Source organism: Oncorhynchus keta, unplaced genomic scaffold (assembly GCF_023373465.1).
Source record: "Oncorhynchus keta strain PuntledgeMale-10-30-2019 unplaced genomic scaffold, Oket_V2 Un_scaffold_20464_pilon_pilon, whole genome shotgun sequence".
In the NCBI taxonomy this organism is placed as follows: domain Eukaryota; kingdom Metazoa; phylum Chordata; class Actinopteri; order Salmoniformes; family Salmonidae; genus Oncorhynchus; species Oncorhynchus keta.
The window spans coordinates 465,693-537,781 of record NW_026290858.1 but is presented as its reverse complement, the minus strand read 5'-3'; the positions used below and the strand labels follow the sequence as shown (position 1 = coordinate 537,781).

The following is a 72,089-nucleotide window of genomic DNA, read 5'->3' as shown; positions in this document are numbered from 1 at the left end:
TCTTCCATACAGATTGTTTAGTGTGTCTTCTATCTTCTAGACTCTCTCTCAGGAAGAGGACTCTCTGTACGCCAGTAAATCCACACTGACCGGAAACCCGCGAGCCAACGGGGCCAATGGGAAAGGGACCAGAGGGGTTAATCCAGACCTCCATGGGCCCCAACCCACAGACCCTCCTGGAGGTCTACACTACAAACCCCCCACCCATAGGCCCCCCTAACTGTGATCACGTACCCTCCAGCACTCCATCCTGGACACCACCACGACCTGGATAGAGGGGTAGGGAGTGGGGGGTGACATCACAGGTGACATCACAGGTAACATCAGGGGTGACATCACAGGTGACATCAGGGATGAGAGAGGGTGACAGTTTCCTACCAGGACAACACCTGTATGTCAGTTTCCTGCCAGGAGTACACCTGTATGTCAGTTTCCAACCAGGAGAACATCTATATGTCAGTTTCCTACCAGAACACCTGTATGTCAGTTTCCTACCAGGAGAACATCTATATGTCAGTTTCCTACCAGGAGAACATCTATATGTCAGTTTCCTACCAGGAGAACATCTATATGTCAGTTTCCTACCAGGAGAACATCTATATGTCAGTTTCCAACCAGGAGAACACCTATATGTCAGTTTCCAACCAGGAGAACATCTATATGTCAGTTTCCTACCAGGAGAACATCTATATGTCAGTTTCCAACCAGAACACCTGTATGTCAGTTTCCTACCAGGAGAACATCTATATGTCAGTTTCCAACCAGGAGAACATCTATATGTCAGTTTCCAACCAGGAGAACACCTGTATGTCAGTTTCCTACCAGGAGAACATCTATATGTCAGTTTCCAACCAGAACACCTGTATGTCAGTTTCCAACCAGAACACCTGTATGTCAGTTTCCAACCAGGAGAACATCTATATGTCAGTTTCCAACCAGAACACCCGTATGTCAGTTTCCAACCAGAACATCTATATGTCAGTTTCCAACCAGGAGAACATCTATATGTCAGTTTCCAACCAGAACACCTGTATGTCAGTTTCCAACCAGAACACCTGTATGTCAGTTTCCAACCAGGAGAACATCTATATGTCAGTTTCCAACCAGAACACCCGTATGTCAGTTTCCAACCAGAACACCTGTATGTCAGTTTCCAACCAGGAGAACATCTATATGTCAGTTTCAACCAGGAGAACACCTGTATGTCAGTTTCCAACCAGGAGAACACCTGTATGTCAGTTTCCAACCAGAACACCTGTATGTCAGTTTCCAACCAGGAGAACATCTATATGTCAGTTTCCAACCAGGAGAACATCTATATGTCAGTTTCCACCCAGGAGAACATCTATATGTCAGTTTCCAACAAGGAGAACATCTATATGTCAGTTTCCAACCAGGAGAAAATCAATATGTCAGTTTCCAACCAGGAGAACATCTATATGTCAGTTTCCAACCAGGAGAACACCTGTATGTCAGTTTCCAACCAGGAGAACACCTGTATGTCAGTTTCCAACCAGGAGAACATCTATATGTCAGTTTCCAACCAGGAGAACATCTATATGTCAGTTTCCTACCAGGAGAAAATATATATGTCAGTTTCCAACCAGGAGAACACCTGTCACCTTTCCTATATTTCAACTGAACAGGACATTTGATTCAGGAAATCTTTTCAATCGCCTGATGTTGTTGTTGTTGTTGTTTGTTGTTGTTGTTGTTGTTGTTGCTCGACTGTGTTGATTTAATTGATGTTAACTCTCAGAGTGAAAAAACATGGGAGGGGCCCTCATTATTATATTTCCCAGCAGGCTTCAGGAATAGAAGTCATTGAATGCAACAACCGTGTCTCTGTCACTAACAAATACAGTAATGGACGGGCATCTCTCACATTCACTAGAAATGCATTCTGGGAAATTTGCAAATACAGCTTTGCACCCTACAGTGTCAAAACAAAACCCCCAATGCTCAGCGTTTGAAACTTAAAACCTTGTGCTGACTAAACGTGTTCACCTGTTTTAAAAAAGGGTTAAACATGTTCTGGTGTTTTACAATCTGTTGTTATGAGCTGAACCCTGTTCAAATCAAATCAGATGCTATTACATTTTTTACATTTAAGTCATTTAGCAGACGCTCTTATCCAGAGCGACTTACAAATTGGTGCATTCACCTTATGACATCCAGTGGAACAGCCACTTTACAATAGTGCATCTAAATCTTTTAAGGGGGTGAGAAGGATTACTTTATCCTATCCTAGGTATTCCTTAAAGAGGTGGGGTTTCAGGTGTCTCCGGAAGGTGGTGATTGACTCCGCTGTCCTGGCGTCGTGAGGGAGTTTGTTCCACCATTGGGGGCCAGAGCAGCGAACAGTTTTGACTGGGCTGAGCGGGAACTGTACTTCCTCAGTGGTAGGGAGGCGAGCAGGCCAGAGGTGGATGAACGCAGTGCCCTTGTTTGGGTGTAGGGCCTGATCAGAGCCTGGAGGTACTGAGGTGCCGTTCCCCTCACAGCTCCGTAGGCAAGCACCATGGTCTTGTAGCGGATGCGAGCTTCAACTGGAAGCCAGTGGAGAGAGCGGAGGAGCGGGGTGACGTGAGAGAACTTGGGAAGGTTGAACACCAGACGGGCTGCGGCGTTCTGGATGAGTTGTAGGGGTTTAATGGCACAGGCGGGGAGATCCAGTGCCTGGATTAGGACCTGCGCCGCTTCCTGTGTGAGGCAGGGTCGTACACTGCGGATGTTGTAGAGCATGAACCTACAGGAACGGGCCACCGCCTTGATGTTAGTTGAGAACGACAGGGTGTTGTCCAGGATCACGCCAAGGTTCTTAGCGCTCTGGGAGGAGGACACAATGGAGTTGTCAACCGTGATGGCGAGATCATGGAACGGGCAGTCCTTCCCGGGAGGAAGAGCAGCTCCGTCTTGCCGAGGTTCAGCTTGAGGTGGTGATCCGTCATCCACACTGATATGTCTGCCAGACATGCAGAGATGTGATTCGCCACCTGGTCATCAGAAGGGGGAAAGGAGAAGATTAATTGTGTGTCGTCTGCATAGCAATGATAGGAGAGACTATGTGAGGTTATGACAGAGCCAAGTGACTTGGTGTATAGCGAGAATAGGAGAGGGCCTAGAACAGAGCCCTGGGGGAAACCAGTGGTGAGAGCGCGTGGTGAGGAGACAGATTCTCGCCACGCCACCTGGTAGGAGCGACCTGTCAGGTAGGACGCAATCCAAGCGTGGGCCGCGCCGGAGATGCCCAACTCGGAGAGGGTGGAGAGAAGGATCTGATGGTTCACAGTATCGAAGGCATGTTGGTCACATACACATGGTTAGCAGATGTTAATGGTCGCATACACATGGTTAGCAGATGTTATTGGTCACATACACATGGTTAACAGATGTTAATGGTCACATACACATGGTTAGCAGATGTTATTGGTCACATACACATGGTTAGCAGATGTTATTGGTCACATACACATGGTTAGCAGATGTTATTGGTCACATACACATGGTTAGCAGATGTTAATGGTCACATAGACATTATTGATTTCTGTTTTTCAGTCTGATGGCCTTGAGATAGAAGCTGTTTAACAGTCTGATGGCCTTGAGATAGAAGCTGTTTAACAGTCTGATGGCCTTGAGATAGAAGCTGTTTAACAGTCTGATGGCCTTGAGATAGAAGCTGTTTAACAGTCTGATGGCCTTGAGATAGAAGCTGTTTTGTCAGTCTCTCGGTCCCAGCTTTGATGCACCTGTACTGACCTCGCCTTCTGGATGGTAGCGGGGTGAACAGGCAGTGGCTCGGGTGGTTGATGTCCTTGATTATCTTTATGGCCTTCCTGTAACATCGGGTGGTGTAGTTGTCCTGGAGGGCAGGTAGTTTGCCCCCGGTGATGCGTTGTGCAGACCTCACTACCCTCTGGAGAGCCTTACGGTTATGGGCGGAGCAGTTGCTGTACCAGGCGGTGATACAGCCCGCCAGGATGCTCTCGATTGTGCATCTATAAAAGTTTGTCAGGGTTTTGGGTGACAAGCCAAATTTCTTCAGCGTCCTGAAGTTGAAGAGGCGCTGCTGCGCCTTCTTCATCACCCTGTCTGTGTGGGTGGACCATTTCAGTTTGTCTGTAATGTGTATGCCAAGGGAACTTTCCACCTTCTCCTTCTCCACTACTGTCCCTTCGATGTGGATAGGGGGTGCACCCTCTGCTGTGTCCTGAGGTCCACGATCATCTCCTTTGTTTTGTTGATGTTGAGTGAGAGTTGTTTTCCTGACACCCCACTCTGAGGGCCCTCACCTCCTCCCTGTAGGACGTCTCGTCGTTGTTGGTAATCAAGCCCACTGCTGTTGTGTCGTCTGCAAACTTGATGATTGAGTTGGAGTCGTGCATGGCCACGCAGTCATGGGTGAACAGGGAGTACAGGCGGGGCTGAGCATGCACCCTTGTGGGGCCCCGGTGTTCAGGGTCAGTGAAAATGGAGGTGTTGTTTCCTACCTTCACCACCTGGGGGCGGCCCGTCAGGAAGTCCAGGATGGCAGGGTTGAGACCCAGGGCCTCCAGCTTGATTATGAGCTTGGAAGGTATGGTTTTGAACGCTGCGCTGTGGTCAATGAACAGCATTCTTACATAGGTATTCCTCTTGTCCAGATGGGACAGGGCAGTGTGAAGTTGGATGGTACTATGGTGTTAAATGTTGAGCTGTGGTCAATGAACAGCATTCTTACATAGATATTCCTCTTGTCCAGATGGGTCAGGGCAGTGTGCAGTTGGATGGCGATTGCATCGTCTGTTGACCTGTTGGGGCAGTAAGCAAACTGAAGTGGGTCTAGGTTGTCAGGTAAGGTGGAGGTGATATGATCCTTGACTAACCTCTCAAAGCACTTCATGATGACAGAAGTGAGTGCTACTGGGTGATAGTCATTTAGTTCAGTTACCTTTTCCTTTGGGGACTATGTGTACATTGTTGTTACGATTTAAACACTGTTGTTCTGATTTAAACACCGTTGTTATGATTTAAACACTGTTATTCTGATTTAAACACTGTTATTACGATTTAAACACTGCTGTTATGATTTAAACACTGTGACATGTTTTTGTTGAACTTCTAAATGCCTTGACGAGTTTAAAAGTGTTCCAGAAGAGTGTTTAGCTATCTGTTCGGATCATAAACACTTGGCTTTACAGTGTAGAGAGTAGGGGTATGGAGTTAGTAGGGAGGGGGACAAAGGAGGGAAGGGGAGACAAGGAGGAGGGGAGATGGGAGAGAGAAGGGGAGAGAGGCCAGCATCAAAAGACAACAGCCAGAGGAGGAAGAGGCGGATTCGAGCTTGGGAATTGTGTCTTAACGTCCTGGTAAGACAAAAGCCGGAGTGAGAATGAATGCCGTGGTTGGGTCGGGAACTGGCAGGAAGGGTGGGGTTAACGCAGGACAAGCAGGAAAGGAATGGCAACAAAAGACTCTAGAACCTGGACCAATAGAATGCTATCTGACTGGCTGATTGTCTCCAGGAGCCCAGGAGGGACACAATGGAGACTTCGTTTGTTTTGCTTTCTGTGAATGTACCGCTGTATTTATAAACTCTGTAATTATAAAAAAAAACAATGTTGAATAAAATCCAAATAAGTTTATAATAGAGAGATTGTGGCCCAGGATATGACACGGTGGGTGGAGACAGAGGAATAACGTTTATCCAATACTCAAACCTTATTTTTGCCTGGCAACCCAAACACCTTGTTCCGGCCAAAAGCTACAGAATGAGTCGGGATCTGAGTACCGAACCGATGATTTCAAGAATGTAAATGGGGTGGCAGGTACACTAGCGGTTAAGAGCATTTGACCAGTAACCAAAAGGTTGCTGGTTTGAATATCAGAGCCGACTAGGTGAACAATATTGAGCAAGGCACTTAATCCTGATTGCTAATGTAAAATAATTCAGCTTGTTTCGTCAGGTAAACCCTATCCACTGCCAAGGCAGCAGCTACTCTTCCTGGGGTTTATTATGGATCCCCATTAGTTCCTGCCAAGGCAGTAGCTACTCTTCCTGGGGTTTATTATGGATCCCCATTAGTTCCTGTCAAGGCAGCAGCTACTCTTCCTGGGGTTTATTATGGATCCCCATTAGTTCCTGCCAAGGCAGCAGCTACTCTTCTTGGGGTTTATTATGGATCCCCATTAGTTCCTGCCAAGGCAGCAGCTACTCTTCCTGGGGTTTATTATGGATCCCCATTAGTTCATGCCAAGGCAGCAGCTACTCTTCCTGGGGTTTATTATGGATCCCCATTAGTTCATGCCAAGGCAGCAGCTACTCTTCCTGGGGTTTATTATGGATCCCCATTAGTTCATGCCATGGCAGCAGCTACTCTTCCTGGGGTTTATTATGGATCCCCATTAGTTCCTGTCAAGGCAGCAGCTACTCTTCCTGGGGTTTATTATGGATCCCCATTAGTTCCTGTCAAGGCAGCAGCTACTCTTCCTGGGGTTTATTATGGATCCCCATTAGTTCCTGTCAAGGCAGCAGCTATTCTTCCTGGGGTTTATTATGGATCCCCATTAGTTCCTGCCAAGGCAGCAGCTACTCTTCCTGGGGTTTATTATGGATCCCCATTAGTTCCTGCCATGGCAGCAGCTACTCTTCCTGGGGTTTATTATGGATCTCCATTAATAATTAGTAAATTGTGTTTTAAAAAGTGCAGTGCTTGTTGAATGTCCTTTCCTATAAGCTATAGGCTGTTGTCAATTTGTTTACAGTAAAACAGCATTGTATCCGGTCAAACACAATTTCTTCCAAAGGTTTACAAAGGGTCAGCTTTTGAGCCAGTAAAGGGGGCTTTCCTATTCTTAGGTTGGGGAATGACTTTAGCTTTCCTCCAGGCCTGAGGGAACACGCTCTCTAGTAGGCTTAAATTGAAGATGTGGCGAATAGGAGTGGCCATATCGTCCCCTATTATCCTCAGTAATTTTCCACCCAGGTTGTCAGACCTCAGTGGCTTGCCATTGTTAATAGACATACTTTTTTCACCTCTTCCACACTCACTTCACAGAATTCAAAATTACAATGCTCGTATTTTATCATTTTAATCCGTTATACTTGGATGTGTAGTGTCAGCGTTTGTTGCTGGCACGTCATGCCTCAATTTGCTAATCTTGAATTTTTAAAAGTAGTTGCCAATATCAGTGGGTTTTGTGATGAATGAGCTATCTGATTCAATGAGCCATCTGATTCAAATGAGCCATCTGATTCAATGAGCCATCTGATTCAATGAGCCATCTGATTCAAATGAGCCATCTGATTCAAATGAGCCATCTGATTCAATGAGCCATCTCATTTCATTTATGGTGCTCCAAATCTTTTTTCTGTTATTTGTCATTGTTTCATAGTATCTTATTCTTTTCATTCAGTTTAGTCACATGATTTCTCTATTTGGAGCGAGACATGATGTCCCAGATGTGCTCACTGGATTCAGGTCTGGGGACCGGACAGGCCAGTCCATAGCATCAATGCCTTCCTCTTGCAGGAACTCCTGACACACTCCAGTCACATGAGGTCTAGCATTGTCTTGCATTAGGAGGAACCCAGGGCCAACCACACCAGCATATGGTCTCACAAGGGGTCTGAGGATCTCATCTCGGTACCTAATGGCAGTCAGGCTACCTCTGGCGAGCACATGGAGGGCTGTGCGGCCCCCAAAGAAATGCCGCCCCACACCATGACTGACCCACCGCCAAACCGGTCATGCTGGAGGATGTTGCAGGCAGCAGAACGTTCTCCACGGCATCTCCAGACTCTGTCACGCCTGTCACGTGCTCAGTGTGAACCTGCTTTCATCTGTGAAGAGCACAGGGCGCCAGTGGCAAATTCGCCAATCTTGGTGTTCTCTGGCAAATGCCAAACATCCTGCACGGTGTTGGGCTGTAAAGCACAACCCCCACCTGTGGACGTCGGGCCCTCATACCACCCTCATGGAGTCTGTTTCTGACCGTTTGAGCAGACACATGCACATTTGTGGCCTGCTAGAGGTCATTTTGCAGGGATCTGGCAGTGCTCCTCCTGCTCCTCCTTGCACAAAGACGGAGGTAGCGGTCCTGCTGCTGGGTTGTTGCCCTCTTATGGCCTCCTCCATGTCTCCTGATGTACTGGCCTGTCTCCTGGTAGCGGCTCCATGCTCTGGACACTACGCTGACAGACACAGCAAACCTTCTTGCCATAGCTCGCATTGATGTGCCATCCTGGATGAGCTGCACTATCTGAGCCACTTGTGTGGGTTATAGACTCTGTCTCATGCTACCACTAGAGTGAAAGCACCGCCAGCATTCAAAAGTGACCAAAACATCAGCCAGGAAGCATAGGAACTGAGAAGTGGTCTGTGGTCACCACCTGCAGAACCACTCCTTTATTGGGGGTGTCTTGCTAATTGCCTATAATTTCCACCCGTTGTCTATTCCATTTGCGCAACAGCATGTGAAATGTATTGTCAATCAGTGTTGCTTCCTAAGTGGACAGTTTGATTTCACAGAAGTGTGATTGACTTGGAGTTACATTGTGTTGTTTAAGTGTTCCCTTTATTTTTTTGAGCAGTGTATATATTTTATTGTTCAGGGAAGGGGGTGTCAAGGTGAGGAGGATTATTTAAGATACTGTTTGAAGAGGTTTCAGATGTTTTCAGAAGATGGGCAGGGACTCTACTGTCCTAGCTTCAGGTGGAAGCTGGTTCCACCATTGGGGTACCAGGTCAGAGAAGAGCTTGTACTGGGCTGAAGGGAGCTGCCCTCCTGTAGTGGTGGGAGGGCAGAGAGACCGTGTGGCAGAACAGAGTGCTCGGGTTGGGGTGTAGGGTTTGATCAGAGCCTGACGGTAGGGAGGGACAGTTCCTCTTGCTGTTCTGTAGGTAACACCATGGTCTACTAGTGGATGGGTTGGGGTGTAGGGTTGGAGCAGAGCCTGAAGGTAGGGAGGGGCAGTTTCTCTTGCCATGGACTAGTAGTGGATGGGTTGGGGTGTAGGGTTAGAACAGAGCCTGAAGGTAGGGAGGGGCAGTACCTCTTGCTGCTCCGTAGGTAAGCACCATGGTCTAGTAGTGGATGTGAGCTTCAACTGGAAGCCAGTGGAGTGTGAAGAGGAGCAGGGTGACATGGGAGGAGCAGGGAGGAGCAGGGTGACATGGGAGAACTTGGGAAGGTTGGACTGGAAGCCAGTGGAGTGTGAAGAGGAGCAGGGTGACATGGGAGAACTTGGGAAGGTTGAACTGGAAGCCAGTGGAGTGTGAAGAGGAGCAGGGTGACATGGGAGAACTTGGGAAGGTTGGACTGGAAGCCAGTGGAGTGTGAAGAGGAGCAGGGTGACATGGGAGAACTTGGGAAGGTTGGACTGGAAGCCAGTGGAGTGTGAAGAGGAGCAGGGTGACATGGGAGAACTTGGGAAGGTTGGACTGGAAGCCAGTGGAGTGTGAGAGGAGCAGGGTGACATGGGAGGAGCAGGGTGACATGGGAGGAGCAGGGTGACATGGGAGGAGCTGGGTGACATGGGAGAACTTGGGAAGGTTGAACTGGAAGCCAGTGGAGTGTGAGAGGAGCAGGGTGACATGGGAGAACTTGGGAAGGTTGAACACCAGGCGGGCAGCAGCGTTCTGGATTAGTTGCAGGGTTTGATGGCACAAGAGAGGACCCAGCCAACAGCGAGTTGCAGTAGTCCAGACGGGAGATGAAAAGTGGATTAGGACCTCCCTGTGTGAGGTAGAGTCTCTACAGATGTTGTAGAGCATGAACCTGCAGGAGCGAGTCACTGCTTTGATGTTTACAGACAACGACAGGGTGTTGTCCATGGTTACACCAAGGTTATTTGCTCTCTGGTAAGGCGACACCGTGGAGTTGTCAATCGGGATGGAGAGGTCTTGGAGCAGGCAGGCATTCCCTGGGAAGAGGAGCAGATTCGTCTTGTCCAGTTTGAGCTTGAGGTGGTGGGCCGACATCCAAGCTGAGATATCTGCCAGGCACACAGAGATGTGTGGCGCCACCTGGGTGTCAGAAGGGGGAAGGAGAAAAGTAGGGAGTGTCATCCTCATAGCTGTGATAGGAGAGACCATGTGAGGATATGACAGAGCTGAGTGACTTGGTGTAGAGAGAGAAGAGGAGAGGGCCTGGAACCGAGCCCTGGGGGGACACCAGTAGTAAAAGTACGTGGTGCAGACACAGATCCTCTCCACATCACCTGGTAGAAGCGGCCTGCCAGGTAGGATCCAAGAGAGTGCAGAGCCTGAGACGCCCAGCCCTGAGAGGGTAGAGAGGAGGATCTGATAGAGCCTGAGACTCCCAGCCCTGAGAAGGTAGAGAGGAGGATCTGACAGAGCCTGAGACTCCCAGCCCTGAGAGGGTAGAGAGGAGGATCTGATAGAGCCTGAGAGGCCCAGCCCTGAGAGGGTGGAGAGGAGGATTTGATAGAGACTGAGACACCCAGCCCTGAGAGGGTGGAGAGGAGGATCTGATAGAGACTGAGTCTCCCAGCCCTGAGAGGGTGGAGAGGAGGATCTGATAGAGCCTGAGACACCCAGCCCTGAGAGGGTGGAGAGGAGGATCTGATAGAGACTGAGACACCCAGCCCTGAGAGGGTGGAGTGGAGGATCTGATAGAGACTGAGACACCCAGCCCTGAGATGGTGGAGTGGAGGATCTGATAGAGACTGAGTCTCCCAGCCCTGAGAGGGTGGAGAGGAGGATCTGATAGAGACTGAGACACCCAGCCCTGAGAGGGTGGAGTGGAGGATCTGATAGAGACTGAGACACCCAGCCCTGAGAGGGTGGAGAGGAGGATCTGATAGAGTCGGAGTCTCCCAGCCCTGAGAGGGTGGAGGAGGATCTGATAGAGACTGAGACACCCAGCCCTGAGAGGGTGGAGAGGAGGATCTGATAGAGCCTGAGACACCCAGCCCTGAGAGGGTGGAGAGGAGGATCTGATAGAGCCTGAGACACCCAGCCCTGAGAGGGTGGAGAGGAGGATCTGATAGAGACTGAGACACCGAGCCCTGAGAGGGTGGAGAGGAGGATCTTATAGAGACTGAGACACCCAGCCCTGAGAGGGTGGAAAGGAGGATCTGATAGAGACTGAGACACCCAGCCCTGAGAGGGTGGAGAGGAGGATCTGATAGAGACTGAGTCTCCCAGCCCTGAGAGGGTGGAGAGGAGGATCTGATAGAGCCTGAGACACCCAGCCCTGAGAGGGTGGAGAGGAGGATCTGATAGAGACTGAGACACCCAGCCCTGAGAGGGTGGAGTGGAGGATCTGATAGAGACTGAGACACCCAGCCCTGAGAGGGTGGAGTGGAGGATCTGATAGAGACTGAGTCTCCCAGCCCTGAGAGGGTGGAGAGGAGGATCTGATAGAGACTGAGACACCCAGCCCTGAGAGGGTGGAGAGGAGGATCTGATAGAGCCTGAGACACGGATCTGATGGTTCACTGTGTCAAAGGCAGCAGATAGATCTAGGAGGATGAGAACAGAGGAAACAGTCAGCTTTGGCAGTGTGGAGAGCCTCTATGACACAGAGAAGAGCAGTCTCGGTTGAGTGACCAGTCTTGAAGCCTCAGTTGAGTGACCAGTCTTGAAGCCTCAGTTGAGTGACCAGTCTTCAAGCCTCAGTTGAGTGAACAGTCTTGAAGCCTCAGTTGAGTGACCAGTCTTGAAGCCTCAGTTGAGTGACCAGTCTTGAAGCCTGATTGGTTTAGGGTCAGAAGATCATTCTGACAGAGTTGAAACAGAGTTGAAACAGAGTTGAAACAGAGTTGAAACAGCAAACAGGGTTTTGGAAAGAAAAGACGTCAGATGTGTCAAGTGTTGGTTTCTTGAAGAGGGGATGAGGGAGGGATGAGGGGATGAGGGAGGGAGGAGGGGATGAGGGAAGTCAGAGGATGCAGCCAGTGGTCAGGGATGAGTTGATGAGGGAAGTGAGGAGGGGATGAGGGAGGGAGGAGGGCATGAGGGAGGGAGGAGGGGATGAGGGAATGAGGGAGGAGGGGATGGAGCCAGTGGTTAGGGATGAGTTGATGAGGGAAGTGAGGAGGGGATGAGGGAGGGAGGAGGGGATGCAGCCAGTGGTCAGGGATGAGTTGATGAGGGAAGTAAGGAGGGGATGAGGGAGGGAGGAGGGCATGAGGGAGGGAGGAGGGGATGAGGGAGGGAGGAGGGGATGGAGCCAGTGGTCAGGGATGAGTTGATGAGGGAAGTGAGGAGGGGATGAGGGAGGGAGGAGGGCATGAGGGAAGGAGGAGGGGATGAGGGAGGGAGGAGGGGATGGAGCCAGTGGTCAGGGATGAGTTGATGAGGGGAAGTGAGGAGGGGATGAGGGAGGGAGGAGGGGATGGAGCCAGTGGTCAGGGATGAGTTGATGAGGGAAGTGAGGAGGGGATGAGGGAGGGAGGATGGGATGAGGAAGGGAGGAGGGGATGAGGGAGGGAGGGGATGGAGCCAGTGGTCAGGGATGAGTTGATGAGGGAAGTGAGGAGGGGATGAGGGAGGGAGGATGGGATGAGGGAGGAGGGATGAGGGAGGGAGGAGGGGATGGAGCCAGTGGTCAGGGATGAGTTGATGAGGGAAGTGAGGAGGGGATGAGGGAGGGAGGATGGGATGAGGGAGGAGGGGATGAGGGAAGGAGAGGGAGGGGATGGAGCCAGTGGTCAGGGATGATGAGTTGATGAGGGAAGTGAGGAGGGGATGAGGGAGGGAGGGGATGGAGCCAGTGGTCAGGGATGAGTTGATGAGGGAAGTGAGGAGGGGATGAGGGAAGTGCCATCGATAAAAGACTGTGCAGCATCCTTTTAAATTATAATACGTGATCTAAAAATATTTTATTATTTTATTCCCTTGAAGTATAAATATTTTGGATTACCAATGTTACGGGCCCCACTACAACAACAAAAATACATGTCATTTGGTCCTTGAAACCTTCATTTGAAATACTGTTGAATTTAATTTATATGGAGGACTGCTCCTACAGGGGAATGCCAAAATGGCCGGTGGCTTCAAAGCCTCTCAATGGCCAAGGTATAACATTAGCTTACTAGGGGCTTTATACATCAAGTCGCTCTGGATAAGAGCGTCTGCTAAATGACTTAAATGTAAACGTAATCATTCAGTGGGCGTTACATCCTAATCCAACAGTGACACCTGGTGGCCACTGTAGGTATTACACTCAGGTTTTGCTTTTCTAGAAACCAATGACCGCAAATTATGCAATCCAGCCACTTCAATGTTTAGTTGTCAGAAAACAGATGATAAAGAGTTTCATAAATTCCGTCACACATTTTAAAAATTTTATTTTACACAATTACACAAACATTGTGGCAGTCATAAATTATTGTAAAAATAACAGCACACATCCAAATCGTTTCAAAATACAACTTAAAAAAAAAATCCCTAAAGTAGTATTTTCCAATACTGTCCTTCACATCCATTTGCCTATGCTGGTTTTTACATGATCAGTTCTGAGTTATTGATCGTTGTTGTTAATCAATCATTAAGTGGAGGTAACCTACTGTAACAGTGTAGTTGAAATATCAATCAACAAAGTTTTTATCCTGATCCTAGATCTGTTTGTAGATCTGTTTCTGACATCATGACAATGACAGCAAGAGCCCAAACTGGTCTAGGGTCAGCCCAAAGGGTCACACGGGTCGTAAAATAAAAAATAAAAAAAAAAATATGTAATTCCAACCAGTTGTCATTGAAATGACATCTTTTCAACCAGTTTTGATCACTGGGGAAACTAACAAGTTGTGACATAGTTCAGACAGAAAGTGCATTTCCTTGAGCGTCTATACAAGTCTATCATGTTGGTGTAAGGCACAGCGAAACGAGTTTGACAGTTTGGGCCTTTGGGTCATGTAACGACAACACAAACAGATCAGTAATAAAAACAGGTAAGTAGAACATGGTGTGATATACAGTCAGAACCTGTGAATTAGGTAGATTACCGCGGTCTGCTATTACGGTCGCTCTGTTTGATATCAATATTCATTTCACTTCAGAGACTTCTAGCTACTTATTAAAACATTTTGGAAAAATCAATTTGCTTATTTCCCATTTTTTTTGTTGCAACAACGTGAATAATAGAATCGTCGTCATAACAACGTGAATAATTGAATCATCGTCATAACAACGTGAATAATTGAATCATCGTCATAACAACGTGAATAATAGAATCATCGTCATAACAACGTGAATAATAGAATCATCGTAATAGAATCATAACAACGTGAATAATAGAATCATAACAGCGACTAAGTATTCCACCGTGAGAGATCAGAAGATCAGAAGAATTGTATTTAATTAAAACGCGGCCTTTACTTCACAGAGAAATTGACGCTGAGAAAAAGAGGCTACGGGAAATCAAACCAAAAGCAACACCTGTGATTCCGACGCCCAACAAACAAAAGTTCACTTTAGCGGACTCTCTTTTTCAGAGCAACCTCAAGGACACATTCGACATTCGATTTTTCCACCTTGCCGGCTCGATGATTTGAACCAAGGACCTTTTGGTTACTGGCCCAACCGCTACCTGTCACCCTGTACATAAAAAGATGCATTGGAATGACTGCATTGATCATAGACATAGGTTATTATTATGGCTGGCAGAAATATAACATGTCTATGAATAATATATATGTGACCAGATTGAAGGAGCTCTGATATTATGTTACTGAAGCCTTCTAGAAACATCCGTTCACTATTTAATTAAAATCTGACTTCATATCAGAACAATTCAAACTGAGGTAATCGATCTCCTAGAGTCCTAGACTGCTGATTGGTTTAAGAGTCCAGCTCTGTTTGTCCAACCACATGCCACCATGGGCAAATTTTCCAAAACACAGATTAAGTATAGATCTACAGTAGGTGCCAGAACAGACCCCACAGAGAGAGAGAGAGAAGAGAAGAGGAAGAGGAAGAGAACAAATCAAAGAGCACCAGGCCAAGGTTTCTAGTCTTGCCTCACCAGCCTCAGGTGAGGAGAGGGTCATCGTCTCCGGCCAGGCCTTCCTCTTCTGGGATGAGGACCTCTGCCTCCTTACTTTCATCCACCCCCAGCAGCCCCACAATCCTGTAGGTCACAGAAAGAGCAAGAGGAGCCAGAGAGAGGGAAAGAGACAGGGAGAGAGTGAGACGGTGAGATTGACAGAGAGCGAGAGGGGAGACAGGGAGATATGTGGAGAGAGACAGGGAGAGAGAGCGAGACGGAGAGATTGACAGAGATTGAGAGAGAGACAGGGAGAGAGACAGAGAGAGAGACAGAGAGAGAGAGAGGGAGAGAGAGAGAGAGAGAGAGAGAGAGAGAGACAGAGAGAGACAGGGAGAGAGAGAGAGAGACAGGGAGAGAGAGCGAGACTGAGAGATTGAGAGAGAGAGAGAGAGAGAGAGAGAGACAGAGAGAGAGAGGGAGACTGAGAGATTGAGAGAGAGAGAGAGAGAGACAGAGAGAGACAGGGGAGAGAGAGAGAGACAGGGAGAGAGACAGAGAGAGGGACAGAGAGAGACAGGGAGAGAGACAGAGAGAGACAGGGAGATAGAGAGCGAGACGGAGAGATTGACAGAGATTGAGAGAGAGAGAGAGAACCTGAGTCTCTCAGAGAGACCTGCAGGGAGACTGAGAGATTGAGAGAGAGAGAGAGAGAGAGAGATTCAGAGAGAATACAGGGAGAGACAGAGAGAGACAGGGAGAGAGACAGAGAGGAGACAGAGGAGACAGGGAGAGAGACAGAGAGGAGACAGGGAGATAGACAGCGAGACGGAGAGATTGACAGAGATTGAGAGAGAGAGCAGGGAGAGAGAGAGAGAGAGAGAGCCAGAGAGAGGGGAGAGAGAGGAGGAGAGCCAGAGAGAGAGAGAGGATGGGAGAGAGCAGAGAGACAGAGGGAGAGCCAGCAGGAGGAGAGAGAGAGGACAGGAGAGAGAGCGAGACTGGAGATGAGAGCCAGAGATGAGAGAGAGAGAGACAGAGTGGCAGGAGGGAGACTGAGAGATGGAGAGAGAGAGAGAGGGAGAGCAGAGGAGGGACAGGGAGGAGAGAGAGCCAGCAGGATGGGAGAGCCAGAGCGAGACTGAGAGATGGAGAGAGAGAGAGAGAGAGAGAGCAGGAGAGAGAGAGGATGGAGAGACTGAGGATGGGAGAGAGAGGAGGGAGAGACAGAGAGAGACAGGAGAGAGAGAGAGAGACAGGGAGAGAGACAGAGAGAGAGAGAGAGAGAGACAGGGAGAGAGAGGAGAGACAGGGAGAGGAGAGCCAGAGACTGAGAGAGGATGGGAGAGAGCAGGATGGGAGAGAGAGAGAGGATGGGAGAGTCCAGCAGAACCTGCCTCAGTCTCTCACTACATCCTTGACCTGCACAGAGTCTGGCATTATAGAAGAGGACAGGTGAACGGCAGATTCCTGTGGAATACAGTTTGTCGTTTTCACCTTTCCGGGGCTTTTAATTCAGTGCAGATGAAAGAAAGGAGACAAGGAGGGAAGTTAGAGATGCACACAAGGGGAGTCAGGAGCGGTTCCAGACAGCCAGAGAGCCTGTTGGTTTGTTTACGCGGCAGGATGGGAGAGCCAGCAGGATGGGAGAGCCAGCAGGATGGGAGAGCCAGCAGGATGGGAGAGCCAGAGTGGCAGGATAGGAGAGCCAGCAGGATGGGAGAGCCAGCAGGATGGGAGAGCCAGCAGGATGGGAGAGCCAGAGTGGCAGGATAGGAGAGCCAGCAGGATGGGAGAGCCAGCAGGATGGGAGAGCCAGAGTGGCAGGATAGGAGAGCCAGCAGGATGGGAGAGCCAGAGTGGCAGGATAGGGAGAGCCAGCAGGATGGGAGAGCCAGCAGGATGGGAGAGCCAGCGTGGCAGGATGGGAGAGCCAGCAGGATGGGAGAGCCAGCAGGATGGGAGAGCCAGCAAGGCAGGACGGGAGAGCCAGCAGGATGGGAGAACCAGCGTGGCAGGATGGGAGAGCCAGCAGGATGGGAGAGCCAGCAGGATGGGAGAGCCAGCGTGGCAGGATGGGAGAGCCAGCAGGATGGGAGAGCCAGCAGGATGGGAGAGCCAGCAGGATGGCAGGATGGGAGAGCCAGCAGGATGGGAGAGCCAGCAGGATGGGAGAGCCAGCAAGGCAGGACGGGGAGAGCCAGCAGGATGGGAGAACCAGCGTGGCAGGATGGGAGAGCCAGCAGGATGGGAGAGCCAGCAGGATGGGAGAGCCAGCGTGGCAGGATGGGAGAGCCAGCAGGATGGGAGAGCCAGCAGGATGGGAGAGCCAGCGTGGCAGGATGGGAGAGCCAGCAGGATGGGAGAGCCAGCAGGATGGGAGAGCCAGAGTGGCAGGATAGGAGAGCCAGCAGGATGGGAGAGCCAGCAGGATGGGAGAGCCAGCAGGATGGCAGGATGGGAGAGCCAGCAGGATGGGAGAGCCAGCAGGATGGGAGAGCCAGCAAGGCAGGACGGGAGAGCCAGCAGGATGGGAGAACCAGCGTGGCAGGATGGGAGAGCCAGCAGGATGGGAGAGCCAGCAGGATGGGAGAGCCAGCGTGGCAGGATGGGAGAGCCAGCAGGATGGGAGAGCCAGCGTGGCAGGATGGGAGAGCCAGCAGGATGGGAGAGCCAGCAGGATGGGAGAGCCAGCTTGGCAGGATGGGAGAGCCAGCAGGATGGGAGAGCCAGCAGGATGGGAGAGCCAGCGTGGCAGGGATGGGAGAGCCAGCGAGGCAGGACGGGAGAGCCAGCAGGATGGGAGAACCAGCGTGGCAGGATGGGAGAGCCAGCAGAATGGGAGAGCCAGCAGGATGGGAGAGCCAGCATGGCAGGATGGGAGAGCCAGCAGGATGGGAGAGCCAGCGTGGCAGGACGGGAGAGCCAGCAGGATGGGAGAGCCAGCGTGGCAGGATGGGAGAGCCAGAGTGGCAGGATGGGAGAGCCGGCAGGATGGGAGAGCCAGCAGGATGGGAGAGCCAGCGCGGCAGGATGGGAGCGCCAGCAGGATGGGAGCGCCAGCAGGATGGGAGAGCCAGCAGGATGGGAGAGCCAGCAGGATGGGAGAGCCAGCGTGGCAGCTCATGAGAGCGAGGTTAAGGTTATGAAAAGGGTTCGGCTTAGCTATAATGCTACAGTTGTCAACTGTTGTCCCCGACTCGACCACTAGATGGCGCTGTAGGCCTACTCCATCTCGCCACAACCGTAACCAGACCAACAGCATCATAACACTGATCCAATGAAACGCCTACGAAGAACTACCTTTGCAACCAGATTCACAACAACAGCCAGCCCTTGATAAGGAAAGGAAAGCTGACAGGAGTCACTGAGTGTGTATTCATGTGGTTGGCTGAGTAACATCATGGGGCAGAAGGAAGCCTAGTTGTTAGAGATGTGAGCCAGCAAATGCTGGGATGCCACTTTAAAATATTGGGTCTGATGAGGAGAAATCTGTCGGGAAGTGAACTGGCAACAGTAGGGTTCAAAATCCTAGAGGATGTTGCCACCGTTGCGCCCTTGAGCAAAGCACTTAAACACCCCCCCCGGGTCACTGCTCCACAGGCCCCCATTGTGGCAGTAGTAGTGGTAGTATATTAGTAGTAGTATATTAGTAGTAGTAGTAGTATATTATTATTAGTAGTATATTATTATTATTAGTAGTAGTATATTAGTAGTAGTAGTATAGTATTTGTATTATTATTAGTAGTATATTAGTAGTAGTAGTAGTCGTATATTAGTAATAGTATATTATTATTAGTAGTAGTAGTATATGAGTAGTTATATTAGTAGTAGTATTAGAATATTAGTAGTAGTAGTAGTATATTAGTAGTAGTATTATTATATTAGTAGTAGTAGTATTATATCAGTAGTATATTATTATTATTATTAGTAGTATATTAGTAGTAGTAGTAGTATTATATAGTATTATTATATATTAGTAGTAGTAGTAGTATATTAGTAGTAGTAGTAGTCGTCGTATATTAGTAGTAATAGTAGTATATTAGTAGTAGTAGTAGTAGATTTGTCGTAGTAGGAAGTATATTAGTAGATGTATATTATTAGTAGCATGTAATACTCACACTAGCAGGACCAAGGGGATGACACAGAGTCCAGCAGACAACAGGAAGCAGAATCCAGGGTACCAGGTTACCGTGGCAGCGTAGAGACTACTGAACACAGCTATCGCCACACTGTTGTTCACACTGTCCAGGCACGCCAAGCACGCAAACAACGCTCCTACACACACACACACACACACACACACACACACACACACACACACACACACACACACACACACACACACACACACACACACACACACACACACACACACACACACACACACACACACACACACACACACACACACACACGAGAGAGAATACACTGTCAGGTAAATTGGTTCAAAGTCAAAGTTAAAGTTAAGCATCACTGCCCCCGCGGAAGTGCTGAAAAAGTACGTTCCTACATGTCGACACTTCAGCCTAAGGTTGAGACAGAAAGAGTCTCCATGACAACACTTCAACCTAAGGTTAAGACAGAAAGAGTCTCCATGACAACACTTCAGCCTAAGGTTGAGACAGTCTCAATGACAACACTTCAACCTAACGTTGAGACAGTCTCCATGACAACACTTCAACCTAACGTTGAGACAGTCTCCATGACAACACTTCACCCTAACATTGAGACAGTCTCCATGACAACACTTCAACCTAACGTTGAGACAGTCTCCATGACAACACTTCAACCTAACGTTGAGACAGAAAGGGTCTCCATGACAACACTTCAACCTAACGTTGAGACAGAAAGAGTCTCCATGACAACACTTCAGCCTAAGGTTGAGACAGAAAGAGTCTCCATGACAACACTTCAGCCTAAGGTTGAGACAGAAAGAGTCTCCATGACAACACTTCAACCTAACGTTGAGACAGAAAGAGTCTCCATGACAACACTTCAGCCTAAGGTTGAGACAGAAAGAGTCTCCATGACAACACTTCAACCTAACGTTGAGACAGAAAGAGTCTCCATGACAACACTTCAGCCTAAGGTTGAGACAGAAAGAGTCTCCATGACAACACTTCAGCCTAAGGTTGAGACAGAAAGAGTCTCCATGACAACACTTCAACCTAACGTTGAGACAGAAAGAGTCTCCATGACAACACTTCAGCCTAAGGTTGAGACAGAAAGAGTCTCCATGACAACACTTCAGCCTAAGGTTGAGACAGAAAGAGTCTCCATGACAACACTTCAGCCTAAGGTTGAGACAGAAAGAGTCTCCATGACAACACTTCAGCCTAAGGTTGAGACAGAAAGAGTCTCCATGACAACACTTCAGCCTAAGGTTGAGACAGAAAGAGTCTCCATGACAACACTTCAGCCTAAGGTTGAGACAGAAAGAGTCTCCATGACAACACTTCAGCCTAAGGTTGAGACAGAAAGAGTCTCCATGACAACACTTCAGCCTAAGGTTGAGACTGAAAGAGTCTCCATGACAACACTTCAGCCTAACGTTGAGACAGAAAGAGTCTCCATGACAACACTTCAACCTAACGTTGAGACAGAAAGAGTCTCCATGACAACACTTCAGCCTAAGGTTGAGACAGAAAGAGTCTCCATGACAACACTTCAACCTAACGTTGAGACAGAAAGAGTCTCCATGACAACACTTCAGCCTAAGGTTGAGACAGAAAGAGTCTCCATGACAACACTTCAGCCTAAGGTTGAGACAGAAAGAGTCTCCATGACAACACTTCAACCTAACGTTGAGACAGAAAGAGTCTCCATGACAACACTTCAGCCTAAGGTTGAGACAGAAAGAGTCTCCATGACAACACTTCAGCCTAAGGTTGAGACAGAAAGAGTCTCCATGACAACACTTCAGCCTAAGGTTGAGACAGAAAGAGTCTCCATGACAACACTTCAGCCTAAGGTTGAGACAGAAAGAGTCTCCATGACAACACTTCAGCCTAAGGTTGAGACAGAAAGAGTCTCTGACAACACTTCAGCCTAACGTTGAGACAGAAAGAGTCTCCATGACAACACAGCCTAAGGTGAGACAGAAAGAGTCTCCATGACAACACTTCAGCCTAACGTTGAGACAGGAGTTCCAGACAACACTTCAGATATGGTTGAGACAGAAAGAGTCTCCATGACAACACTTCAGCCTAACGTTGAGACAGTCTCCATGACAACACTTCAATGCCTAACGTTGAGACAGTTATATGACAACACTGAGCCTAAGGTTGAGACAGAAAGAGCAGGGCACAACTCCTGTTATCTAGGTCCGGGACAGAAGAGTTGCTTTCCATTCCACATCGTTTCCTCAGTGTCCGTGTAGCTGCTGACCTTGGCAGAGCACTTCAGACATGGCTCTCTGGTCAGAAACCCCTCTGTGAAGAACGTTCTCTGTTTAAACTAACCACGGCTCAGGAATGCACAAACACAGGTGCAGACACATGACAACATAACATATAAACGTGGATTTAGTACTGTAGATATGTGGTAGTGGTGGAGGGGATCCATAATAAACCCAGTGTGTTGTGAAATCTGTAATGCCTTTTTGAAAGGATATAACTGATCTTAATTTTGCCCCCCAGTAAGAGTAGCTGCTGCCTTGGCAGGAACTAATGGGGATCCATAATAAACCCCAGTGAGAGTAGCTGCTGCCTTGGCAGGAACTAATGGGGATCCATAATAAACCCCAGGAAGAGTAGCTGCTGCCTTGACAGGAACTAATGGGGATCCATAATAAACCCCAGGAAGAGTAGCTGCTGCCTTGACAGGAACTAATGGGGATCCATAATAAACCCCAGGAAGAGTAGCTGCTGCCTTGACAGGAACTAATGGGGATCCATAATAAACCCCAGGAAGAGTAGCTGCTGCCTTGACAGGAACTAATGGGGATCCATAATAAACCCCAGGAAGAGTAGCTGCTGCCTTGACAGGAACTAATGGGGATCCATAATAAACCCCAGGAAGAGTAGCTGCTGCCTTGACAGGAACTAATGGGGATCCATAATAAACCCCAGGAAGAGTAGCTGCTGCCTTGACAGGAACTAATGGGGATCCATAATAAACCCCAGGAAGAGTAGCTGCTGTCTTGACAGGAACTAATGGGGATCCATAATAAACCCCAGGAAGAGTAGCTGCTGCCTTGGCAGGAACTAATGGGGATCCATAATAAACCCCAGGAAGAGTAGCTGCTGCCTTGACAGGAACTAATGGGGATCCATAATAAACACAAAGCCATGGAAATAAGTCTAAATAAATCTGTGTGTTTAATTCTCAATGATTTTATTAACGGATTGCGGTCGTGTTTTAAAGCATTAGTTTAGTCAAAGAAAGTGAACTAAAACTCACCCTGCTCGGTCTTTGACACGATCTTCGACATCATGGATCTCAGCACGGGGAATGGCATGATGGCCAGAAGCATTGGAAGCCTGACTGAGGAGAACAAACATGACAGATTGTCATTCTGGAATCGTTGCTTGTTAGTTTTTGACTTTTCATATCCCATGTATGATTGTTTTGTTGTTGCTCAAACATATTGTTCATTTTTGTAATATTTCCTATACATTTCTTTGGCAACAGTGTTGTCCCTTTTTGGAAAGGAGCTTAGATAGAGACCTGATTGTCTGAAATGTTGGCTAAACCTTTGTGGTAATCCATGTATTACAAAGATAATTGAAATCTAGTGGCTCGTTGTATTATGATGTAATGTACATCTGAATGTGTCTTCTTAACGTTTTCATTGTACCAGATTTCATAGTCAAATAAAACCTCCTCGGAACGTTGCCAAGTAAATCGTCCAATCAAATTCAGGCTGCACTTCATTCAGTTCAGTGTGTCAAATCGGAGGGCCTGTTGTCCGGACCTCTGGCAGTCTCTATGGGGGTACCACAGGGTTCAATTCTCGGGCCGACACTTTTCTCTGTATACATCAACGATGTTGTTCTCGCTGCGGGTGATTCCTTGATCCACCTCTATGCAGACGACACCATTCTGTATACATCTGGCCCCTTCTTTGGACACTGTGCTAATAAACCTCCAGATGAGCTTCAATGCCATACAACTCTCCTTCCGTGGCCTCCAACTGCTCTGAAACGCTAGTAAAACTAAATGCATGCTCTTTAACCGATCGCTGCCCACACCTGCCCATCATTCCAGCATCAACACTCTGGACGGTTCTGACTTAGAATATGTGGACAACTACAAATACCTAGGTGTCTGGTTAGACTGTAAACTTTCCTTCCAGACTCACATTAAACATCGCCAATCAAAAATTAAATCTAGAATCGACTTCCTATTTCGCAACAAAGCCTCTTTCACTCACACCGCCAAACATACCCTCGTAAAACTGACTATCCTAACAATTCTTGACTTCGGCGATGTCATTTACAAAATAGGCCCCAATACTCTACTCAGCAAATTGGATGCAGTCACAGTGCCATCCGTTTTGTCACCAAAGCCCATATTCTACCCACCACTGCGACCTGTAAACTCTCGTTGGCTGGCCCTCGCTACATACTCGTTGCCAAACCCACTGGCTCCAGGTCATCTATAAGTCTTTGCTAGGTAAAGCCCCGCCTTATCTCAGCTCACTCGTCACCATAGCAGCACCCACCCGTAGCACGCGCTCCAGCAGGTATATCTCACTGGTCATCCCCAAAGCCAATTCCTACTTTGGCCACCTGTCGTTCCAGTACTCTGCTGCCTGTGACTGGAACGAATTTCAAAAATCGCTGAAGCTGGAGACTTTTATATCCCTCACCAACTTTAAACATCAGCTATCTGAGCAGCAAACCGATCGCTGCAGCTGAACATAGTCCATCTGTATGTAAATAGCCCACCCAATCTACCTACCTCATCCCCATATTGTTTTTATTTACTCTGCTACTCTTTTTGCACACCATCATCTGCTCATCATCATCTGCTCATCTATCACTCCAGTGTTAATCTGCTAAATTGTAATTACTTCTCTACTATGGCCTATTTATTGCCTGACCTCCTCACGCCATTTGCACACATTGTTTATAGACTTTATTTTACTGTATGGTTGTTTATTCCATGTGTAACTCTGTGTTGTTGTTGGTGTCTCACTGCTTTGTTTTATCTTGGCCAGGCCGCAGTTGTAAATGAGAACTTGTTCTCAACTAGCCTTCCTGGTTGCCCCATCATCACCCTGTAGACTATACTGGGAGCCCTCCCCTGTCTCATCACCCTGTAGACTATACTGGGAGCCCCTACCCCGTCTCATCATCACCCTGTAGACTATACTGGGAGCCCTCCCCCCTGTCTCATCACCCTGTAGACTATACTGGGAGCCCTCCCCTGTCTCATCACCTTGTAGACTATACTGGGAGCCCTCCCCTGCCTCATCACCCTGTAGACTATACTGGGAGCCCTCCGTTGTCTCATCACCCTGTAGACTATACTGGGAGACCTCCCCTGTCTCATCACCCTGTAGACTATACTGGGAGCCCTCCCCTGTCTCATCACCCTGTAGACTATACTGGGAGCCCCTCCCCTGTCTCATCATCACCCTGTAGACTATACTGGGAGCCCCTCCCCTGTCTCATCATCACCCTGTAGACTATACTGGGAGCCCTCCCCTGTCTCATCACCCTGTAGACTATACTGGGAGACCTCCCCTGTAGACTATACTGGGAGCCCTCCCCTGTCTCATCACCCTGTAGACTATACTGGGAGCCTCCCTGTCTCATCATCACCCTGTAGACTATACTGGGAGCCCCTCCCCTGTCTCATCACCCTGTAGACTATACTGGGAGCCCTCCCCTGTCTCATCATCACCCTGTAGACTATACTGGGAGCCCTCCCCTGTCTCATCACCCTGTAGACTATACTGGGAGCCCTCCCCTGTCTCATCACCCTGTAGACTATACTGGTAGACCCTCCCCTGTCTCATCACCCTGTAGACTATACTGGGAGCCCCTCCCTTGTCTCATCACCCTGTAGACTATACTGGGAGCCCTTCCCCTGTCTCATCATCACCCTGTAGACTATACTGGGAGACCTCCCCTGTCTCATCACCCTGTAGACTATACTGGGAGACCTCCCCTGTAGACTATACTGGGAGCCCTCCCCTGTCTCATCACCCTGTAGACTATACTGGGAGACCTCCCCTGTAGACTATACTGGGAGCCCTCCCCCGTCTCATCATCACCCTGTAGACTATACTGGGAGCCCTCCCCCCTGTCTCATCACCTTGTAGACTATACTGTGAGCCCCTCCCCTGTATCATCACCCTGTGTGTTATACCAGCAGCTGTACCATCCAACCAATAAAACCTCACACCAGTGTGTGGTGATGTCCAACTCTCCACAGCAAAAATATCTCCCATAGTCAACCCATTAAACAACGCCCAAGACACTGTCAGACCCCTGGCTGGTTCACCGCTATGTAACCCCCAACGCCGCGCTGCGATGTGGCAGGGAGATGGCCTCCACAATCCAATGGGAGAGACACTGCTTAGCCATGGCTTACAAGAAGGGTGTCCAGGCAACGTGTTGAGGTCTCCAACGGGTTTAGCCGAGCCCAAAGCCATGAGCAGGGAGGTTCTGTAGGAGGAGGATCTTCAGATCCACTGACTCCAGAGGCTCAAAAGGTGGCTGCACACAGTGCCTCCAAAACCAGCACCAAGACCCACGTGGGCGCAATAGGTTCTAGAAACCGGCCTGAGAAGAGGTACACCTTTCAGGAACCCCCCCCCCCCGCGCGTCAATTCTACCATAACATGCTGAGATCGCAGCCAGGTACCCTTTTAACGTGGTGAATGTGCGTCCCTGCTTGATAAACTCCAGTAAAAACAAAATGGAGTCCTTTATCTTGGCACCTATATGGCCACCTCAGGGTGGGATTGAGGGAGCCCTGCAGACTGGAGGGATTGAGGGAGCCCTGTAGACTGGTGGGATTGAGGGAGCCCTGTAGACTGGAGGGATTGAGGGAGCCCTGCAGACTGGAGGGATTGAGGGAGCCCTGCAGACTGGAGGGATTGAGGGAGCCCTGCAGACTGGTGGGATTGAGGGAGCCCTGTAGACTGAGGGATTTAGGGAGCCCTGCAGACTGGAGGGATTGAGGGAGCCCTGTAGACTGGAGGGATTGAGGGAGCCCTGTAGACTGGAGGGATTGAGGGAGCCCTGCAGACTGGAGGGATTGAGGGAGCCCTGTAGACTGGAGGGATTGAGGGAGCCCTGCAGACTGGTGGGAATGAGGGAGCCCTGTAGACTGGAGGGATTGAGGGAGCCCTGTAGACTGGAGGGATTGAGGGAGCCCTGTAGACTGGAGGGATTGAGGGAGCCCTGCAGACTGGTGGGATTGGGGGAGCCCTGCAAACTGGAGGGATTGAGGGAGCCATGTAAACTGGTGGGATTGAGGGAGCCCTGTAGACTGGAGGGATTGAGGGTGCCCTGTAGACTGGAGGGATTGAGGGAGCCCTGTAGACTGGTGGGATTGAGGGAGCCCTGTAGACTGGAGGGATTGAGGGAGCCCTGCAGACTGGAGGGATTGAGGGAGCCCTGTAGACTGGAGGGATTGAGGGAGCCCTGCAGACTGGAGGGATTGAGGGAGCCCTGTAGACTGGAGGGATTGAGGGAGCCCTGCAGACTGGAGGGATTGAGGGAGCCCTGTAGACTGGAGGGATTGAGGGAGCCCTGCAGACTGGTGGGAATGAGGGAGCCCTGTAGACTGGAGGGATTGAGGGAGCCCTGTAGACTGGAGGGATTGAGGGAGCCCTGTAGACTGGAGGGATTGAGGGAGCCCTGCAGACTGGTGGGATTGGGGAGCCCTGCAAACTGGAGGGATTGAGGGAGACCTGTAAACTGGTGGGATTGAGGGAGCCCTGTAGACTGGAGGGATTGAGGGAGCCCTGTAGACTGGAGGGATTGAGGGAGCCCTGTAGACTGGTGGGATTGAGGGAGCCCTGCAGACTGGTGGGAATGGGGGAGCCCTGTAGACTGGAGGGATTGAGGGAGCCCTGTAGACTGGAGGGATTGAGGGAGCCCTGTAGACTGGAGGGATTGAGGGAGCCCTGTAGACTGGAGGGATTGAGGGAGCCCTGCAGACTGGTGGGATTGGGGGAGCCCTGCAAACTGGAGGGATTGAGGGAGCCCTGTAAACTGGTGGGATTGAGGGAGCCCTGTAGACTGGAGGGATTGAGGGAGCCCTGTAGACTGGAGGGATTGAGGGAGCCCTGTAGACTGGAGGGATTGAGGGAGCCCTGCAGACTGGTGGGATTGGGGGAGCCCTGCAAACTGGAGGGATTGAGGGAGCCCTGTAAACTGGTGGGATTGAGGGAGCCCTGTAAACTGGAGGGATGGAGGGAGCCCTGCAAACTGGAGGGATTGAGGGAGCCCTGCAGACTGGAGGGATTGAGGGAGCCCTGCAAACTGGAGGGATTGAGGGAGCCCTGCAGACTGGTGGGATTGGGCGAGCCCTGCAAACTGGAGGGATTGAGGGAGCCCTGCAAACTGGAGGGATTGAGGGAGCCCTGCAGACTGGAGGGATTGAGGCAGCCCTGTAGACTGGAGGGATTGAGGGAGCCCTGCAGACTGGTGGGATTGGGGGAGCCCTGCAAACTGGAGGGATTGAGGGAGCCCTGCAGACTGGAGGGATTGAGGGAGCCCTGTAGACTGGAGGGATTGAGGGAGCCCTGTAGACTGGAGGGATTGAGGGAGCCCTGTAGACTGGAGGGATTGAGGGAGCCCTGTAGACTGGAGGGATTGAGGGAGCCCTGCAGACTGGTGGTATTGGGGGAGCCCTGCAAACTGGAGGGATTGAGGGAGCCCTGTAAACTGGTGGGATTGAGGGAGCCCTGTAAACTGGAGGGATGGAGGGAGCCCTGCAAACTGGAGGGATTGAGGGAGCCCTGCAGACTGGAGGGATTGAGGGAGCCCTGCAAACTGGAGGGATTGAGGGAGCCCTGCAGATAGAATGGTAGCAATAACATTCAGAGGTAAACCTCCAGCCATTAGATTGTCCCTGTCAGTGGCCAAGCGGATAGGAACCAAATATCTGGCCTCGTGTGCCAAACCTGCCCGTGCGCCTGGGACAACGGGTCCCTGCAAAGTGGGTCAACGGGTCCCTGCCAATGGGAGAAGCCACGCGTCACTGCCTAAAAGGCAAAAGATCCCCACGAATCAACGCTGCTGTGTCACTGGGGAGCCACAAGAGTCAACGGTAATCCCTCCCGGCAATCCTTCCAACGTGGGCTGAACCAGAACTACTGTCCGGAAACATGTATAGGAGGGTCCGAGGCCACTGGCCGGCCAGAGGGTCTGTTCCCATCCAAGCGCATTGCGAGCAGCCAGCGCTGGAACAGCCACATCAATTATAGTCCCAGGGGAACGAACCCTACCATAGAAGACCTCATCCCCAGTAGGTCACATCAATTATAATCCCAGGGGAACGAACCCTACCATAGAAGACCTCATCCCCAGTAGGTCACATCAATTATAGTCCCAGGAGAACAAACCCTACCATAGAAGACCTCATCCCCAGTAGGTCACATCAATTATAGTCCCAGGGGAACGACCCCTACCATAGAAGACATCCCCAGTAGACCCATGAACTGTCAAAAAACATAATGAGTGCACCAACCAGAATTGGGTCAAGCAGAGCTGGAACCCAGACACCTCTCAGAGGATAGAATGTTACCATGTGAATATCCTCCTTATTCCTGACCATGTTACCATGTGAATATCCTCCTTATTCCTGACCATGTTACCATGTGAATACCCTCCTTATTCCTGACCATGTTACCATGTGAATACCCTCCTTATTCCTGACCATGTTACCATGTGAATACCCTCCTTATTCCTGACCATGTTACCATGTGAATACCTTCCTTATTCCTGACCATGTTACCATGTGAATACCCTCCTTATTCCTGACCATGTTACCATGTGAATACCCTCCTTATTCCTGACCATGTTACCATGTGAATACCTCCTTATTCCTGACCATGTTACCATGTGAATACCCTCCTTATTCCTGACCATGTTACCATGTGAATACCCTCCTTATTCCTGACCATGTTACCATGTGAATACCCTCCTTATTCCTGACCATGTTACCATGTGAATACCCTCCTTATTCCTGACCATGTTACCATGTGAATACCCTCCTTATTCCTGACCATGTTACCATGTGAATACCCTCCTTATTCCTGACCATGTTACCATGTGAATACCCTCCTTATTCCTGACCATGTTACCATGTGAATACCCTCCTTATTCCTGGCCATGTGAATACCCTCCTTATTCCTGACCATGTGAATACCCTCCTTATTCCTGGCCATGTGAATACCCTCCTTATTCCTGACCATGTTACCATGTGAATACCCTCCTTATTCCTGACCATGTGAATACCCTCCTTATTCCTGACCATGTTACCATGTGAATACCCTCCTTATTCCTGACCATGTTACCATGTGAATACCCTCCTTATTCCTGACCATGTTAATACCCTCCTTATTCCTGACCATGTTAATACCCTCCTTATTCCTGACCATGTGAATACCCTCCTTATTCCTGACCATGTTAATACCCTCCTTATTCCTGACCATGTTAATACCCTCCTTATTCCTGACCATGTGAATACCCTCCTTATTCCTGACCATGTTAATACCCTCCTTATTCCTGACCATGTTAATACCCTCCTTATTCCTGACCATGTGAATACCCTCCTTATTCCTGACCATGTTAATACCCTCCTTATTCCTGACCATGTTAATACCCTCCTTATTCCTGACTATGTGAATACCCTCCTTCTCCCTGACCATGTGAATACCCTCCTTATTCCTGACCATGTTAATACCCTCCTTATTCCTGACCATGTTCATACCCTCCTTATTCCTGACCATGTGAATACCCTCCTTATTCCTGACCATGTTAATACCCTCCTTATTCCTGACCATGTTAATACCCTCCTTATTCCTGACCATGTGAATACCCTCCTTATTCCTGACCATGTTAATACCCTCCTTATTCCTGACCATGTTAATACCCTCCTTATTCCTGACCATGTGAATACCCTCCTTATTCCTGACCATGTTAATACCCTCCTTATTCCTGACCATGTTAATACCCTCCTTATTCCTGACCATGTGAATACCCTCCTTATTCCTGACCATGTTAATACCCTCCTTATTCCTGACCATGTTAATACCCTCCTTATTCCTGACTATGTGAATACCCTCCTTCTCCCTGACCATGTGAATACCCTCCTTATTCCTGACCATGTGAATACCCTCCTTATTCCTGACCATGTTAATATCCTCCTTATTCCTGACCATGTTCATACCCTCCTTATTCCTGACCATGTGAATACCCTCCTTATTCCTGACCATGTTACCATGTGAATACCCTCCTTCTCCCTGACCATGTGAATACCCTCCTTATTCCTGACCATGTGAATACCCTCCTTATTCCTGACCATGTTACCATGTGAATACCCTCCTTATTCCTTACCCAGGAACATCATGAGCGTGGTCTTGGCGAAGGCCACCAGGGTCATACCCGCCATGACACTCAGTATCCCTATGAGAATGATGACGATGTTGGGCATGCCGCAGCGAGAGAACACCGTCACACCCACGAAGCTGGTTAGGAACATCGTCATGGACAGCGCAGAGCCGTAGCCAATTAGGATCTCGCTCCAGCACAGCGGCTGGTTGAGCTCGTACAGTGTGATCATGGAGTGCCCGCCCATGTTGGCGAAGGAGAAGGAGCCGAAGAGGAGCAGGAGAAGCATCAGAAGGACGTTACGCCTCCTGCTGGCCCCTGCAAACAGTTGGTAGGCCCCGTAGGCCAGCTGATGCATGGCGGTGCGACGCAGGGAGCCGTCCAGGGGGGCGTCCAGGGGTCGTTGGAGCGTCTCCTCCAGGATGAAGACAGCATAGAGCAGGTTGAAACACAGGAACAGAGCAGAGGTGAAGAAGGGCCAGTTGAAGCCTGCTGCTCGGAGGAAGTATCCCGTAGAGAGAGAGGCCACTCCAGACAGCAGGCCGATCACCATGTCTATCCCGGCCATACGCAGGGTCTTCTGCTGTCCGTCCTCACACAGGTCAGTGATGTAGGAGAAACAGCCACCCAGGAACGTCCCCGAGCCCCCGAACAGGGCGCTGACGAACGACGAGACGATGAGGAGGTAGAGGTTAAGCTCGAAGAAGGAGACTGCCAGGAAGGACAGCACGTAGAACAGAGAACCAATCAGAGGCAGGATGATGGTGATCTTGCGTCCGCCCTGATCGCTGTAGGCAACGAGGATGAAGGTGACGGCCAGAGAGGGGATAATGGAGATGAGCTCGGTGTAGAGGGAGAAGAGAGACGCCGCCTTCTGCACCTCCTGGTGTAAACAGAAAACAACAAGGTAAACAAACACGTAACCAACAACGACAAGGGAGGTGTCACGGAGAAGAGGGTGGAGTTATTAACGTTACCGCTGCTGAAAACACAATCAATTAAACACGAGGTGTAATGACAATGTCACTGATGGATGGGGGAAAACACAATCAGTTAAACACAGAAGGAACTGTAACATATTAAAGGCAGACAGTTCACAGAACACTCTCTTCACAGGCAGACAGGTCCACACAGAACACTCTCTTCACAGGCAGACAGTTCCACACAGAACACTCTCTTCACAGGCAGACAGGTCCACACAGAACACTCTCTTCACAGGCAGACAGTTCCACACAGAACACTCTCTTCACAGGCAGACAGTTCCACACAGAACACTCTCTTCACAGGCAGACAGTTCCACACAGAACACTCTCTTCACAGGCAGACAGCTCCACACTCTCTTCACAGGCAGACAGGTCCACACAGAACACTCTCTTCACAGGCAGACAGTTCCACACAGAACACTCTCTTCACAGGCAGACAGCTCCACACACTCTTCACAGGCAGACAGTTCCACACAGAACACTCTCTTCACAGGCAGACAGTTCCACACAGAACACTCTCTTCACAGGCAGACAGTTCGACACAGAACACTCTCTTCACAGGCAGACAGTTCCACACAGAACACTCTCTTCACAGGCAGACAGTTCGACACAGAACACTCTCTTCACAGGCAGACAGTTCCACACAGAACACTCTCTTCACAGGCAGACAGCTCCACATACTCTTCACAGGCAGACAGTTCCACACAGAACACTCTCTTCACAGGCAGACAGTTCCACACAGAACACTCTCTTCACAGGCAGACAGTTCCACACACAACACTCTCTTCACAGGCAGACAGTTCCACACAGAACACTCTCTTCACAGGCAGACAGTTCCACACAGAACACTCTCTTCACAGGCAGACAGTTCCACACTCTCTTCACAGGCAGACAGCTCCACACAGAACACTCTCTTCACAGGCAGACAGCTCCACACAGAAGACACTCTTCACAGGCAGACAGCTCCACACAGAAGACACTCTTCACAGGCAGACAGCTCCACACAGAACACACTCTTCACAGGCAGGCAGCTCCACACTCTCTTCACAGGCAGACAGCTCCACACAGAACACTCTCTTCACAGGCAGACAGTTCCACACAGAACACTCTCTTCACAGGCAGACAGTTCCACACACAACACTCTCTTCACAGGCAGACAGTTCCACACAGAACACTCTCTTCACAGGCAGACAGTTCCACACAGAACACTCTCTTCACAGGCAGACAGTTCCACACTCTCTTCACAGGCAGACAGCTCCACACAGAACACTCTCTTCACAGGCAGACAGCTCCACACAGAAGACACTCTTCACAGGCAGACAGCTCCACACAGAAGACACTCTTCACAGGCAGACAGCTCCACACAGAACACACTCTTCACAGGCAGGCAGCTCCACACTCTCTTCACAGGCAGACAGCTCCACACAGAACACTCTCTTCACAGGCAGACAGCTCCACACAGAACACTCTCTTCACAGGCAGACAGCTCCACACAGAACACTCTCTTCACAGGCAGGCAGCTCCACACTCTCTTCACAGGCAGACAGCTCCACACTCTCTTCACAGGCAGACAGCTCCACACAGAACACTCTCTTCACAGGCAGACAGCTCCACACAGAACACTCTCTTCACAGGCAGACAGCTCCACACTCTCTTCACAGGCAGATAGCTCCACACTCTCTTCACAGGCAGACAGCTCCACACTCTCTTCACAGGCAGACAGCTCCACACTCTCTTCACAGGCAGATAGCTCCACACTCTCTTCACAGGCAGATAGCTCCACACTCTCTTCACAGGCAGATAGCTCCACACTCTCTTCACAGGCAGACAGCTCCACACTCTCTTCACAGGCAGACAGCTCCACACTCTCTTCACAGGCAGACAGCTCCACACACTCTTCATCCACAGATATTGACTGCAGCCTGTTATATGGCCATGATGAAAAAGAGGAAGTACACAAAGTGAAAAGGAGAAATGTGTCTCTGCTCTGCTCTGTTCAAGGCCAGTATGACAGCTCTACATGGAAATATAATGTTATTTACGTCAATTTAGGTTTCAAGCCGGAGGAAGTTAACCCTTGTCTAAACCCACAACAGGCTACATACAGGTGGTTCTTGCCTTTCAAAAATCGAGAACAAGCAGACATCTCCTGAACAAGTAATTAATCAGTCTCCTGTCAACCAGCTACTGTAACTGGTGAGACGTGACCTCCTAGTTGGTTACAAAATAAAAATTTAAATTTCATCAGCCGTTGATTGTCACGCAAATAACCGTCGGTCTCGCGGTAACTGACCGTTAATTAACACACGTATCATCTCCTGGCTTCCACACAGCCCACAGGCCCCTGATGCAGTCCTTTGGGACATCCTGGCTTCCACACAGCCCACAGGCCCCTGATGCAGTCCTTTAGAACATCCTGGCTTCCACACAGCCCACAGGCCCCTGATGCAGTCCTTTGGGACATCCTGGCTTCCACACAGCCCACAGGCCCCTGATGCAGTCCTTTAGAACATCCTGGCTTCCACACAGCCCACAGGCCCCTGATGCAGTCCTTTAGAACATCCTGGCTTCCACACAGCCCACGGGCCCCTGATGCAGTCCTTTGGGACATCCTGGCTTCCACACAGCCCACAGGCCACTGATGCAGTCCTTTAGAACATCCTGGCTTCCACACAGCCCACAGGCCCCTGATGCAGTCCTTTAGAACATCCTGGCTTCCACACAGCCCACAGGCCCCTGATGCAGTCCTTTAGAACATCTACATTTTAAAAAGTCTAATAAATCCATGTAATATAGTCTACACCTTCACAATAAATCCATGTAATATAGTCTACACCATCACAATAAATCCATGTAATATAGTCTACACCTTCACAATAAATCCATGTAATATAGTCTACACCATCACAATAAATCCATGTAATATAGTCTACACCATCACAATAAATCCATGTAATATAGTCTACACCATCACAATAAATCCATGTAATATAGTCTACACCATCACAATAAATCCATGTAATATAGTCTACCTACACCATCACAATAAATCCATGTAATATAGTCTACCTACACCATCACAATAAATCCATGTAATATAGTCTACACCATCACAATAAATCCATGTAATATAGCCTACCTACACCTTCACAATAAATCCATGTAATATAGTCTACACCATCACAATAAATCCATGTAATATAGTCTACCTACACCATCACAATAAATCCATGTAATATAGTCTACACCATCACAATAAATCCATGTAATATAGTCTACCTACACCATCACAATAAATCCATGTAATATAGTCTACCTACACCATCACAATAAATCCATGTAATATAGTCTACACCATCACAATAAATCCATGTAATATAGTCTACCTACACCATCACAATAAATCCATTGTTTATTTTAGTCTGAAGAAAATGTGTATTATTCAATGGTCTATTTCAGAAAAACAGAATAACTCTTGAGTTGTCCTCATGTTAGGTCCTGTCCTCATGTTAGGTCCTGTCCTCATGTTAGGTCCTGTCCTCATGTTAGGTCCTGTCCTCATGTTAGGTCCTGTCCTCATGTTAGGTCCTGTCCTCATGTTAGGTCCTGTCCTCATGTTAGGTCCTGTCCTTATGTTAGGTCCTGTCCTCATGTTAGGTCCTGTCCTCATGTTAGGTCCTGTCCTCATGTTAGGTCCTGTCCTCATGTTAGGTCCTGTCCTCATGTTAGGTCCTGTCCTCATGTTAGGTCCTGTCCTCATGTTAGGTCCTGTTAGGTCCTGTCCTTATGTTAGGTCCTGCCCTCATGTTAGGTCCTGTCCTCATGTTAGGTCCTGTCCTCATGTTAGGTCCTGTTAGGTCCTGTCCTTATGTTAGGTCCTGTCCTCATGTTAGGTCCTGTCCTCATGTTAGGTCCTGTCCTCATGTTGGGTCCTGTCCTCATGTTAGGTCCTGTCCTTATGTTAGGTCCTGTTAGGTCCTGTCCTTATGTTAGGTCCTGTCCTCATGTTAGGTCCTGTCCTCATGTTAGGTCCTGTTAGGTCCTGTCCTTATGTTAGGTCCTGTCCTCATGTTAGGTCCTGTCCTCATGTTACGTCCTGTCCTCATGTTAGGTCATGCCCTCATGTTAGGTCCTGTCCTCATGTTAGGTCCTGTCCTCATGTTAGGTCCTGCCCTCATGTTAGGTCCTGTCCTCATGTTAGGTCCTGTCCTCATGTTAGGTCCTGTCCTCATGTTAGGTCCTGTGCTCATGTTAGGTCCTGTTAGGTCCTGTCCTTATGTTAGGTCCTGTCCTCATGTTAGGTCCTGTTAGGTCCTGTCCTCATGTTAGGTCCTGTTAGGTCCTGTCCTTATGTTAGGTCCTGTCCTCATGTTAGGTCCTGTCCTCATGTTAGGTCCTGTTAGGTCCTGTCCTTATGTTAGGTCCTGTCCTCATGTTAGGTCCTGTCCTCATGTTAGGTCCTGTCCTCATGTTAGGTCCTGTCCTCATGTTAGGTCCTGTCCTCATGTTAGGTCCTGTCCTTATGTTAGGTCCTGTCCTCATGTTAGGTCCTGTCCTCATGTTAGGTCCTGTCCTCATGTTAGGTCCTGTCCTTATGTTAGGTCCTGTCCTTATGTTAGGTCCTGTCCTTATGTTAGGTCCTGTCCTTATGTTAGGTCCTGTCCTCATGTTAGGTCCTGTCCTTATGTTAGGTCCTGTTAGGTCCTGTCCTCAAGTTGTGTTGGTTAGGTCTATAACCCCTATATGTAGTTGTGTTGGTTAGGTCTATAACCCCTATATGTTGGTTAGGTCTATAACCCCTATATGTTGGTTAGGTCTATAACCCCTATATGTTGGTTAGGTCTATAACCCCTATATGTTGGTTAGGTCTATAACCCCTATATGTAGTTGTGTTGGTTAGGTCTATAACCCCTATATGTTGGTTAGGTCTATATCCCCTATATGTAGTTGTGTTGGTTAGGTCTATATCCCCTATATGTAGTTGTATTGGTTAGGTCTATAACCCCTATATGTTGGTTAGGTCTATAACCCCTATATGTTGGTTAGGTCTATAACCCCTATATGTTGGTTAGGTCTATAACCCCTATATGTTGGTTAGGTCTATATCCCCTATATGTAGTTGTGTTGGTTAGGTCTATAACCCCTATATGTAGTTGTATTGGTTAGGTCTATAACCCCTATATGTAGTTGTGTTGGTTAGGTCTATAACCCCTATATGTAGTTGTGTTGGTTAGGTCTATAACCCCTATATGTAGTTGTATTGGTTAGGTCTATAACCCCTATATGTAGTTGTATTGGTTAGGTCTATATCCCTATATGTAGTTGTGTTGGTTAGGTCTATAACCCCTATATGTAGTTGTATTGGTTAGGTCTATAACCCCTATATGTAGTTGTATTGGTTAGGTCTATAACCCCTATATGTAGTTGTATTGGTTAGGTCTATAACCCCTATATGTTGGTTAGGTCTATAACCCCTATATGTAGTTGTATTGGTTAGGTCTATAACCCTATATGTAGTTGTATTGGTTAGGTCTATAACCCCTATATGTTGGTTAGGTCTATAACCCCTATATGTAGTTGTGTTGGTTAGGTCTATAACCCCTATATGTAGTTGTGTTGGTTAGGTCTATAACCCCTATATGTAGTTGTATTGGTTAGGTCTATAACCCCTATATGTTGGTTAGGTCTATAACCCCTATATGTAGTTGTGTTGGTTAGGTCTATAACCCCTATATGTAGTTGTGTTGGTTAGGTCTATAACCCCTATATGTAGTTGTGTTGGTTAGGTCTATAACCCTATATGTAGTTGTGTTGGTTAGGTCTATAACCCCTATATGTAGTTGTATTGGTTAGGTCTATAACCCCTATATGTAGTTGTATTGGTTAGGTCTATATCCCCTATATGTAGTTGTATTGGTTAGGTCTATAACCCCTATATGTAGTTGTGTTGGTTAGGTCTATAACCCCTATATGTAGTTGTGTTGGTTAGGTCTATAACCCCTATATGTAGTTGTATTGGTTAGGTCTATAACCCCTATATGTAGTTGTATTGGTTAGGTCTATAACCCCTATATGTTGGTTAGGTCTATAACCCCTATATGTAGTTGTATTGGTTAGGTCTATAACCCCTATATGTTGGTTAGGTCTATAACCCCTATATGTAGTTGTATTGGTTAGGTCTATATCCCCTATATGTAGTTGTGTTGGTTAGGTCTATAACCCCTATATGTTGGTTAGGTCTATATCCCCTATATGTAGTTGTGTTGGTTAGGTCTATAACCCCTATATGTAGTTGTATTGGTAAGGTCTATAACCCCTATATGTAGTTGTATTGGTTAGGTCTATAACCCCTATATGTAGTTGTGTTGGTTAGGTCTATAACCCCTATATGTAGTTGTATTGGTTAGGTCTATAACCCCTATATGTTGGTTAGGTCTATAACCCCTATATGTAGTTGTGTTGGTTAGGTCTATAACCCCTATATGTAGTTGTATTGGTTAGGTCTATAACCCCTATATGTTGGTTAGGTCTATAACCCCTATATGTTGGTTAGGTCTATAACCCCTATATGTAGTTGTGTTGGTTAGGTCTATAACCCCTATATGTAGTTGTGTTGGTTAGGTCTATAACCCCTATATGTTGGTTAGGTCTATAACCCCTATATGTAGTTGTATTGGTTAGGTCTATAACCCCTATATGTAGTTGTGTTGGTTAGGTCTATAACCCCTATATGTAGTTGTATTGGTTAGGTCTATAACCCCTATATGTAGTTGTGTTGGTTAGGTCTATATCCCCTATATGTAGTTGTGTTGGTTAGGTCTATAACCCCTATATGTTGGTTAGGTCTATAACCCCTATATGTTGGTTAGGTCTATAACCCCTATATGTTGGTTAGGTCTATAACCCCTATATGTAGTTGTGTTGGTTAGGTCTATAACCCCTATATGTAGTTGTGTTGGTTAGGTCTATAACCCCTATATGTAGTTGTATTGGTTAGGTCTATAACCCCTATATGTAGTTGTATTGGTTAGGTCTATAACCCCTATATGTAGTTGTGTTGGTTAGGTCTATAACCCCTATATGTAGTTGTGTTGGTTAGGTCTATAACCCCTATATGTAGTTGTATTGGTTAGGTCTATAACCCCTATATGTTGGTTAGGTCTATATCCCCTATATGTTGGTTAGGTCTATAACCCCTATATGTAGTTGTATTGGTTAGGTCTATAACCCCTATATGTAGTTGTGTTGGTTAGGTCTATAACCCCTATATGTAGTTGTATTGGTTAGGTCTATAACCCCTATATGTAGTTGTATTGGTTAGGTCTATAACCCCTATATGTAGTTGTATTGGTTAGGTCTATAACCCCTATATGTAGTTGTATTGGTTAGGTCTATAACCCCTATATGTAGTTGTATTGGTTAGGTCTATAACCCTATATGTAGTTGTGTTGGTTAGGTCTATAACCCCTATATGTAGTTGTATTGGTTAGGTCTATAACCCCTATATGTAGTTATGTTGGTTAGGTCTATAACCCCTATATGTAGTTGTGTTGGTTAGGTCTATAACCCCTATATGTAGTTGTATTGGTTAGGTCTATAACCCCTATATGTAGTTGTATTGGTTAGGTCTATAACCCCTATATGTTGGTTAGGTCTATAACCCCTATATGTTGGTTAGGTCTATAACCCCTATATGTAGTTGTATTGGTTAGGTCTATATCCCCTATATGTAGTTGTATTGGTTAGGTCTATAACCCCTATATGTAGTTGTGTTGGTTAGGTCTATAACCCCTATTTGTTGGTTAGGTCTATAACCCCTATATGTAGTTGTATTGGTTAGGTCTATAACCCCTATATGTTGGTTAGGTCTATAACCCCTATATGTTGGTTAGGTCTATAACCCCTATATGTAGTTGTATTGGTTAGGTCTATAACCCCTATATGTTGGTTAGGTCTATAACCCCTATATGTAGTTGTGTTGGTTAGGTCTATAACCCCTATATGTTGGTTAGGTCTATAACCCCTATATGTAGTTGTGTTGGTTAGGTCTATAACCCTATATGTAGTTGTATTGGTTAGGTCTATAACCCCTATATGTTGGTTAGGTCTATAACCCCTATATGTTGGTTAGGTCTATAACCCCTATATGTTGGTTGGTCTATAACCCCTATATGTTGGTTAGGTCTATAACCCCTATATGTAGTAGTGTTGGTTAGGTCTATAACCCCTATATGTAGTTGTGTTGGTTAGGTCTATAACCCCTATATGTTGGTTAGGTCTATAACCCCTATATGTAGTTGTATTGGTTAGGTCTATAACCCCTATATGTAGTTGTATTGGTTAGGTCTATAACCACTATATGTAGTTGTGTTGGTTAGGTCTATAACCCCTATATGTAGTTGTGTTGGTTAGGTCTATAACCCCTATATGTAGTTGTATTGGTTAGGTCTATAACCCCTATATGTAGTTGTATTGGTTAGGTCTATAACCCCTATATGTAGTTGTATTGGTTAGGTCTATAACCCCTATATGTTGGTTAGGTCTATAACCCCTATATGTTGGTTAGGTCTATAACCCCTATATGTTGGTTAGGTCTATATCCCCTATATGTAGTTGTATTGGTTAGGTCTATAACCCCTATATGTAGTTGTATTGGTTAGGTCTATAACCCCTATATGTTGGTTAGGTCTATAACCCCTATATGTAGTTGTGTTGGTTAGGTCTATATCCCCTATATGTAGTTGTGTTGGTTAGGTCTATAACCCCTATATGTTGGTTAGGTCTATATCCCCTATATGTAGTTGTGTTGGTTAGGTCTATAACCCCTATATGTAGTTGTGTTGGTAAGGTCTATAACCCCTATATGTAGTTGTATTGGTTAGGTCTATAACCCCTATATGTAGTTGTGTTGGTTAGGTCTATAACCCCTATATGTAGTTGTATTGGTTAGGTCTATAACCCCTATATGTAGTTGTATTGGTTAGGTCTATAACCCCTATATGTAGTTGTGTTGGTTAGGTCTATAACCCCTATATGTTGTTGTGTTGGTTAGGTCTATATCCCCTATATGTAGTTGTGTTGGTTAGGTCTATAACCCCTATATGTTGGTTAGGTCTATAACCCCTATATGTTGGTTAGGTCTATAACCCCTATATGTAGTTGTATTGGTTAGGTCTATAACCCCTATATGTAGTTGTGTTGGTTAGGTCTATAACCCCTATATGTTGGTTAGGTCTATAACCCCTATATGTAGTTGTGTTGGTTAGGTCTATAACCCCTATATGTTGGTTAGGTCTATAACCCCTATATGTAGTTGTATTGGTTAGGTCTATAACCCCTATATGTAGTTGTGTTGGTTAGGTCTATAACCCCTATATGTAGTTGTATTGGTTAGGTCTATAACCCCTATATGTAGTTGTATTGGTTAGGTCTATAACCCCTATATGTAGTTGTGTTGGTTAGGTCTATAACCCCTATATGTAGTTGTATTGGTTAGGTCTATAACCCCTATATGTTGGTTAGGTCTATATCCCTATATGTTGGTTAGGTCTATAACCCCTATATGTTGGTTAGGTCTATAACCCCTATATGTAGTTGTATTGGTTAGGTCTATAACCCCTATATGTAGTTGTATTGGTTAGGTCTATAACCCCTATATGTAGTTGTATTGGTTAGGTCTATAACCCCTATATGTAGTTGTATTGGTTAGGTCTATAACCCCTATATGTAGTTGTGTTGGTTAGGTCTATAACCCCTATATGTAGTTGTATTGGTTAGGTCTATAACCCCTATATGTAGTTGTATTGGTTAGGTCTATAACCCCTATATGTTGGTTAGGTCTATAACCCCTATATGTAGTTGTATTGGTTAGGTCTATATCCCCTATATGTAGTTGTATTGGTTAGGTCTATAACCCCTATATGTAGTTGTGTTGGTTAGGTCTATAACCCCTATATGTAGTTGTGTTGGTTAGGTCTATAACCCCTATTTGTTGGTTAGGTCTATAACCCCTATATGTAGTCGTGTTGGTTAGGTCTATAACCCCTATATGTAGTTGTGTTGGTTAGGTCTATAACCCCTATTTGTTGGTTAGGTCTATAACCCCTATATGTAGTTGTATTGGTTAGGTCTATAACCCCTATATGTAGTTGTATTGGTTAGGTCTATAACCCCTATATGTAGTTGTGTTGGTTAGGTCTATATCCCCTATATGTAGTTGTATTGGTTAGGTCTATAACCCCTATATGTTGGTTAGGTCTATAACCCCTATATGTAGTTGTGTTGGTTAGGTCTATAACCCCTATATGTTGGTTAGGTCTATAACCCCTATATGTAGTTGTGTTGGTTAGGTCTATAACCCCTATATGTAGTTGTATTGGTTAGGTCTATAACCCCTATATGTTGGTTAGGTCTATAACCCCTATATGTTGGTTAGGTCTATAACCCCTATATGTTGGTTAGGTCTATAACCCCTATATGTTGGTTAGGTCTATAACCCCTATATGTTGGTTAGGTCTATAACCCCTATATGTAGTAGTGTTGGTTAGGTCTATAACCCCTATATGTAGTTGTGTTGGTTAGGTCTATAACCCCTATATGTTGGTTAGGTCTATAACCCCTATATGTAGTTGTATTGGTTAGGTCTATAACCCCTATATGTAGTTGTATTGGTTAGGTCTATAACCACTATATGTAGTTGTGTTGGTTAGGTCTATAACCCCTATATGTAGTTGTGTTGGTTAGGTCTATAACCCCTATATGTAGTTGTATTGGTTAGGTCTATAACCCCTATATGTAGTTGTATTGGTTAGGTCTATAACCCCTATATGTAGTTGTATTGGTTAGGTCTATAACCCCTATATGTAGTTGTATTGGTTAGGTCTATAACCCCTATATGTTGGTTAGGTCTATAACCCCTATATGTTGGTTAGGTCTATAACCCCTATATGTTGGTTAGGTCTATATCCCCTATATGTAGTTGTATTGGTTAGGTCTATAACCCCTATATGTAGTTGTATTGGTTAGGTCTATAACCCCTATATGTTGGTTAGGTCTATAACCCCTATATGTAGTTGTGTTGGTTAGGTCTATAACCCCTATATGTAGTTGTGTTGGTTAGGTCTATATCCCCTATATGTAGTTGTATTGGTTAGGTCTATAACCCCTATATGTAGTTGTGTTGGTTAGGTCTATAACCCCTATATGTAGTTGTATTGGTTAGGTCTATAACCCCCTATATGTAGTTGTATTGGTTAGGTCTATAACCCCTATATGTAGTTGTATTGGTTAGGTCTATAACCCCTATATGTAGTTGTATTGGTTAGGTCTATAACCCCTATATGTAGTTGTATTGGTTAGGTCTATAACCCCTATATGTAGTTGTGTTGGTTAGGTCTATAACCCCTATATGTAGTTGTGTTGGTTAGGTCTATAACCCCTATATGTAGTTGTATTGGTTAGGTCTATAACCCCTATATGTAGTTGTATTGGTTAGGTCTATAACCCCTATATGTTGGTTAGGTCTATAACCCCTATATGTTGGTTAGGTCTATAACCCCTATATGTAGTTGTGTTGGTTAGGTCTATAACCCCTATATGTTGGTTAGGTCTATAACCCCTATATGTTGGTTAGGTCTATAACCCCTATATGTAGTTGTGTTGGTTAGGTCTATAACCCCTATATGTAGTTTTATTGGTTAGGTCTATAACCCCTATATGTTGGTTAGGTCTATAACCCCTATATGTTGGTTAGGTCTATAACCCCTATATGTAGTTGTGTTGGTTAGGTCTATAACCCCTATATGTAGTTGTGTTGGTTAGGTCTATAACCCCTATATGTAGTTGTGTTGGTTAGGTCTATAACCCCTATATGTAGTTGTGTTGGTTAGGTCTATAACCCCTATATGTTGGTTAGGTCTATAACCCCTATATGTTGGTTAGGTCTATAACCCCTATATGTAGTTGTGTTGGTTAGGTCTATAACCCCTATATGTAGTTGTATTGGTTAGGTCTATAACCCCTATATGTTGGTTAGGTCTATAACCCCTATATGTAGTTGTGTTGGTTAGGTCTATAACCCCTATATGTAGTTGTGTTGGTTAGGTCTATAACCCCTATATGTAGTTGTGTTGGTTAGGTCTATAACCCCTATATGTTGGTTAGGTCTATAACCCCTATATGTTGGTTAGGTCTATAACCCCTATATGTTGGTTAGGTCTATAACCCCTATATGTTGGTTAGGTCTATAACCCCTATATGTAGTTGTGTTGGTTAGGTCTATAACCCCTATATGTAGTAATAATAGTTGTGTTGGTTAGGTCTATAACCCCTATATGTAGTTGTGTTGGTTAGGTCTATAACCCCTATATGTAGTTGTGTTGGTTAGGTCTATAACCCCTATATGTTGGTTAGGTCTATAACCCCTATATGTTGGTTAGGTCTATAACCACTATATGTTGGTTAGGTCTATAACCCCTATATGTTGGTTAGGTCTATAACCCCTATATTTTTTTATTTTTATTTCACCTTTATTTAACCAGGTAGGCTAGTTGAGAACAAGTTCTCATTTGCAACTGCGACCTGGCCAAGATAAAGCATAGCAGTGTGAACAGACAACACAGAGTTACACATGGAGTAAACAATTTAGCAAGTCAATAACACAGTAGAAAAAAATGGGCAGTCTATATACAATGTGTGCAAAAGGCATGAGGAGGTAGGCGAATAATACAATTTTGCAGATTAACACTGGTGATAAATGATCAGATGGGCATGTACAGGTAGAGATATTGGTGTGCAAAAGAGCAGAAAAGTAAATAAATAAAAACAGTATAAAAACAGTATGGGAATGAGGTAGGTGAAAAAGGGTGAGCTATTTACCAATAGACTATGTACAGCTGCAGCGATCGGTTAGCTGCTCGGATAGCTGATGTTTGAAGTTGGTGAGGGAGATAAAAGTCTCCAACTTCAGCGATTTTTGCAATTCGTTCCAGTCACAGGCAGCAGAGTACTGGAACGAAAGGCGGCCAAATGAGGTGTTGGCTTTAGGGATGATCAGTGAGATACACCTGCTGGAGCGCGTGCTACGGATGGGTGTTGCCATCGTGACCAGTGAACTGAGATAAGGCGGAGCTTTACCTAGCATGGACTTGTAGATGACCTGGAGCCAGTGGGTCTGGCGACGAATATGTAGTGAGGGCCAGCCGACTAGAGCATACAAGTCGCAGTGGTGGGTGGTATAAGGTGCTTTAGTGACAAAACGGATGGCACTGTGATAGACTGCATCCAGTTTGCTGAGTAGAGTGTTGGAAGCCATTTTGTAGATGACATCGCCGAAGTCGAGGATCGGTAGGATAGTCAGTTTTACTAGGGTAAGCTTGGCAGCGTGAGTGAAGGAGGCTTTGTTGCGGAATAGAAAGCCGACTCTGGATTTGATTTTTGATTGGAGATGTTTGATGTGAGTCTGGAAGGAGAGTTTGCAGTCTAGCCAGACACCTAGGTACTTATAGATGTCCACATATTCAAGGTTGGAACCATCCAGGGTGGTGATGCTAGTCGGGCATGCGGGTGCAGGCAGCGATCGGTTGAAAAGCATGCATTTGGTTTTACTCGCGTTTAGGAGCAGTTGGAGGCCACGGAAGGAGTGCTGTATGGCATTGAAGCTCGTTTGGAGGTTGGATAGCACAGTGTCCAATGACGGGCCGAAAGTATATAGAATGGTGTCGTCTGCGTAGAGGTGGATCAGGGAATCGCCCGCAGCAAGAGCAACATCATTGATATATACAGAGAAAAGAGTCGGCCCGAGAATTGAACCCTGTGGCACCCCCATAGAGACTGCCAGAGGACCGGACAGCATGCCCTCCGATTTGACACACTGAACTCTGTCTGCAAAGTAATTGGTGAACCAGGCAAGGCAGTCATCCGAAAAACCGAGGCTGTTGAGTCTGCCGATAAGAATTTGGTGATTGACAGAGTCGAAAGCCTTGGCGAGGTCGATGAAGACGGCTGCACAGTACTGTCTTTTATCGATGGCGGTTATGATATCATTTAGTACCTTGAGTGTGGCTGAGGTGCACCCGTGACCGGCTCGGAAACCAGATTGCACAGCGGAGAAGGTACGGTGGGATTCGAGATGGTCAGTGACCTGTTTGTTGACTTGGCTTTCAAAGACCTTAGATAGGCAGGGCAGGATGGATATAGGTCTATAGCAGTTTGGGTCCAGGGTGTCTCCCCCTTTGAAGAGGGGGATGACTGCGGCAGCTTTCCAATCCTTGGGGATCTCAGACGATATGAAAGAGAGGTTGAACAGGCTGGTAATAGGGGTTGCGACAATGGCGGCAGATAGTTTCAGAAATAGCGGGTCCAGATTATCAAGCCCAGCTGATTTGTACGGGTCCAGGTTTTGCAGCTCTTTCAGAACATCTGCTATCTGGATTTGGGTAAAGGAGAACCTGGAGAGGCTTGGGTGAGGAACTACGGGGGGGGGCGGAGCTGTTGGCCGAGGTTGGAGTAGCCAGGCGGAAGGCATGGCCAGCCGTTGAGAAGTGCTTATTGAAGTTTTCGATAATCATGGATTTATCGGTGGAGACCGTGTTTCCTAGCCTCAGTGCAGTGGGCAGCTGGGAGGAGGTGCTCTTGTTCTCCATGGACTTCACAGTGTCCCAGAACTTTTTGGAGTTGGAGTTACAGGATGCAAACTTCTGCCTGAAGAAGCTGGCCTTAGCTTTCCTGACTGACTGCGTGTATTGGTTCCTGACTTCCCTGAACAGTTGCATATCACGGGGCTATTCGATGCTATTGCAGTCCGCCACAGGATGTTTTTGTGCTGGTCGAGGGCAGTCAGGTCTGGAGTGAACCAAGGGCTGTATCTGTTCTTGGTTCTGCATTTTTTGAACGGAGCATGCTTATCTAAAATGGTGAGGAAGTTACTTTTAAAGAATGACCAGGCATCCTCAACTGACGGGATGAGGTCAATGTCCTTCCAGGATACACGGGCCAGGTCGATTAGAAAGGCCTGCTCACAGAAGTGTTTTAGGGAGCGTTTGACAGTGATGAGGGGTGGTCGTTTGACTGCGGCTCCGTGGCGGATACAGGCGATGAGGCAGTGATCGCTGAGATCCTGGTTGAAGACAGCGGAGGTATATTTGGAGGGCCAGTTGGTCAGGATGACGTCTATGAGGGTGCCCTTGTTTACAGAGTTAGGGTTGTACCTGGTGGGTTCCTTGATGATTTGAGTGAGATTGAGGGCATCTAGCTTAGATTGTAGGACTGCCGGGGTGTTAAGCATATCCCAGTTTAGGTCACCTAACAGAACAAACTCTGAAGCTAGATGAGGGGCGATCAATTCACAAATGGTGTCCAGGGCGCAGCTGGGAGCTGACGGGGGTCGGTAGCAGGCGGCAACAGTGATAGACTTGTTTCTGGAGAGAGTAATTTTCAAAATTAGTAGTTCAAACTGTTTGGGTATGGACCTGGAAAGTATGACATTACTTTGCAGGCTATCTCTGCAGTAGACTGCGACTCCGCCCCCTTTGGCAGTTCTATCTTGACGGAAGATGTTATAGTTGGGTATGGAAATCTCTGAATTTTTGGTGGCCTTCCTGAGCCAGGATTCAGACACGGCAAGGACATCAGGGTTAGCAGAGTGTGCTAAAGCAGTGAGTAAAACAAACTTAGGGAGGAGGCTTCTGATGTTGACATGCATAAAACCAAGACTTTTTCGATCACAGAAGTCAACAAATGAGGGTACCTGGGGGCATGCAGGGCCTGGGTTTACCTCCACATCACCCGCGGAACAGAGAAGGAGTAGTATGAGGGTGCGGCTAAAGGCTATCAAAACTGGTCGCCTAGAGCGTTGGGGGCAGAGGATAAGAGGAGCAGGTTTCTGGGCATGGTAGAATATATTCAGGGCATAATGCGCAGACAGGGGTATGGTGGGGTGCGGGTACAGCGGAGGTAAGCCCAGGCACTGGGTGATGATGAGAGAGGTTGTATCTCTGGACATGCTGGTTGTAATGGGTGAGGTCACCGCATGTGTGGGGGGTGGGACAAAGGAGGTAACAGGGGTATGCAGAGTGGATCTAGGGGCTCCATTGTGAACTAAAACAATGATAACTAACCTGAACAACAGTATACAAGGCATATTGACATTTGGGAGAGACATACAGCGAGGCATACAGTAATCACAGGTGTTGAATTGGGAAAGCTAGCTAAAAACAGTAGGCGAGGCTAATCAGCTAGCACAACAAACAGCAGGTAAAATGGCGTTGACTAGGCAACTGGGCCGACAGATAAACAAACAAGCAGAATGGGGTACCGTGATTAATGGACAGTCCAGCGTGCGTCAGCTATGTAGCCAAGAAATCAGTGTCCAGGGGGCAGCGGTGGATGGGCAGGGAAGCTGGGCTGGCGAGTGTTATCCAGGTTTTTTTTTATTTTTATTTTTTATTTTTTTATTTTTTTAAACTAACAATGACTAAATAGCTTGTAGCTAGTTAGCTGGTTAGCGTCTGGAGGTTCTTGAGTGTGTCATAAAAATAAATCAAAATTAAAAGTGATAGCGAATCCGTATCACAGTGGGTGAGGCAGGTTTCCGGAAGGTATAAACAAATAAAAATCAAAGAGAGAGAAAGTAAATGGGTTCAGAAGTGTTTGGGATGAGGTGAGTCAGATGGTTAGCAGGCCTGTGCTAACAAGCTAACAGTTCGTAGGCCCGGGCTAGACAAGCTAGCCGTTAGCAGGCCGAATAGCAAGTAGGGAGATAGCGAGGGCTAGAGAGCTAACCTTTGGGGGACGTCGCGATGGGGTGAGTCTGTTTATTCCTCTTCTTGCGGTGGCATTGACAGACCGGTCGTGGGCCCGGGTAATTGTAGCCCAGGATTATGCTACAGGAGCTCTGGTGAGCTGGAGACACAGCGTTTCAGAAAGCTCGCGGGCCTTGGCCAGCAGATGGGTCTTTGGCGATGTCGCAACGAAAAAGCCTGTTGAAACCACCTCGGACGATTATGTCGGCGGACCAGTCGTGATGGATCGGCGGCGCTCCGTGTCGGCAGTAAAGGGTCCAGGCCAATTGGCAAAAGAGGTATCGTTGGGCCTCTTCGGCTAGTCGGGAGATGGGCTTAGCTCAAGGCTAACTGTAGCTTGTTTTGGGCCAGAGACGTTGGCCAGAAGTAGCCACTCGGAATTGCAGCTAGCTAGTTGCGATGATCCGGTGTAAAGGTTCAGAGCTTGCGGTAGGAATCCGGAGATGTGGTAGAGAAAGAGCAGTCTGATATGCTCTGGGTTGATGTCGCTGGTGTTCTAGTTAGCTTAGAAGACCGCTAGCAATGGCTAACTGAGTACGAGCTAGTAGCTAGTTGCTGGCTAGCTTCTGATGGTGGCTCCGGATCTAATGTAAAGTATAGAAAAGGCGGATCCGTACCACATTGGGTGATGCGGGTTGCAGGAGAGTATATTCAGCTCTAGTTTGAGAGTGAGATTAAAATATGTACGAAATATATACAGAAAAATAAACGAAGAAAACTATATTTACACTAGACAGGACGGGACAAGACAAAACATACGTACGACTGCTACGCCATCTTGGGCCATCTCATATGTTGGTTAGGTCTATAACCCCTATATGTTGGTTAGGTCTATAACCCCTATATGTAGTTGTGTTGGTTAGGTCTATAAACCCCTATATGTAGTTGTATTGGTTAGGTCTATAACCCCTATATGTAGTTGTGTTGGTTAGGTCTATAACCCCTATATGTAGTTGTATTGGTTAGGTCTATAACCCCTACATGTTGGTTAGGTCTATAACCCCTATATGTTGGTTAGGTCTATAACCCCTATATGTAGTTGTGTTGGTTAGGTCTATAACCCCTATATGTAGTTATGTTGGTTAGGTCTATAACCCCTATATGTAGTTGTGTTGGTTAGGTCTATAACCCCTATATGTAGTTGTATTGGTCTATAACCCCTATATCTATAACCCCTATATGTTGGTTAGGTCTATAACCCCTATATGTTGGTTAGGTCTATAACCCCTATATGTAGTTGTATTGGTTAGGTCTATAACCCCTATATGTTGGTTAGGTCTATAACACCTATATGTAGTTGTGTTGGTTAGGTCTATAACCCCTATATGTTGGTTAGGTCTATAACCCCTATATGTTGGTTAGGTCTATAACCCCTATATGTTGGTTAGGTCTATAACCCCTATATGTTGGTTAGGTCTATAACCCCTATATGTAGTTGTGTTGGTTAGGTCTATAACCCCTATATGTTGGTTAGGTCTATAACCCCTATATGTTGGTTAGGTCTATAACCCCTATATGTAGTTGTGTTGGTTAGGTCTATAACCCCTATATGTAGTTGTATAACCCCTGTTGTATTGTTAGGTCTATAACCCCTATATGTTGGTTAGGTCTATAACCCCTATATGTTGGTTAGGTCTATAACCCCTATATGTAGTTGTGTTGGTTAGGTCTATAACCCCTATATGTAGTTGTGTTGGTTAGGTCTATAACCCCTATATGTAGTTGTGTTGGTTAGGTCTATAACCCCTATATGTTGGTTAGGTCTATAACCCCTATATGTAGTTGTGTTGGTTAGGTCTATAACCCCTATATGTTGTTGTTTGGTTAGGTCTATAACCCCTATATGTAGTTGTGTTGGTTAGGTCTATAACCCCTATATGTAGTTGTGTTGGTTAGGTCTATAACCCCTATATGTTGTGTTGGTTAGGTCTATAACCCCTATATGTAGTTGTGTTGGTTAGGTCTATAACCCCTATATGTAGTTGTGTTGGTTAGGTCTATAACCCCTATATGTAGTTATGTTGGTTAGGTCTATAACCCCTATATGTAGTTGTATTGGTTAGGTCTATAACCCCTATATGTAGTTGTGTTGGTTAGGTCTATAACCCCTATATGTAGTTGTATTGGTTAGGTCTATATCCCCTATATGGTTGTATTGTCTATAACCCCTATATGTAGTTGTGTTGGTTAGGTCTATAACCCCTATATGTAGTTATGTTGGTTAGGTCTATAACCCCTATATGTAGTTGTATTGGTTAGGTCTATAACCCCTATATGTAGTTGTGTTGGTTAGGTCTATAACCCCTATATGTAGTTGTGTTGGTTAGGTCTATAACCCCTATATGTTTGGTTAGGTCTATAACCCCTATATGTTGGTTGGTTAGTCTATAACCCCTATATGTAGTTGTGTTGGTTAGGTCTATAACCCCTATATGTAGTTGTGTTGGTTAGGTCTATAACCCCTATAACCCCTATATGTAGTGGTTAGGTCTATAACCCCTATATGTAGTTGTGTTGGTTAGGTCTATAACCCCTATATGTTGGTTAGGTCTATAACCCCTATATGTTGGTTAGGTCTATAACCCCTATATGTAGTTGTGTTGGTTAGGTCTATAACCCCTATATGTAGTTGTGTTGGTTAGGTCTATAACCCCTATATGTTGGTTAGGTCTATAACCCCTATATGTAGTTGTGTTGGTTAGGTCTATAACCCCTATATGTAGTTGTGTTGGTTAGGTCTATAACCCCTATATGTTGGTTGGTCTATAACCCCTATATGTAGTTGTATTGGTTAGGTCTATAACCCCTATAACCCCTATATGTAGTTGTGTTGGTTAGGTCTATAACCCCTATATGTTTGTGTTGTTAGGTCTATAACCCCTATATGTAGTTGTATTGGTTAGGTCTATAACCCCTATATGTAGTTGTGTTGGTTAGGTCTATAACCCCTATATGTTGGTTAGGTCTATAACCCCTATATGTAGTTGTGTTGGTTAGGTCTATAACCCCTATATGTAGTTGTGTTGGTTAGGTCTATAACCCCTATAACCCCTGTATGTAGTTGTATTGGTTAGGTCTATAACCCCTATATGTTGGTTAGTCTATAACCCCTATATGTTGGTTAGGTCTATAACCCCTATATGTTGGTTGGTTAGTCTATAACCCCTATATGTAGTTGTTTGGTTAGGTCTATAACCCCTATATGTAGTTGTATTGGTTAGGTCTATAACCCCTATATGTTGGTTGGTTAGTCTATAACCCCTATATGTTTGGTTGGTCTATAACCCCTATATGTTGGTTAGGTCTATAACCCCTATATGTAGTTGTGTTGGTTAGGTCTATAACCCCTATATGTAGTTGTGTTGGTTAGGTCTATAACCCCTATATGTTGGTTAGGTCTATAACCCCTATATGTTGGTTAGGTCTATAACCCCTATATGTAGTTGTGTTGGTTAGGTCTATAACCCCTATATGTAGTTGTATTGGTTAGGTCTATAACCCCTATATGTTGGTTAGGTCTATAACCCCTATATGTTGTATTAGGTCTATAACCCCTATATGTAGTTGTGTTGGTTAGGTCTATAACCCCTATATGTAGTTGTGTTGGTTAGGTCTATAACCCCTATATGTAGTTGTGTTGGTTAGGTCTATAACCCCTATATGTTGGTTAGGTCTATAACCCCTATATGTAGTTGTGTTGGTTAGGTCTATAACCCCTATATGTAGTTGGATTGGTTAGGTCTATAACTCCTATATGTAGTTGTGTTGGTTAGGTCTATAACCCCTATATGTAGTTGTGTTGGTTAGGTCTATAACCCCTATATGTTGGTTAGGTCTATAACCCCTATATGTAGTTGTGTTGGTTAGGTCTATAACCCCTATATGTAGTTGTGTTGGTTAGGTCTATAACCCCTATATGTAGTTGTGTTGGTTAGGTCTATAACCCCTATATGTAGTTGTATTGGTTAGGTCTATAACCCCTATATGTAGTTGTGTTGGTTAGGTCTATAACCCCTATATGTAGTTGTATTGGTTAGGTCTATAACCCCTATATGTAGTTGTATTGGTTAGGTCTATATCCCCTATATGTAGTTGTGTTGGTTAGGTCTATAACCCCTATATGTAGTTATGTTGGTTAGGTCTATAACCCCTATATGTAGTTGTATTGGTTAGGTCTATAACCCCTATATGTAGTTGTGTTGGTTAGGTCTATAACCCCTATATGTAGTTGTGTTGGTTAGGTCTATAACCCCTATGTTTGGTTAGGTCTATAACCCCTATATGTTGGTTAGGTCTATAACCCCTATATGTAGTTGTGTTGGTTAGGTCTATAACCCCTATATGTAGTTGTGTTGGTTAGGTCTATAACCCCTATTGTGTTGGTTAGGTCTATAACCCCTATATGTAGTTGTGTTGGTTAGGTCTATAACCCCTATATGTAGTTGTATTGGTTAGGTCTATAACCCCTATATGTAGTTGTGTTGGTTAGGTCTATAACCCCTATATGTTGGTTAGGTCTATATCCCCTATATGTAGTTGTGTTGGTTAGGTCTATATCCCCTATATGTAGTTGTATTGGTTAGGTCTATAACCCCTATATGTTGGTTAGGTCTATAACCCCTATATGTAGTTGTATTGGTTAGGTCTATAACCCCTATATGTTGGTTAGGTCTATAACCCCTATATGTAGTTGTATTGGTTAGGTCTATAACCCCTATATGTAGTTGTGTTGGTTAGGTCTATAACCCCTATATGTAGTTGTGTTGGTTAGGTCTATAACCCCTATATGTAGTTGTGTTGGTTAGGTCTATAACCCCTATGTAGTTGTGTTGGTTAGGTCTATAACCCCTATATGTAGTTGTGTTGGTTAGGTCTATAACCCCTATATGTAGTTGTATTGGTTAGGTCTATAACCCCTATATGTAGTTGTGTTGGTTAGGTCTATAACCCCTATATGTAGTTGTATTGGTTAGGTCTATAACCCCTATAACCCCTGTAGTTGTATTGGTTAGGTCTATAACCCCTATATGTTGGTTAGGTCTATAACCCCTATATGTAGTTGTGTTGGTTAGGTCTATAACCCCTATATGTAGTTGTGTTGGTTAGGTCTATAACCCCTATATGTAGTTGTGTTGGTTAGGTCTATAACCCCTATATGTAGTTGTGTTGGTTAGGTCTATAACCCCTATATGTAGTTGTGTTGGTTAGGTCTATAACCCCTATATGTAGTTGTGTTGGTTAGGTCTATAACCCCTATATGTTGGTTAGGTCTATAACCCCTATATGTAGTTGTGTTGGTTAGGTCTATAACCCCTATATGTAGTTGTGTTGGTTAGGTCTATAACCCCTATATGTAGTTGTGTTGGTTAGGTCTATAACCCCTATATGTAGTTGTATTGGTTAGGTCTATAACCCCTATATGTAGTTGTATTGGTTAGGTCTATAACCCCTATATGTAGTGTGTTGGTTAGGTCTATAACCCCTATATGTAGTTGTATTGGTTAGGTCTATAACCCCTATATGTAGGTCTATAACCCCTATATGTAGTTGTGTTAGTTAGTCTATAACCCCTATATGTAGTTGTGTTGGTTAGGTCTATAACCCCTATATGTTGGTTAGGTCTATAACCCCTATATGTAGTTGTATTGGTTAGGTCTATAACCCCTATATGTAGTTGTATTGGTTAGGTCTATAACCCCTATATGTAGTTGTGTTGGTTATCTATAACCCCTATATGTAGTTGTGTTGGTTAGGTCTATAACCCCTATATGTAGTTGTGTTGGTTAGGTCTATAACCCCTATATGTAGTTGGTTAGGTCTATAACCCCTATATGTTGGTTAGGTCTATAACCCCTATATGTAGTTGTATTGGTTAGGTCTATAACCCCTATATGTAGTTGTATTGGTTAGGTCTATAACCCCTATATGTAGTTGTGTTGGTTAGGTCTATAACCCCTATATGTAGTTGTGTTGGTTAGGTCTATAACCCCTATATGTAGTTGTGTTGGTTAGGTCTATAACCCCTATATGTTGGTTAGGTCTATAACCCCTATATGTAGTTGGTCTATAACCCCTATATGTTGGTTTGGTCTATAACCCCTATATGTAGTTGTGTTGGTTAGGTCTATAACCCCTATATGTTGGTTAGGTCTATAACCCCTATATGTAGTTGTGTTAGGTCTATAACCCCTATATGTAGTCTATAAACCCCTATATGTTGGTTAGGTCTATAACCCCTATATGTAGTTGTATTGGTTAGGTCTATAACCCCTATATGTAGTTGTGTTGGTTAGGTCTATAACCCCTATATGTAGTTGTATTGGTTAGGTCTATAACCCCTATATGTAGTTGTGTTGGTTAGGTCTATAACCCCTATATGTAGTTGTGTTGGTTAGGTCTATAACCCCTATATGTAGTTGTGTTGGTTAGGTCTATAACCCCTATATGTAGTTGTGTTGGTTAGGTCTATAACCCCTATATGTTGGTTAGGTCTATAACCCCTATATGTAGTTGTGTTGGTTAGGTCTATAACCCCTATATGTAGTTGTATTGGTTAGGTCTATAACCCCTATATGTAGTTGTATTGGTTAGGTCTATAACCCCTATATGTAGTTGTGTTGGTTAGGTCTATAACCCCTATATGTTGGTTAGGTCTATAACCCCTATATGTAGTTGTGTTGGTTAGGTCTATAACCCCTATATGTAGTTGTGTTGGTTAGGTCTATAACCCCTATATGTAGTTGTGTTGGTTAGGTCTATAACCCCTATATGTTGGTTAGGTCTATAACCCCTATATGTAGTTGTATTGGTTAGGTCTATAACCCCTATATGTTGGTTAGGTCTATAACCCCTATATGTAGTTGTGTTGGTTAGGTCTATAACCCCTATATGTAGTTGTGTTGGTTAGGTCTATAACCCCTATATGTTGTTGTGTTGGTTAGGTCTATAACCCCTATATGTTGGTAGTTGTATTGGTTAGGTCTATAACCCCTATATGTAGTTGTGTTGGTTAGGTCTATAACCCCTATATGTTGGTTAGGTCTATAACCCCTATATGTAGTTGTGTTGGTTAGGTCTATAACCCCTATATGTAGTTGTGGTCTATAACCCCTATATGTAGTTGTATTGGTTAGGTCTATAACCCCTATATGTAGTTGTATTGGTTAGGTCTATAACCCCTATATGTAGTTGTATTGGTTAGGTCTATAACCCCTATATGTAGTTGTGTTGGTTAGGTCTATAACCCCTATATGTAGTTGTGTTGGTTAGGTCTATAACCCCTATATGTAGTTGTGTTGGTTAGGTCTATAACCCCTATATGTAGTTGTATTGGTTAGGTCTATAACCCCTATATGTAGTTGTGTTGGTTAGGTCTATAACCCCTATATGTAGTTGTGTTGGTTAGGTCTATAACCCCTATATGTAGTTGTGTTGGTTAGGTCTATAACCCCTATATGTAGTTGTGTTGGTTAGGTCTATAACCCCTATATGTAGTTGTGTTGGTTAGGTCTATAACCCCTATATGTAGTTGTGTTGGTTAGGTCTATATCCCCTATATGTAGTTGTATTGGTTAGGTCTATAACCCCTATATGTAGTTATGTTGGTTAGGTCTATAACCCCTATATGTAGTTGTATTGGTTAGGTCTATAACCCCTATATGTTGGTTAGGTCTATAACCCCTATATGTTGGTTAGGTCTATAACCCCTATATGTTGGTTAGGTCTATAACCCCTATATGTAGTTGTATTGGTTAGGTCTATAACCCCTATATGTAGTTGTGTTGGTTAGGTCTATAACCCCTATATGTTGGTTGGTTAGGTCTATAACCCCTATATGTTGGTTAGGTCTATAACCCCTATATGTAGTTGTATTGGTTAGGTCTATAACCCCTATATGTAGTTGTGTTGGTTAGGTCTATAACCCCTATATGTAGTTGTGTTGGTTAGGTCTATAACCCCTATATGTAGTTGTGTTGGTTAGGTCTATAACCCCTATATGTAGTTGTGTTGGTTAGGTCTATAACCCCTATATGTAGTTGTGTTGGTTAGGTCTATAACCCCTATATGTAGTTGTATTGGTTAGGTCTATAACCCCTATATGTAGTTGTATTGGTTAGGTCTATAACCCCTATATGTAGTTGTGTTGGTTAGGTCTATAACCCCTATATGTAGTTGTATTGGTTAGGTCTATAACCCCTATATGTAGTTGTATTGGTTAGGTCTATAACCCCTATATGTAGTTGTGTTGGTTAGGTCTATAACCCCTATATGTAGTTGTGTTGGTTAGGTCTATAACCCCTATATGTAGTTGTATTGGTTAGGTCTATAACCCCTATATGTAGTTGTGTTGGTTAGGTCTATAACCCCTATATGTAGTTGTGTTGGTTAGGTCTATAACCCCTATATGTAGTTGTGTTGGTTAGGTCTATAACCCCTCCCCCTATATGTAGTTGTATAACCCCTATATGTAGTGGTTAGGTCTATAACCCCCCTATATGTAGTTGTGTTGGTTAGGTCTATAACCCCTATATGTAGTTGTGTTGGTTAGGTCTATAACCCCTATATGTAGTTGTGTTGGTTAGGTCTATAACCCCTATATGTTGGTTAGGTCTATAACCCCTATATGTAGTTGTGTTGGTGAGGGTTTATACAGTAACTGACCTTATGGTGGAGACAGGGTAGGCTGTGTTGTCAGAGACAGGGTAGGTGGTGTTGTCAGAGACAGGGTAGGTTGTGTTGTCAGAGACAGGGTAGGATGGGTTGTCAGAGACAGGGTAGGTTGTGTTGTCCGAGACAGGGTAGGATGGGTTGTCAGAGACAGGGTAGGTGGTGTTGTCAGAGACAGGGTAGGATGTGTTGTCAGAGACAGGGTAGGTTGTGTTGTCAGAGACAGGGTAGGCTGTGTTGTCGGAGACAGGGTAGGTTGTGTTGTCGGAGACAGGGTAGGTTGTGTTGTCGGAGACAGGGTAGGTGGTGTTGTCAGAGACAGGGTAGGTGGTGTTGTCAGAGACAGGGTAGGTGGTGTTGTCAGAGACAGGGTAGGTGGTGTTGTCAGAGACAGGGTAGGATGTGTTGTCGGAGACAGGGTAGGCTGTGTTGTCGGAGACAGGGTAGGTTGTGTTGTCAGAGACAGGGTAGGCTGTGTTGTCAGAGACAGGGTAGGTGGTGTTGTCAGAGACAGGGTAGGTGGTGTTGTCAGAGACAGGGTAGGATGTGTTGTCAGAGACAGGGTAGGCTGTGTTGTCGGAGACAGGGTAGGTTGTGTTGTCAGAGACAGGGTAGGTGGTGTTGTCAGAGACAGGGTAAGTTGTGTTGTCAGAGACAGGGTAGGTTGTGTTGTCAGAGACAGGGTAGGTGGTGTTGTCAGAGACAGGGTAGGATGGGTTGTCAGAGACAGGGTAGGTTGTGTTGTCAGAGACAGGGTAGGTGGTGTTGTCAGAGACAGGGTAGGTAGTGTTGTCAGAGACAGGGTAGGATGTGTTGTCAGAGACAGGGTAGGTTTCTACAGTAACTAACTTCATTGTGGCTGCTGGTGTTGGAGGGATCGCAGCGTGATGTGTTGTCAGAGACAGGGTAGGTTGTGTTGTCAGAGACAGGGTAGGCTGTGTTGTCGGAGACAGGTTAGGTTGTGTTGTCGGAGACAGGGTAGGTTGTGTTGTCGGAGACAGGGTAGGTTGTGTTGTCGGAGACAGGGTAGGTGGTGTTGTCAGAGACAGGGTAGGTGGTGTTGTCAGAGACAGGGTAGGTGGTGTTGTCAGAGACAGGGTAGGTTGTGTTGTCAGAGACAGGGTAGGATGGGTTGTCAGAGACAGGGTAGGTTGTGTTGTCAGAGACAGGGTAGGTTGTGTTGTCAGAGACAGGGTAGGTGGTGTTGTCAGAGACAGGGTAGGATGGGTTGTCAGAGACAGGGTAGGATGGGTTGTCAGAGACAGGGTAGGATGGGTTGTCAGAGACAGGGTAGGATGGGTTGTCAGAGACAGGGTAGGCTGTGTTGTCAGAGACAGGGTAGGATGGGTTGTCGGAGACAGGGTAGGCTGTGTTGTCGGAGACAGGGTAGGTGGTGTTGTCAGAGACAGGGTAGGTGGTGTTGTCAGAGACAGGGTAGGATGTGTTGTCGGAGACAGGGTAGGCTGTGTTGTCGGAGACAGGGTAGGTTGTGTTGTCAGAGACAGGGTAGGTGGTGTTGTCAGAGACAGGGTAGGCTGTGTTGTCAGAGACAGGGTAGGTTGTGTTGTCAGAGACAGGGTAGGTGGTGTTGTCAGAGACAGGGTAGGATGGGTTGTCAGAGACAGGGTAGGTTGTGTTGTCAGAGACAGGGTAGGTGGTGTTGTCAGAGACAGGGTAGGTAGTGTTGTCAGAGACAGGGTAGGATGTGTTGTCAGAGACAGGGTAGGTTTCTACAGTAACTAACCTCATTGTGGCTGCTGGTGTTGGAGGGATCGCAGCGTGATGTGTTGTCAGAAACAGGGTAGGTGGTGTTGGTTATATCCTGCCATAGCCTCCTGTAGACATACTGCGGTACCAGAGGATAGACCAGGAAACTGGCGAAAGCATAGAAGGCTACCAGTGGCTCTATCAGCAATAACCCCTTCATTCTTACCAGGGGAGATTGGACACAAAGACAGATCCCTGTAAGACAAGGTAGAAGAGTTCAGTGGACATACAGATCCTCGAGACGGGAGAGGACCAACAGACAGATTCCTGGAAGACAAGGTAGAAGAGTTCAGTGGACATACAGATCCTTGAGCGTGGAGAAGACCAACAGACAGATTCCTGTAAGACAAGGTAGAAGAGTTCAGTGGACATACAGATCCTCGAGACGGGAGAGGACCAACAGACAGATTCCTGGAAGACAAGTTAGGAGAGTTCAGTGGACATACAGATCCTCGAGACGGGAGAGGACCAACAGACAGATCCCTCAATGATCTGATCTGTCTAGCTATCCACTGAACTCTCCAACCTTGTCTTCCAGGGGAGTGGACAGAGATCCCTGGGAGGGGAGTGGACAGAGATCCCTGGGAGGGGAGTGGACAGAGATCCCTGGGAGGGGAGGGGACAGAGATCCCTGGGAGGGAGGGGAGTGGACAGAGATCCCTGGGAGGGGAGTGGACAGAGATCCCTGGGAGGGGAGTGGACAGAGATCACTGGGAGGGGAGTGGACAGAGATCCCTGGGAGGGGAGTGGACAGAGATCCCTGGGAGGGGAGTGGACAGAGATCCCTGGGAGGGGAGTGGACAGAGATCACTGGGAGGGGAGTGGACAGAGATCACTGGGAGGGGAGTGGACAGAGATCACTGGGAGGGGAGTGGACAGAGATCCCTGGGAGGGGAGTGGACAGAGATCCCTGGGAGGGGGGTGGATTAGAGGTTGACCGATTAGTCGGCATGGCTGATTAATTAGGGCCGATTTCAAGTTTTCATAACAATCGGTAATCAGCATTTTTGGACGGTGATTATGGACAATTACATTGCACTCCACGAGGAGACTGGGTGGCAGGCTGACCATCTGTTACGCAAGTGCAGTAAGGAGCCTAGGTAAGTTGCTAGCTAGCATTAAACGTATCTTAACATAATCACTATGGATCCCCCCCTGACAAGGCAGCAGCTACTCTTCCTGGGGTTTATTATGGATCCCCATTAGTTCCTGCCAAGGCAGCAGCTACTCTTCCTGGGGTTTATTATGGATCCCCATTAGTTTAGCTTTTTCCATCTACATAACATTGGGGCGGCAGGGTAGCCTAGTGGTTAGAGCGTTGGACTAGTAACCGCAAGGTTGTGAGTTCAAACCCCAGAGCTGACAAGGTACTTTCTGTCCAAAAATGATGCAGAAAAATTAATCCATGCTTTTGTCACTTCCAGGTTAGACTACTGCAATGCTCTACTTTCCGGCTACCCGGATAAAGCACTAAATAAACTTCAGTTGGTGCTAAATACGGCTGCTAGAATCCTGACTAGAACCAAAAAATTTGATCATATTACTCCAGTGCTAGCCTCTCTACACTGGCTTCCTGTCAAAGCGAGGGCTGATTTCAAGGTTTTACTGCTAACCAACAAAGCATTACATGGGCTTGCTCCTACCCATCTCTCGAATTTGGTCCTGCTGTACATACCTACACGTACGCTACGGTCACAAGACACAGGCCTCCTAATTGTCCCTAGAATTTCTAAGCAAACAGCTGGAGGCAGGGCTTTCTCCTATAGAGCTCCATTTTTATGGAACGGTCTGCCTACTCATGTGAGAGACTCAAACTCGGTCTCAACCTTTAAGTCTTTATTGAAGACTCATCTCTTCAGTGGGTCATATGATTGAGTGTAGTCTGGCCCAGGAGTGGGAAGGTGAATGGAAAGGCTCTGGAGCAACGAACCGCCCTTGTTGTCTCTGCCTGGCCGGTTCCCCTCTTTCCACTGGGATTCTCTGCCTCTAACCCTATTACAGGGGCTGAGTCACTGGCTTACTGGGGCTCTCTCATGCCGTCCCTGGAAGGGGTGCGTCACCTGAGTGGGTTGATTCACTGATGTGGTCATCCTGTCTGGGTTGGCGCACCCCCTTGGGTTGTGCCATGGCGGCGATCTTTGTGGGCTATACTCAGCCTTCTATACCTGCATTGCTTGCTGTTTGGGGTTTTAGGCTGGGTTTCTGTACAGCACTTTGAGATATCAGCTGATGTACGACAGGCTATATAAATACATTTGATTTGATTTGAAATTTGATTAGTTCCTGTCAAGGCAGCAGCTACTCTTCCTGGGGTTTATTATGGATCCCCATTAGTTCCGGTCAAGGCAGCAGCTACTCTTCCTGGGGTTTATTATGGATTCCCATTAGTTCCTGTCAAGGCAGCAGCTACTCTTCCTGGGGTTTATTATGGATCCCCATTAGTTCAGGTCAAGGCAGCAGCTACTCTTCCTGGGGTTTATTATGGATCCCCATTAGTTCCTGTCAAGACAGCAGCTAGTCATCCTGGGGTTTATTATGGATCCCCATTAGTTCCTGTCAAGGCAGCAGCTACTCTTCCTGGGGTTTATTATGGATCCCCATTAGTTCCTGCCATGGCAGCATCTACTCTTCCTGGGGTTTATTATGGATCCCCATTAGTTCCTGCCATGGCAGCATCTACTCTTTCTGGGGTTTATTATGGATCCCCATTAGTTCCTGCCAAGGCAGCAACTACTCTTCCTGGGGTTTATTATGGATCCCCATTAGTTCCTGCCATGGCAGCAGCTACTCTTCCTGGGGTTTATTATGGATTCCCATTAGTTCCTGTCAAGGCAGCAGCTACTCTTCCTGGGGTTTATTATAGATCCCCATTAGTTCCTGTCAAGGCAGCAGCTACTCTTCCTGGGGTTTATTATGGATCCCCATTAGTTCCTGCCAAGGCAGCAGCTACTCTTCCTGGGGTTTATTATGGATCCCCATTAGTTCCTGCCATGGCAGCAGCTACTCTTCCTGGGGTTTATTAAGGATCCCCATTAGTTCCTAACATGGCAGCAGCTACTCTTCCTGGGGTTTATTACGGATCCCCATTAGTTCCTGCCAAGGCAGCATCTACTCTTCCTGGGGTTTATTATGGATCCCCATTAGTTCCGGTCAAGGCAGCAGCTACTCTTCCTGGGGTTTATTATGGATCCCCATTAGTTCCTGTCAAGACAGCAGCTAGTCATCCTGGGGTTTATTATGGATCCCCATTAGTTCCTGTCAAGGCAGCAGCTACTCTTCCTGGGGTTTATTATAGATCCCCATTAGTTCCTGTCAAGGCAGCAGCTACTCTTCCTGGGGTTTATTATAGATCCCCATTAGTTCCTGTCAAGGCAGCAGCTACTCTTCCTGGGGTTTATTATGGATCCCCATTAGTTCTGCCAAGGCAGCAGCTACTCTTCCTGGGGTTTATTATGGATCCCCATTAGTTCCTGCCATGGCAGCAGCTGACTTTCCTGGGGTTTATTATGGATCCCCATTAGTTCCGGTCAAGGCAGCAGCTACTCTTCCTGGGGTTTATTATGGATTCCCATTAGTTCCTGTCAAGGCAGCAGCTACTCTTCCTGGGGTTTATTATGGATCCCCATTAGTTCCGGTCAAGGCAGCAGCTACTCTTCCTGGGGTTTATTATGGATCCCCATTAGTGCCTGCCAAGGCAGCAGCTAGTCATCCTGGGGTTTATTATGGATCCCCATTAGTTCCTGCCATGGCAGCATCTACTCTTCCTGGGGTTTATTATGGATCCCCATTAGTTCCTGCCATGGCAGCATCTACTCTTTCTGGGGTTTATTATGGATCCCCATTAGTTCCTGCCAAGGCAGCAGCTACTCATCCTGGGGTTTATTATGGATCCCCATTAGTTCCTGCCATGGCAGCATCTACTCTTCCTGGGGTTTATTATGGATCCCCATTAGTTCCTGCCATGGCAGCATCTACTCTTTCTGGGGTTTATTATGGATCCCCATTAGTTCCTGCCAAGGCAGCAGCTACTCTTCCTGGGGTTTATTATGGATCCCCATTAGTTCCTGCCAAGGCAGCAGCTACTCTTCCTGGGGTTTATTATGGATCCCCATTAGTTCCTGCCAAGGCAGCAGCTACTCTTCCTGGGGTTTATTATGGATCCCCATTAGTTCCTGCCAAGGCAGCAGCTACTCTTCCTGGGGTTTATTATGGATCCCCATTAGTTCCTGCCATGGCAGCAGCTACCCTTCCTGGGGTTTATTATGGATCCCCATTAGTTCCTGCCATGGCAGCAGCTACTCTTCCTGGGGTTTATTATGGATTCCCATTAGTTCCTGTCAAGGCAGCAGCTACTCTTCCTGGGGTTTATTATAGATCCCCATTAGTTCCTGTCAAGGCAGCAGCTACTCTTCCTGGGGTTTATTATGGATCCCCATTAGTTCCTGCCATGGCAGCAGCTACTCTTCCTGGGGTTTATTATGGATCCCCATTAGTTCCTGCCATGGCAGCAGCTACTCTTCCTGGAGTTTATTAAGGATCCCCATTAGTTCCTGCCATGGCAGCAGCTACTCTTCCTGGGGTTTATTACGGATCCCCATTAGTTCCTGCCAAGGCAGCATCTACTATTCCTGGGGTTTATTATGGATCCCCATTAGTTCCTGCCAAGGCAGCAGCTACTCTTCCTGGGGTTTATTATGGATCCCCATTAGTTCCTGCCAAGGCAGCATCTACTCTTCCTGGGGTTTATTATGGATCCCCATTAGTTCCTGCCAAGGCAGCAGCTACTCTTCCTGGGGTTTATTATGGATCCCCATTAGTTCCTGCCAAGGCAGCAGCTACTCTTCCTGGGGTTTATTATGGATCCCCATTAGTTCCTGCCAAGGCAGCAGCTACTCTTCCTGGGGTTTATTATGGATCCCCATTAGTTCCTGCCATGGCAGCAGCTACTCTTCCTGGGGTTTATTATGGATCCCCATTAGTTCCTGCCATGGCAGCAGCTACTCTTCCTGGGGTTTATTACGGATCCCCATTAGTTCCTGCCAAGGCAGCAGCTACTCTTCCTGGGGTTTATTATGGATCCCCATTAGTTCCTGCCATGGCAGCAGCTACTCTTCCTGGGGTTTATTATGGATCCCCATTAGTTCCTGCCATGGCAGCAGCTACTCTTCCTGGGTTCCAACCACATTAAGGTACTTCACAAAACAAACACTAACTCAGTACATCATTACGGCACTACATATCTGCAACACAAAATGTGTAGTCCCTATACAGCAATATGAACATTTACACGTGTGTAGAGTACGTGTGCGAGTGTCTGTCTCTAAACAGTCTGCGTTGTTCCATAAAGTGTAGTTTTATCCCTCCCCCCATCTGTAAAGAGATCTCTGGAGGCATGTCTGAGCTGTTTGCTAGTCGTCGGTGCATTCAGCATGTCAATACCGCTAGTTCAGTTATGATGTGTCAAGATTAGCTGACACTGATGAGACTGCTACTAAAAAAAAAGGTGAGCAAAGTGTAACCATGCCAACACTTTGCTTACTGACTGACCAGGTTCATAGGACAGAGAACATGCAAAAAAAAAAAAAAAAGTAAATTTCTCACCTTTTTAGTTTGTCATTTGGTTCAGAGTAAGTATCATGAAACGCCCTTCCCACTCGTCCTGGATGTTCAGACCATTTCCGCGGACATCTGTTGAGAGTCTCATGTACTTTACCGCAGGTCCATCACTTATGAAAGGTTTAATTTCCTGTGTTCAGCCCCTTCTGCCCTGTGATTGGATAACACTCAGCGGGGCGTCCTGTCAGTTATAAGAAGGCACAGTGAGTGTAGTTTTCCACACAGCAGAACATTTAGAGACAGGCAGACTTTTCCCTTTTTCTGGTTTCCTGCGCATAGGTTACCTCAGACATCTCATTTTATTTTTGTATTATTTTAACCAAAATATGACGTTCAAAGGGAACTAATTTACCTGTATGGAATCTCGTATTGAATTTGTTTATCTTAGTGTTGCTGTATTCACTTTTTCTCCGTCAGTTAACTCACTTTTCCTTTATTCTAATGATCCATAACTTTATGTAAATGTAATTTTAAGGTTAACGTAAGAGAAGGTGTGTCGTCACGTCACGCGAGCGGTGGCAGGAGACGTCGTTATTATTATTGAGGACCGAGACGAAAAACCCGGCAGCAAATGTCATTTGTCTACGGTGTACCATTTAAAACGATGGATAAATACGGGGAAATAGCTCCGGTTTGATTTCCCACCGCGCCAGGTTAGTTAGTCGGGGCGGCAGGTAGTGGTTAGAGAGATGGGTCAGGACCCGAACTCTGTCCTGTTCCCAGGTAGGCAGTCACTGGAAATCATCATTTTGTTCTTCACTGACTTGTCTCGTTAAATACATCACATGTTGCTCCTGCCATCCTGTACCATCCAAGCCGTTACGTTTTCCTGACGAGCTGTTATTCAACATACCGTTACTGTGTTTTCGAAATAATTGGTAAGATGTTGTCACTGGTGGAAAATGTACTCGATTTTAATACTTGAGTAAAAGTAAAGATGCCTTAATAGAAAAATGACTCAAGTAAAAGTGAAAGTCAGTAAAATTATACAAGTATTAAAAAAAATATATATATATATATATATATATATATATATAAACTTTAAGTATCAAAAGTAAATGTAATGGATAAAATATACTTAAGTATCAAAAGTATACATATTTCAAATTCCTTACATTAAGCAAATCAGATGGCACCTTTTAAATAATATATAAATAATACTAATTTGGGTAACCAGGGAAACACAACGCTCAAACATAATTTACAAACTAAGCATTTGTGTTTAGTGAGTCCTCCAGGTCAGAGGTCCAATTCAAAGGGGCTTTATTGGCATGTGAAACATATACTGTGTTTATTTTTGTATTTGGCAATCAGAAATGGAACAGTAAACACCACACACAAAGTTTCAAAAGTGACTCTCTGTGTCCTCTGACATTCTGTAAGTAAACCGACCTAAAGAGTCCCCTCTGATTCTACCATGAAGCATGTACAGGCCTAAGGCTCGACAGAGATGCACTAACTCCTTCCCATGCTTATTCAGTATTTGGTCAGGACTGTTTCTATGATTTATAATAGGGCTACTGTACAAGGAGGGGTGTTCAAATACGTGGTGGTTACCTCCCTCGTCAGTGTAGTCAGGCTCAAAACCTGTTCTTGCATTGAAATCTCCACAAAGAAGCACTTGACCCTCTGCCTGAAATTGTAGGATTTCTGTCTGGAGAAAAAAAAAAACCTGCTCATCATAATATGCTGAATCTGAAGGAGGAGCACAAGCTGCACATCATTGTCACAATAGATTGTACCTTTTTCATCCAGTCCTGCTTTATGCTAATTGATTCCACTTAACATGTTTTATGTTTGATTGATGGTAGTAAACTTTCTCTATAGCCTGAGGGACACTGAGTATCTATGTCTCCACGACACCATGTTTCCAGTAGGGTTATGGTGTCCTGTCCCTTGATGTTTTTAATCCATTCTGGATTTGTTGTTTTATAACCAAAATGTGAAAAGTTTAGGCCCTGGATATTCCAAGAGCTGATAGTTAATGATCCAATTTTTAATATATATATACTTTTTAAGAACAAGAAATACAAAAATATGTACATAAAATAAAAAACATATATGATATTATTATAATACCAGTGGCAATAAAATAAAGAATAGTTGTAAACAAACAACAATTCCTATTAAGATTAAACTTAAATTAATTACAGTGGAATCTGCAACCCCCTTGTAGGAGAAGTATGCATGTTTTTATTTTGTAAGTTTGTGTGTGATTTAAAGGGTCTGTCTAGCCCAGTATAGTCTGCATATTAGATGCAGTAGTTGGTGCACCTGTCCAATCACTGATAGTTCTAGGGGTCCTTTTGCCAGAGGTTACCTCAGCATATATAGGCTGATGCTCTGAATGATACATGGTGTGGACTGCATCATGTGCTGCACTTCTCAGAAGGACAGTGTTCTGAGTAGTGGTCAATGCTGTGTTGTGATGGGCCGGGTCCATTGGGGCTGTGTTGTGATGGGGTCTAGTAGAGCTGTGTTGTGATGGGCTGGGTCTAGTAGAGCTGTCTTGTGATGGGCTGAACTAGTAGAGCTGTGTTGTGATGGGCTGGGTCTAGTAGAGCTGTGTTGTGATGGGCTGGGTCTAGTAGAGCTGTGTTGTGATGGGCTGGGTCTAGTAGAGCTGTGTTGTGATGGGCTGGGTCTAGTAGAGCTGTGTTGTGATGGGCTGGGTCTAGTAGAGCTGTGTTGTGATGGGCTGGGTCTAGTAGAGCTGTGATGGGCTGGGTCTAGTAGAGCTGTGTTGTGATGGGCCGAGTCCATTAGGGCTGTGTTGTGATGGGCTGGGTCTAGTAGAGCTGTGATGGGCTGGGTCTAGTAGAGCTGTGTTGTGATGGGCCGAGTCCATTAGGGCTGTGTTGTGATGGGGTCTAGTAGAGCTGTGTTGTGATGGGCCGGGTCTGGTCATGCTGTCCTGAGGCGGGTCTGGTCTGTGCTGTGTTGGGCCTGGTCTAGTAGAGCTGTGTTGTGATGGGCCAGGTCTAGTAGAGCTGTGATGGGCTGGGTCTAGTAGAGCTGTGATGGGCTGGGTCTAGTAGAGCTGTGTTGTGATGGGCCGAGTCCATTAGGGCTGTGTTGTGATGGGCTGGGTCTAGTAGAGCTGTGTTGTGAAGGGCTGGGTCCATTAGGGCTGTGTTGTGATGGGGTCTAGTAGAGCTGTGTTGTGATGGGCCGGGTCTGGTCGTGCTGTCCTGAGGCGGGTCTGGTCTGGTAAATCTGTGCTGTGTTGGGCCTGGTCTAGTAGAGCTGTGTTGTGATGGGCTGGGTCCATTAGGGCTGTGTTGTGATGGGGTCTAGTAGAGCTGTGTTGTGATGGGCTGGGTCTAGTAGAGCTGTGTTGTGATGGGACGGGTCTGGTCGTGCTGTCCTGAGGCGGGTCTGGTCTGGTAAATATGTACTGTGTTGGGCCTGGTCTAGTAGAGCTGTGTTGTGATGGGACGGGTCTAGTAGAGCTGTGTTGTGATGAGCCGGGTCTAGTAGAGCTGTGTTGTGATGGGCCGGGTCTAGTAGAGCTGTGCTGTAATAAGCCATGTCTGGCTCTCCTCTCCTGAGGATGGTGGAGGTACTGTTGTTTCAGAAGGTGGGGCGGGGGCCCTTTGTTGCTGGGGTGATGGGTGTGTGGGTCCATTAGGGCTGTGTTGTGATGGGGTCTAGTAGAGCTGTGTTGTGATGGGACGGGTCTAGTAGAGCTGTATTGTGATGGGCCTGGTCTAGTAGAACTGTGTTGTGATGAGCCGGGTCTAGTAGAGCTGTGTTGTGATGGGCCGGGTCCAGTAGAGCTGTGCTGTAATAAGCCATGTCTGGCTCTCCTCTTCTGAGGATGGTGGAGGTACTGTTGTTTCAGAAGGTGGGGCGGGGGACCTCTGTTGCTGGGGTGATGGGTGTTTGGGTCCATTAGGGCTGTGTTGTGATGGGGTCTAGTAGAGCTGTGCTGTGTTGGGCCTGGTCTAGTAGAGCTGTGCTGTAATAAGCCATGTCTGGCTCTCCTCTCCTGAGGATGGTGGAGGTACTGTTGTTTCAGAAGGTGGGGCGGAGGTACTGTTGTTTCAGAAGGTGGGGCGGGGTCTCTGTTGCTGGGGTGATGGGGTCTAGTAGAGCTGTGCTGTGATGGGCCTGGTCTAGTAGAGCTGTGCTGTAATAAGCCACGTCTGGCTCTCCTCTCCTCAGGATGGTGGAGGTACTGTTGTTTCAGAAGGTGGGGCGGGGGACCTCTGTTGCTGGGGTGATGGGGTCTAGTAGAGCTGTGCTGTAATAAGCCATGTCTGGCTCTCCTCTCCTCAGGATGGTGGAGGTACTGTTGTTTCAGAAGGTGGGGCGGGGGACCTCTGTTGCTGGGGTGATGGGGTCTAGTAGAGCTGTGTTGTAATAAGCCGTGTCTGGCTCTCCTCTCCTGGGGATGGTGGAGGTACTGTTGTTTCAGAAGGTGGGGCGGGGGTCTCTGTTGCCGGGGTGATGGGTGTGTGGGTCCCTGCCAAGTGTTGCATCTTTAGGACCTTGGCAAAGGTTCTGATACTGTCCTGATCCAGATGTATATTATCATATAAGGTCTAGTAGAGCTGTGTTGTGATGGGCCAGGTCTAGTAGAGCTGTGTTGACATGTCAGAGTGGGGTGGTGAGCCGTTCTGACATTGAGCAGTGTGCATACTGTCCTGGGAAGTCTTTTCAATATTGGTTGTTGGGAACATAGCCTGTGCCCATTCTGCCACACTTCTCACTGCCCCAGATACATTTTCACCTTTGGCAGGAAGGTTGTTTGTGCCAGTGTGGATGATGATGTTGTCAGGGGTGTCAATCCTGGTCTGACTGAGTAGCTGCATTGCACTGTCAGTTGTAGGACACCAGAACTTACACACCTGGTGTTTAGGGAATCATCTTTCCTGGACCAAGAACTTCCCATTTGAATCAATTAGGATTGCAGTTGTGGGTGGTTGTCTGGTCTGGAGCAGACTGGGAGGCTGGTAGGTTGACCTAGGCTGGAGCATACTGGGAGGCTGGTAGGTTGACCTGAGCTGGAGTAGACTGGGAGGCTGGTAGGTTGACCTGGGCTGGAGCATACTGGGAGGCTGGTAGGTTGACCTGGGCTGGAGCAGACTGGGAGGCTGGTAGGTTGACCTGGGCTGGAGCAGACTGGGAGGCTGGTAGGTTGACCTGGGCTGGAGTAGACTGGGAGGCTGGTAGGTTGACCTGGGCTGGAGCAGACTGGAAGGCTGGTAGGTTGACCATGAGCTGGAGCATACTGGGAGGCTGGTAGGTTGACCTGAGCTGGAGCAGACTGGGAGGCTGGTAGGTTGACCTGAGCTGGAGTAGACTGGGAGGCTGGTAGGTTGACCTGGGCTGGAGCAGACTGGGAGGCTGGTAGGTTGACCTGGGCTGGAGCAGACTGGGAGGCTGGTAGGTTGACCTGGGCTGGTGCAGACTGGGAGGCTGGTAGGTTGACCTCGGCTGGTGCAGACTGGGAGGCTGGTAGGTTGACCTGGGCTGGAGCAGACTGGGAGGCTGGTTGGTTGACCTGGGCTGGAGCAGACTGAGAGGCTGGTAAGGTTGACCTGGGCTGGAGCAGACTGCGAGGCTGGTTGGTTGACCTGGGCTGGCATGGGGTCTAGCAGACTGGGAGGCTGGTAAGGTTGACCTGGGCTGGAGCAGACTGCGAGGCTGGTTGGTTGACCTGGGCTGGAGCAGACTGGGAGGCTGGTTGGTTGACCTGGGCTGTGGCAGACTGGGAGGCTGATCTGGGCTGGAGCAGACTGGGAGGTTGGTTGGTTGATCTGGGCTGTGGCAGACTGGGAGGTTGGTTGGTTGACCTGGGCTGTGGCAGACTGGTAGGTTGACCTGGGCTGGAGCAGACTGGGAGGCTGGTGCAGTGTCATCAGGCTGTGTGGTGGAGGCCATGCTGGTTATGCTGGTCTCAGGCTCTGCCTGTGTTGTACCAAGCTGGTGGACATGTTCTCTAGATGCAGAAGACATAATGACTCGCTGCTGGTTGAGGGTATCAATGTATCTCTCTCTCTGCTCTAGCTCCTCTCTCGTTGTGCTCAGATGGTCTCTGAGGTCATCATTTTGTCTGACTCAGTTTGTCCATTCTTCTCTCTAATGTAGCAATAGATGCTCTGCTCTCCTCCCTGAACTGTTTCACCTCTTCTTTTAGTTTCTGGACAGTGTTCTCTTGAAGCGTGTTCTCTCTGAGTTCTATGACCTCTGCTTCGACTAGACAGAGGGTGTTGTGGAACCGTTGAATAGCAGGTGTTCTTGGTGTTGTAGACATGTCCTTGGCTCTCTGTCTGCTGCAGGTGAGGTAGGTAGAGGGACACTGAGTGCTTCTTGCTGGGTCACAGAGACCGTTGGGGCCTGCTTTTCACCGTCATCACCCTCTACTTTATCCTCAGTTTCTGAGATGAGTTCAGCTTCTGCTTTTAGGGTAGCAAACATATTCTCTAAAGCCTGGCGGCTTGAATCATTGCCTTGTATCAACACAGTTCCATTATTGTAGAAGTTTACTGTTTGGTACGTGTTGTTCTGGTCAGCTTCTTCAAAAATGCTGATCTGACAGACTTGGTTAATGCCTCTCTTTTTTTGAGAAAGAGAAATGGTTGTAAATAACCCTTTTCCATGCCCTCATGTGGTATTACATATTACATTTGAACAAACCATGGTTCTGTCCCATCAACAAACCATGGTTCTGTCCCATCAACAGAACATGGTTCTGTCCCATCAACAGACCATGGTTCTGTCCCATCAACAAACCATGGTTCTGTCCCATCAACAAACCGTGGTTCTGTCCCATCAACAGACCATGGTTCTGTCCCATCAACAAACCATGGTTCTGTCTCATCAACAAACCGTGGTTCTGTCCTATCAACAAACCATGGTTCTGTCCCATCAACAGAACATGGTTCTGTCCCATCAACAAACCATGGTTCTGTCCCATCAACAAACCATGGTTCTGTCCCATCAACAAACCATGGTTCTGTCCCATCAACAAACCATGGTTCTGTCCCATCAACAAACCGTGGTTCTGTCCCATCAACAAACCGTGGTTCTGTCCCATCAACAAACCGTGGTTCTGTCCCATCAACAAACCGTGGTTCTGTCCCATCAACAAACCGTGGTTCTGTCCCATCAACAAACCGTGGTTCTGTCCCATCAACAAACCGTGGTTCTGTCCCATCAACAAACCATGGTTCTGTCCCATCAACAAACCATGGTTCTGTCCCATCAACAGACCGTGGTTCTGTCCCATCAACAAACCATGGTTCTGTCCCATCAACAGACCATGGTTCTGTCCCATTAACAGACCGTGGTTCTGTCCCATCAACAGACCATGGTTCTGTCACATTAACAGACCGTGGTTCTGTCCCATCAACAAACCGTGGTTCTGTCCCATCAACCAACCATGGTTCTGTCCCATCAACAGACCGTGGTTCTGTCCCATCAACCAACCATGGTTCTGTCCCATCAACAGACCGTGGTTCTGTCCCATCAACCAACCATGGTTCTGTCCCATCAACAGACCGTGGTTCTGTCTCATCAACAAACCATGGTTCTGTCCCATCAACAAACCATGGTTCTGTCCCATCAACAGACCATGGTTCTGTCTCATCAACAAACCATGGTTCTGTCCCATCAACAAACCATGGTTCTGTCCTATCAACAAACCATGGTTCTGTCCTATCAACAAACCATGGTTCTGTCCCATCAACAAACCGTGGTTCTGTCCCATCAACAAACCATGGTTCTGTCTCATCAACAAACCATGGTTCTGTCCCATCAACAAACCATGGTTCTGTCCCATCAACAAACCA

At 46.5% G+C, this 72,089-nt stretch overlaps 1 protein-coding gene across 1 annotated transcript; it reads right to left on the bottom strand.

The window, feature by feature from the left end:
- Window positions 1–14,260: 14,260 nt before the first annotated feature.
- LOC118380008 (solute carrier family 46 member 3-like) lies at window positions 14,261–64,463 on the bottom strand. Its single transcript, XM_052515074.1, has 7 exons — window positions 64,276–64,463; window positions 58,652–58,869; window positions 30,465–31,341; window positions 22,339–22,422; window positions 19,056–19,212; window positions 14,974–15,078; window positions 14,261–14,546 (listed from the first exon to the last, which is right to left on the bottom strand). The coding sequence occupies exons 2-6, from the start codon at window positions 58,832–58,834 to the stop codon at window positions 14,979–14,981; spliced, it is 1,401 nt and encodes a 466-aa protein (XP_052371034.1). The 5' UTR covers window positions 58,835–58,869; window positions 64,276–64,463; the 3' UTR covers window positions 14,261–14,546; window positions 14,974–14,978.
- Between the last annotated feature and the right edge of the window lie 7,626 nt (window positions 64,464–72,089).

Bases quoted from the DNA above. Each gene is read 5' to 3' on its own strand.
- LOC118380008 (XM_052515074.1), bottom strand. From the start codon at position 58,834: ATGAAGGGGTTATTGCTGATAGAGCCACTGGTAGCCTTCTATGCTTTC. The intron at 31,342-58,651 runs GTTAGTTACTGT...TGTTTACACCAG, and splicing joins ACACCAGCAGCCACAATGAG to GAGGTGCAGAAGGCGGCGTC. The intron at 19,213-22,338 runs GTGAGTTTTAGT...GTGTGTGTGTAG, and splicing joins CGTGTCAAAGACCGAGCAGG to GAGCGTTGTTTGCGTGCTTG.